General features: G+C 36.5%; 2 protein-coding genes across 2 annotated transcripts; one reads left to right on the top strand and one right to left on the bottom strand.

Annotated features, from left to right (window-relative positions):
- Window positions 1-37,813: 37,813 nt before the first annotated feature.
- On the top strand, window positions 37,814-45,494 carry LOC127128552 (aquaporin NIP2-1). The gene is made up of 5 exons (XM_051057897.1): window positions 37,814-38,114; window positions 38,281-38,505; window positions 44,658-44,852; window positions 44,949-45,010; window positions 45,145-45,494. Exons 1-5 carry the CDS (start codon window positions 38,001-38,003, stop codon window positions 45,371-45,373), a joined length of 825 nt encoding a protein of 274 aa, XP_050913854.1. The 5' UTR covers window positions 37,814-38,000; the 3' UTR covers window positions 45,374-45,494.
- Window positions 45,495-62,866: 17,372 nt separating this feature from the next.
- LOC127131912 (uncharacterized) lies at window positions 62,867-64,515 on the bottom strand. The gene is made up of 2 exons (XM_051060796.1): window positions 64,350-64,515; window positions 62,867-64,179 (listed from the first exon to the last, which is right to left on the bottom strand). Exons 1-2 carry the CDS (start codon window positions 64,513-64,515, stop codon window positions 62,867-62,869), a joined length of 1,479 nt encoding a protein of 492 aa, XP_050916753.1.
- Between the last annotated feature and the right edge of the window lie 7,574 nt (window positions 64,516-72,089).

Raw genomic sequence — 72,089 nt, 5'->3', positions numbered from 1 at the left:
TCTTACCTTCATCCTTTTGGTGATGGGGATCCTTTGAGTTGTGTGACTTATTATCATCCTTTTGGTGGTAACAAGTTTTGCTCTTACCTTCATCCTTTTGGTGATGGTTATCATTTAAGGTTATTAGTGACTTATTATCATCCTTTTGGGGGTAACAAGTTTTGTCGTTTGACCTTACCTTCATCCTTTTGGTGATGGCGATCGTTGAGTTTCGACTTATTATCATCCTTTTGGTGATAACAAGTTTGTTGTGTGATTATACCTTCATCCTTTTGGTGATGGTGATCATTGAAGTTATTTGACTTATTATCATCCTTTTGGTGATAACAAGTTTTTTTGTTGGATCTGACCCTCATCCTTTTGGTGAGGTAATCTTTGAAGTTAATAAGTTAACTATCATCCTTTTGGTGGTAGTCTTGATATTATACTTTCGGTAATGGGAAACTTTATCAGAATAACCATCATCCTTTTGGTGACGGACATCATCCTTTTGGTGATGGAAATCTTTGGATTGTGTCTAACTTTCATCCTTTTGATGATAGTGAGATTTGTTGTTGATCCCACCATCATCCTTTTGGTGATAACTACTTTTGAAACTTGGATTATCCATCATCCTTTTGGTGATGACGATCCTGACAATCATGGTGAATTACTATCATCCTTTTGGTGATATCAATCAACTCTACTATCATCCTTTTGACGCCAGAAAACCTGTTCAGTTTTTATCCTCATGCCAATACGACTTATACAAGATCGAGTGTTGACTCGAGGGTTGGCATTGATTTGGCATTCTACCCCTATTACCTTGGTGCTGTTAGAATCCATTGCATTTTCTTTCTGCATATCTCATTGCATTTCAAAGGACCAAATTTGGGTCTTTTCGTATTTAATTACCTTCCACCACGAATGTATGAAGACTGTCGTCATTCTTACTTTCTAGTTCAAGATAATTAAATAGGGGCAGCTGTCATACCCCAATTTTGTCCGGGCATATCTAAATTTTCATAGAATTGATCTCATTTTTATTTTTGCATCATATGCATAGCATGACATACATTCCATCATGAAGAATACCCAAAATGTCAGTCAGAATGAATTTATTGAAAATACAGACAAATCGGTTAAATTGTTTCTCAAGAATGTGCAAAATCCGCGGGTAAAAAGTTTCAAAATTAAAATTGCAGACACCAGTATTATTAATCTACGGTTCACGTAGTTTAACCTGGTGTGCTCGTTGTAGTTTTTAGCGGCTGTTTCAGTTGCGTTTTGACCCGCTTGAGCTTTTTAACTGATGCCAATTTATTTCAGAATTTGAAGGAAAGACTGTATTTTTTTAATAAGTATGTTTTGTCCTGACAATTTTAGTGTGACCGATTCGATTTTCCGAACAAATTTGTACTCGATTTCTATTTTTAATGGGTCAATATTTTTGGTTAGATATTTAATTAAAGTAATTAGAATGTGTTTAAATTAAATATTAGTTAGCTTTTTTTATGATTTGTTATTTAAATGAATAATAATTATGGAAAAAATATATATTTACATTGGATCCTGCCACCTCACCTCACACTGCACTCTTTTTCCCTCACGAATATTCTTTCCACTCACAATCCACTCACAACAACAAATTCACTCAGTCTCTCCACACACTACCTCACACTCACCTCTCCAACAAAAAGAAATAAGAAAACAAAAAGACTTTTCCTCTTCACATTCCTCACTCTCTCACACGCATCTCACCCTTTCTCATCCACCTCTCTGAAAACGAAGAAAGAAAAGAAAAAATCATGTTCATCGTCCTCTTCATTCGCCATCTACGATCCTTCCACCGCTAAATCCGCCGTATGACCACTCTCTCATCTCTCACCACTTCACCTTTCCCAGCAAACACCGGTCACCACACAACGCCACTCTCAAAAAACCCATCAACTACACGAAACCCTCTACTCTTCTTCCAAAACCGTGAACCCTGTCGTCATCGCTTTCACAACCGTTGACCGCGATTCACACAAACCCACCTTCGCCTCCGCCTTCTTCCATCAACCCCAACCGCCGCTCACTTCGAATCTCCGCCGTCTACCACCAACATCTCCATCCGAGATCCGCCGTCGCGAGCTCCTCACCAACAACCTTCAACACATCCGACGGCCACTACGCAACCGTCATCAACATCCCAGATTGCCATCAAGCTTCGCGATCTCCAAGCATCATCGTCTCTGACAAACAACGTGAAACCCTCGTCACTCCACCTTCATCATCCGCAACACCTTCAATAAGCTCCGCCGCTCACGACGACAGCAAGTGGATTCGGTTGGTAACATCTCTTTTTCCTTAAAATTTTGTTTGCCTGAGGATCAATCTACTGCCTTATCGCGATTTAGATTCGTTGCGAGTTGTTTGTTTTTGTTATGCTTCTTAACTGTTGAAGCTTACATAAGAAAAACCTCTGGAATTACTGCGAGATAGGGTAAATTCATGTCATTAGTTCTGCGTTTTTTTTCATTATGATGGCGTAAACGTATTGAAGCCCTGTGCCAATTTCACGCCAATGGCAGGAGTTACGGAAACTGCACTGGATTTTGAGATCCTGGATCAAATTATGAGTCATTTGGTTTTATGTTGTTATAATGTGATTAAATTGGTGTTTCAATTCATTTCGTCTGTGTCGGTCTTTTATACTACATAATAGGACTCAGTGTTGGATTTATGTTGACTATAATCCGATGAAATTAGTGTGCTTTATGATTGAGGCAGATTTCAGGTTTTACCATGGCCTTTCAAATGTCGCTTTTTCTTCTTAAAGAACTTGTTGGAGGATAATAGGGCCTAAGGTAGTTGCGCCCAAACCCAATGAATTGTATAATAAATTTATGGACATGATAGTAATATGGTGCTATCATTGTTGGGTTCTATTTTCTCATTACAATACGAATCATATTTTTTTTAATAACGGATTCGGCAATTTCATGCTGATATTCCGCATAATTCCGATATATCAATCGAATATTTTCACCAAGTTTTGAATCTGCATATGACATTAATCCTATTGTCCTTACGCTCAAACCGGTTCCGAGCACATCTTCATCAACACATACCGATTAAATCAATGTTAATACCCATTTTCTTTCTCTTTTGACTTAATTAATTGATTAAAATCTTTAATTAGTTTAATTTCTATTAATCAATTTTAATTAACTTAATTATTTGATTTAATTAAATAATTTTGATAATTAATTTTAATTAATTCAATTAACCGATTTAACCAAGTTTTAATAAATTAATTTTGCTAAAAAGAAATGGATTAATTTCTCCCACTCTCACAACTTCACACTATTTCAAACAAAAACTATTTCATGCCATCATCAATTCAAACCAATTTCAAAAAGCACAAACAACAATTCTCGATCCAAATATCGAGCCCATTTTTCAAATACCCTTGTAAGTCGATCGCTTTTAGCATCGCCATCAATCTCACATAGCTTACTCTTGGGCTTTCTTACAATGAGACCTATTTGATTATTGATTAATCGAGTAGATGATCGATTCACCATCATTTCATTCATAAACACAAATTCAAATCATTTTTCCAAATCATTCAATTTCAAAAGAATTTTTCTTTTAAACATAAATTCGGGATGAAAAGGAGATAGGAAGCGTACGCTTCACTATTTCTCAAGCACTTGAATAATTGGCGTATGCCATATTGCACGAGTTCTTGTCACCCGATTAAATCTTAAATTACACAATTTCAAATCACTTTTCAAAATCAAATATAATTTCCAAATTCAAATTATTCAAACCATAACACTTCAAATCATAGTATCTCAAATCATTTCTACAAATTCCAAATCCTTTTAATTCCAAATTTCAGATGAAAAGAGGATGGGAGGCGTTCGCCTCACTATCTTTCGATTATTCGAATAATTGGCGTACGCCACATTGCTCGAATCTTCGTCATCAATATTAAACAATCGAATAAACTCAAATCACCTTTTATATCAAACGCGATTTCAAGATCAACTTTATAACTTAAACTTCAATAGAGAATGGGAGGCGTACGCCTCACCATTCCTTGATTATTTGAATAATTGGCGTACGCCACATTGCTCAAATTATCAACTTTCCAAACATACCAAATTCAAACCTACCAATTCAAATACAAACTATTCTCGCAAATCACATACAAACATCTAAACATTTGTTTTACAATTCAAACCTCGGATGATAAAAGATGGGAGGCGTTCACCTCGCCATCTCTCGATTATTTGGATAATTGGCGTACGCCATATTGCACAAATTATCGACTTCCGACTAAAACACGCTAAATAAACTTGAATAAGGGAATAGGAGGCGCACGCCTCATTATTCTTTGAATAAGCAAGTAGGAGGCGTACGCCTCACTACCGTGCATATTCAACATCCACAAACAAACTTTCAAGATAATTCGAACGAAAAAGGAATAGAAGGCGGTCTCCTTATTATTCCTCGAAAGAATTGGACGATTGGTGTACACCATATTGCTCAATCTTTCGTCGTTCTCCAAAAACATCTCAAACAAATGAAATCAAACTTCTCGCCCCCATGCGATCGAAACCAAACAACCAAACACCAAACACATCAATTCAACCTGTCACCCCCGCGTGACCAAAACCTCATCAAAAGAACACTATCAATCCTTTCTAATGCGCCCAACAAACTAGTGCTTAAGCCTCCACCGAGAGTAGACAAGCCAGCGTTTAGCCTTTAGAACGTCGACCTACACAGTCGTTCATCCAAACAAAACACACCCAAATATTCGTAGTAGCTCGAACTACGAATGCTCTGATTTCCTTATTGCACTATAAGGATACGTAGGCAGGAGATTGTTGTATCTTCGCGAGCACACTAATAAAAAACCTCCCATTTCCCCCTCATGAGGTCTTCATCCATATCTATCAACAATTCTAATCACTCGAAGCAAGCGAATAACAGTCAATTAACAGTCAAATAGCAAAGTCATACTAAAAGGTTCCCGTTGAGTACAACGGACGTGAGGGGTGCTAATACCTTCCCCTTGCGCAATCGACTCCCGAACCCGAATATGGTTGCGACGACCATTATTCTTATTTCTAAAGGTTTTCTCGATATTTTCCTATTCCTTCATTAGGAATAAATAAATTTCGGCGGCGACTCTGTTTCGAACAACATTTTTTCCGCGTCCTATCGTGAGGGATCGCATTATCATTTTTGAGGTGCGACACCTCTCATTGGTACGCAAGGAGGAATCAACTACAAACCAGGATTGGCCCGTCGTCAACTTGGGTTCCCCTTAAGAGATAAGCCTAATAACGTTCATCTAGAGGGTTTATTCTATCAGGAGGGTAAAGATCCCCAACTTTTTAAGAGTAGGATTGTGCGTGCTTGGTGCAATGTGCATAGGAAAGGAAGATCCGAGCTTCGTCCATGCAAATGTGTAGCTTTGGAAGCTTACACTATTTGGGTGAAGAAGAGAGCTTTGGAGCTGAAAATGTTGTACGCTTGTGAGAGACCTATGTATGTGGTTGTGGATGAGCCATCAACTCTCCCTAACCAAGATGTAGAGGAGTTGGAAGACGCACTTGCCAAGATAAAGCAAGAGAGATATTTATGGGAAGAGCGGTTCCATGCTTTGAACCGAAAGCACGAGGAGTTGCAGCTTGAGTCGAAAGACAAGGATGCACTTATTGAGATTCTTGAAGACCGTGTAGTGAAGAGACAGAGAGAGCCAGAGGATTTATCTTCCTCTAGAATGCCTCCACCTTCCGATGCTTGGAAGAAGATTATTGACCAGCTTATCCTCGAGAAGGCTCAGATGAAGACATCCTTCGAGTCCGAGATTCGACGCATCAGAAGGAAGTATGCACCGGTAGGCAGATCGTCTGATGTAGTTGCTAGGGATACTTAGGATGATAGTTTCCTTTTCTCTTGTATTTGTATTTTGGTTTCTGAAATTATAGTCAGTGTAATCCTTCCAATTATGTGAATAAAAAGAGATTTTATGGTCAATCGAATTGTTATTGTTAATTGTTATTATTAATTGAATATATATTTCCAAATGAGACTTCATATATTCCTTGAAATTAAAAACAATAAAAAACATTGCATTTCATGCATCATTTGTATACCAATTGTTTTCCGCCGGGTGTCTTATCAGTTCTTCTTCTGTGCATAAGCAGAGTTGACTCACCACTACAATACTCAAGCTAATCGACTGTGAAGAATGGAGCATCTAGAGCAAGAGAATAAAGAGCTGAAGGATGAGATCGCCAGACTTACGACACTGATGGAATCCGTGATTACTGCTTAGAACCAGCTGTCACCATCTCTTGTAACTCCTCCTCCTCAAAGGACTGTTATCTCAGAAATTGTTTCATCAATTGTTCATGTTGTTACTGCCAGCCCGTATGTTCCTGATATGCCTGCTGGATTCCCTTGGGGAATGCCACCAAATTTCATGCCAGAAGGGTATGCGCCCATGTTTGTTTCTCTATCGACATCTAGTCCGATCATGTCAGTAACTCCTCTTACCGTTCATACTTTACCTCATGTTAAGGAGACTATCTACCATTCTGAGTCGTCTAAAGGTCCAGATGTCTATGAAAAGATGGACGAAATGAAGGATCAATTTCTTGAGCTGCGCAAGGAATTAAAGATTCTGAGAGGGAAAGATTTGTTTGGCAAGAGTGTCGTTGAACTCTGTTTGGTTCCCAACGTCAAAGTTCCAGTGAAATTCAAGGTCCCAGACTTTGAAAAATATAAAGGAATACCTGTCTGTTGAGCCATCTTGTTATGTATGCCAGGAAAATGTCTACTCAAACTGATAATGATCAGCTGTTGATTCACTACTTCCAAGACAGTTTAACTGGAGTTGCCCTCATATGGTATATGGGTCTGGACAGTGCTAACATCTGTACTTTCAATGACTTAGGCGAGGCCTTTGTTAAGCAGTATAAGTACAACGTTGATATGGAGCCAGATAGAGACCAGTTGAGGTCTACGTATCAGAAGGACAATGAGACATTTAAATAATATGCTCAGAGATAGAGAGAGCTTGCCGCTCAGATTAGTCCACCTTTGGAAGAGAAGGAGATGACCAAGATTTCCCTGAATATGATGGGTTCGTTTTATTATGAACGTATGATTGCAAGTGCCCCCAATGATTTTACTGAAATGGTAAACATGGGGATGAGACTAGAGGAAGGAGTCCGTGAAGGGCATTTGTCCAAAGAAGAAGCGTCAACCAGCAAGAAGTATGGTGGGAGTTTTTTTAAGAAGAAAGAAGGAGATACTAATGCAGTATCAGCTGGGAGGCAGAGGAGGCCTCATGTAAGGGAAAGCTCTCAATCCCATTAACATCAACAACAATTCAACCAATAAATCAGTTCTAATTCAGCAACAACAACATCAGCAATAACCGCAACAAAGAACCAACTACAATAACAACAATCATCATCAGCAAAATTTTGAGAGGAAGAAGGTCTCCTTTGACCCTATTCCTATGACGTATGCACAATTATACCCGTCTTTGGTACTCAAGAATCTTATTCAGCCAAGAAACCCTCCTCAAATTCCTGAGCCACTGCCATGGTGGTTCAAGCCTGATCTTCATTGTGCTTTTCACCAGGGAGCCCCTGGTCATGATATAGAGAAATGTTATCTACCGAAATATGAAGTTCAGAATCTTATGAAGAGTGGTATGGTGTCCTTTGAGGATAGAGCGCCGAATGTGAAAGCCAATTCATTGCCTGCTCATGATAATGCTTCTGTCAACATGGTGAATGGTTGTCCAGGAAATTTTAGAGTTTTTGATGTGACGCGTATCCAGAGATCTCTGATGGAGATGCATAGACTCTATGTTTGATTAGTGATTGTGAACATGACCATGATGGTTTTGTCATTTACAGTGTGAACCCCCGTGGGTGTATGATTGTCAAAAGGGATATCCAGAAGTTGATGGATGAGGATGTAATCTTGATTCAATAGTTACGGGATATGGGAAATGATGTGAATATCATTGTGTCAGTGTTCAAGACCCCTGAGCGGGTAGTCATTCAGTTTGATAGTAGCAATAACAATAATGTCAATACATCGGTATCGTTGTTAGTCATACGGTTAGCGGGCCCATTCCCCTATGCATTCGATAAAGTTGTGCCATATCAGTATAATGCCACAATGGTTGAAAATGGTCAAGAGGTTCCTCTACCAGTTGCAGACTCAGTGGTGAATATTGCAGATATTAGTCGTGTGTTCAGTCCGGTGTTTCCGAAGGCTATGGAAAATATGTCAGTAGGAAAGAAGGCGGAGATTCCTACAGTTGATCCAGTTAGTGCTCCAATGTGTCAGTCTGGTGAATCCAGCAAGTTGAAGACTAATGATGATGATGAGGTGCTACAACTAATAAAAAGAACTGAATTTAACATTGTGGAGCAGTTGCTTCAAACACCGTCAAAGATTTATGTGTTGTCTTTATTGATGAATTCTGAAGCGCACAAAGAAACATTGCAGAAAGTGTTGGAACAGGCTTATGTTGAACACAATGTTATTGTGGATCATTTTGACCACATTGTTGCTAAAATCACTTATTGTAACAATCTGAGCTTTTGTGATGAAGAGCTTCCTGAGGAAGGCAGGAATCACAATTTGGCATTGCATATTTTGATGAATTGTAAGGAGGACGCTTTGTCCAATGTGTTGGGTGGTACATGTTCATCACTAAATGTGTTCCCAAAGTCAACTCTGTCAACACTCTCCTATCAAGGCGCCCCGATGAGGTTTAGTGGTGTGGTTGTTAAAGCGTTTGACGATTCTCGTAAAACTGTCGTTGGAGAAGTGGACCTTCCGGTGAAGATAGGTCCGAGTGATTTACAAATTACTTTCCAGGTAATGGATATCCATCTGGCCTATAGCTGCTTGTTTGGAAGGCCATGGATTCATGAAGCTAGAGCGGTGACGTCTACTCTTCACCAAAAGCTGAAATTTATGAAGAACGACAAGCTTATTGTTGTTGGTAGAGAGAAGACATTATTGGTGAGCCATTTGTCATCTTTAACTTACTTTGATACTGAGGAGGAAGTTGGAATGTTGTTCTAAGCTTTATCCATTGCTGATGAATTGAAGAAAGATGGGGTACCCATGTCTTCTTTAAAAGATGCACAAGAGGTTATTCAGGCTGACAGTACTGATAAGTGAGGTCGTGTTGTGGAAGTCGCGGAGAACAAGAATAGGGCAGGGCTAGGATATCAACCAGGGCCATTCAATACCAATGTCAAGGTTATGCAACCAATATTCCACGGTGGAGGGTTCACTCATGAGAATGATCAACACTCAGCTGCCATTATTAAGGACAATGACGAAGATGTGGCTTGTGCCAATTTGATAACACACGGCCAGACTTGCAACAATTGGGTTGTTGTTGATGTTCTTGTTGTTATGCACCGTTCAAAGTAATTTGTTTTCATTTATTTTAAGAAAAATCCTTCTCCTATGCCTAAGGGAGCAGTGAACATTGTTGAGCATTTTCCTTATTATCATCAATAAAATACAATTTGTATTCATCCACATCTATGATGTTTTATTTTTACTTTTTGCTTTTTCTGAAAATGGTAATCACAAAAAAAACATAAATAAATAATAATCTTCCATCTGCATAATATTTATTTGCACTCCACTTCTCTAAAATTAAAATATCAAATTATTATGCAGGTTGGTTCTCAAACCCATTGAATATAATGAACCTACTCCCTCTCCAAACTTCGATTTCCCTGTGCTTGAAACTGAGAAAGAGAATGATGACTAAGAAGTATCTGATGACTTATCTTATTTACTTGAGCACGGGGAAAATCCATTCAGACGTTCGAAGAGCAAATTGAATTAGTCAACTTGGGTTCCGAGGATGATGTGAAGGAAGTCAAGATTGGGTCTCAACTGTGTCCAGAAGCTAAGAAAGGGTTGATTAATCTTCTTCAAGATTATTTTGATGTGTTTTCTTGGTCCTATCAAGACATGCCTGGTTTGGATTATGAGATTGTGGAGTATAGATTTCCTTTGAAGCCAAAATGCCCACCAGTCAAGAAAAAGTTGAGAAGAACGCATCCTGATATGGCAGTAAAAATCAAGGAGGAAGTGCATAAGAAAATTGATGTTGGTTTCCTTGTTACCTCCGAGTATCCGTAGTGGGTGGCCAATATTGTGCCTGTTCCAAAGAAAGATGGAAAAGTCTGCATGTGTGTTGATTATAGAGATTTGAATAAAGCCAGTCCGAGAGATGATTTTCCTCTGCCACACATTGATATATTGATAAACAATACAACTAAGTTCAAAGTATTTTCATTTATGGACGGATTTTCCGGTTATAATCAAATCAAGATGGCACCCGAAGATATGGAGAAGACCACAATCTGTTATCGAGTGATGCCCTTTGGTTTCAAGAATGCTAGTGCAACATACCAAAGAGCCATGACCACTCTTTTTCATGATATAATGCATAAAGAGATTCAGGTCTATGTTTATGATATGATTGCTAAATCAAGTGATGAAGAAGAGCATATTGAGCATTTGTTGAAGCTATTCCAGCGTTTGAGGAAGTATAAACTCCGTTTGAATCCCAATAAGTGTACTTTTGGTGTTCGTTCTGGTAAGTTGTTAGGCTTTATTGTCAGTGAGAAGGGTATTAAGGTTGATCCTGCCAAGGTTAAAGCAATACAAGAGATGCCTGCACCCAAACTTGAGAAGCAAATCAGAGGCTTTCTCAGTCGCTTGAATTATATCTCAAGATTTATATCGTATATGACTGCCACGTGTGCGCCGATAATCAAGCTTCTTTGGAAAGCTCAGTCTTATGATTGGATTGAGGATTTTCAGAAAGATTTTGATAATATCAAGGAGTCTCTGCTTGAGGCTCCTATTTTGTCTCCGCCTGTTGAAGGTAGATCGTGGATCATGTATTTGACTATGCTTGAAGAGAGTATGGGTTGTGTTCTTGGTCAGCAAGATGAATCTGGAAAGAAAGAATATGCAATTTACTACTTCAGTAAGAAATTCACCATCTGTGAGACTCGGTATTATATGCTTGAGAAAACATGTTGCGCTTTGGCTTGGGCTGGTAAGCTTCTGCGTCAGTATATGTTGAATCATATTACTTGGTTGATATCCAAAATGGATCCAATCAAGTACATTTTTGAGAAGCCTGCTTTAACTGGGAGAGTTGCCCGTTGGGAGATGTTGTTATTCGAGTATGATATTGAATATCTATCTCAAAAAGCAATTAAAGGTAGTGTCTTGGCTGACCATTTGGCTCACCAACCTATTGTAGATTGCCAGTCAGTGCAGTATGATTTTCCTGACAAAGAGATTTTGTACTTGAAGATGAAAGATTATGATGAACCATTTCTTGAAGAAGGGCCATAACCTGGTTCCCTTTGGGGCATGGTATTTGATGGAGCTGTTAATTCGTATGGTAAGGGCATTGGGGCAATGATTATTACTCCTCAAGGCACTCATTTTCCGTTTATAGCTAGATTGACCTTCAAGTGTACAAACAATATGGATGAGTATGAAGCTTGCATTATGGGGCTTGAAGAAGGCATTGATCTCAAAATTAAATATCTTGATGTCTATGGAGATTCAGTTTTCATTGTGAATCAGATCAAAGGAGAATGGGAGACAAATCATTCCGGTTTGATACCGTATAGAGACTATGCAAGGAGGATTTCAACTTTATTTACAAAGGTTGAGTTTCTTCATATCCCTCGAGATGAAAACCGGATGGCAGATGCTCTTGCAACGTTGGCTTCAATGATCGTGGTGAATTTTTGGAATGAAGTTCCTAATTTAACTGTGATGCGCCTTGATAGGCCAACTCATGTATTTGCTCTTGAAGAAGTCAAAGATGAAAAGCCATGGTATTATGACATCAAATGTTTCCTCCAAAGTCAGATTTATCCGCATGGGGCATATTTGAAAGATAAGAAGACTTTGAGGAGATTAGTTGGAAACTTCTACTTGAATGGTGATGTGCTTTATAAAAGGAATTTCGATATGGTTCTTCTCAGATGCATGGATAGACACGAAGCAGACCTATTGATGACTAAAGTCCATGAAGGTTCCTTTGGTACTCATTCCAATTGACATGCTATGGTAAAGAAGATGTTGAGAGCAGGTTACTATTGGCTGACAATGGAATTTGACTATTGCAAGTTTGTGAAGAAATGCCACAAGTGTCAAATTTATGCCGATAAGATTCATGTTCCTCCGACATTGTTGAACGTTATTTCCTCTCCATGGCCCTTCTCCATGTGGGGAATTGACATGATTGGCATGATTGAGCCCAAAGCTTCAAACAAACATCGTTTCATTCTGGTGGCTATTGATTACTTCACAAAGTGCTTTGAAGCGACATCGTATGCAAATGTGACCAAGCAGGTGGTGGTCCGATTTATCAAGAATCAGATTATATGTTGTTATGGTGTGCCAAGAAAGATCATTAATGATAATGGATCGAACTTTAACTATAATATGGTGGAATCTCTTTGCAAAGACTTTCAAAATTGCACATCATAATTCTTTTCCTTACAGACCCAAGATGAATGGGGTTGTTGAAGTTGAGAATAAGAACATCAAGAAGATCATTCAGAAGATGGTTGTGACGTACAAAGATTGCACAAGATGCTCCCATTTTCTTTGCATGGGTACCGTACATCCATCCGTACTTCAACAAGGGAAACCCCTTTCTCTCTCGTTTATGGCAATGAAGTTGTGCTCCCCATGGAGGTTGAGATTCCATCATTGCGTGTATTGATGGAAGACAAGTTGACTGAAGCTGAATGGTGTCAGACTAGATATGATCAATTGAATTTGATTAAAGAAAAGGGATTAACTACCATGTGTCATGGTCAGTTATATCAACAAAGAATGAAGAAAGCTTTTGATAAGAAGGTCAAGCCTCGTGTGTTCAGAGAAGGTGACCTCGTGCTCAAGAAGATATTATCTTTCAGACCTGATGCTAGGGGAAAATGGACCCCAAATTATGAAGGCCCATATGTTGTTAAGAGAGCCTTTTCAGGCGGTGTTTTGATTCTTATTACTATAGATGGTGAAGAGTTCACTCGTCATGTGAATGCCAATGAAGTCAACTAATACTTTGCCTAAAAAAGAAAAGATAAACTTCCTAAGTTGAAAATCCGAAAGGGTGACTTAGGCAAAAATGAGCGTCTCGGTGGATTGAAAACCTAAAAGGGCGATCCAGGCAAAAGTTAGAGACATAAAACAGGAAAATTATCCTGGTAGATTGAGTACCCCATATTGGGGAAATCTACGCAAAAATTAGGGATTATAGCAAGTAACGGCATCCGACCGGTCCTGATCTTTGAAGTAGTTTTGAATAGTTGTAGCACCTCAAATTTGCACCTATCATTGTACATACATTTTCATATTAGGTCATAGCATATCATGGTCCACTGCATAGCATTGCATTGTCCCATTTGCCTCAAGTGCAAGCCAATTCAGAAATTAGGTCAAACTGATCAGGAGATCAGTCAACCAAGCAAGCAAGCACAATTCTCAAGGAGCCAAAGCCTTAGGGTTGGTCCAACAAGTTCACATGACTTGGGGGTCCATTTGAAGTGTTTTGTTCAAGGATTGGATGTTCATAAGTCATCAGTTCATACACAGACAGTCAAAAACCCTAGAAAGTCAAAGACAGTCAACAGTCAGTCAAAGTAGTGGATGGTGGCCATTCTTGTGGAATTTGGGCACCATGCTCATTAATCAAGAGTTCATACAACTTGGGACATCATTTGAAGTCAAATTCTCAAGGAATTAGGGTTTGGAAATCATCAGTCAATGAGCGGACAGTCAGAAACCCTAAAAGTCAACTGTTGGTCAACTGTCCATTTAATCAGTGATTTGATGAATGGAAATGGTTTGAGAGAGTTTATTCATGACCAAATAGTCCTCATATATCATGTCAAACACCATCATGGAAGAATTTGAAGCCAGATCAAAAATTTCCCAAAATGGAAACTGGACCTGTAACTGAAACCTGCCATAAATGGAAAGTCTTGATCCTCAAACTTACATCATGATACAAGCTTCAAATGAATTTTTGCCCAACATGAAAGTTGAAGATCTTGTTCTCCCATTTCCAAAAAGTCCAAGAACTCTCAATTCCCATGTGTGGTTGGCAAGTTATGATCGAATCGATTTCAGAAAATCTTGAACTTCAAGAGGCCATATCTCCCAAACCATTTGGCCAATTTTGGTGGGGTTTTTTCCTACAAGTCACATTTGATCCCCTCTTTCCAAAAATATAAATTTCGTGAGCCAAAACTTCACCAATCAAAATGGCATTTTTTGACTTATCACATTTAAATGCAAGTTTGACCAATGTTTGACTTTTTGATATAAACCTTTTTCTACCATTTGGCCAATTGGAATAGCTCAGAAATGTCATTTAAAACATGTTTGCCAAGTCAAAATATGTAGTACATGAGGCCATTACTTAGTTGCTTGAAATTTGAAAAAGTACAAGTTTCACCATGCTACTCCATGCTTGCATTTGAACCATGCCTTGTACTCTTAAGACAGAAAATTGGAAGTTCATTTTCTGTCATTTTTGAGGCCTCATTGTGCAGCCATAACCAACAGTACATATGGCCATACTAGCTTGCTTGAACATTGGCAAAAGTACATTGTTTCAACAACCACATCCATGAACCATGCTTTTACCACAAGACAGCAGAACTTATCATGATTTTTCTGTCATCATGAACACTAATAGCAGCCATTTGACAGCAGAAGAAGGATGGCTCACTCTCTCTCAAAAGCTCACCCTGCTGTGCATTTCAAAGGGGTGTCAAGAGAACTTCCAAAAGGACAGAAAGCCTGGCCATGCCTTGTACCACAGCATAGCAGTTTGTGCATCATATTTTCTGTCATGGGAGTACACTACTGGCTGCACAACACAGCAGAACTCCATGCTGCAAAGGCTTCACTTTGGCACTGTTGGAGGAAAGCTGTCAAAAACACCATACTTCCATGCCATGACTTGCACTGTCCAACAGCAGACTTAAGCATTTTTTCCTGTCATAACAAAACCAGCAAAACCAAGAGCTTCACTCATCCATTGACTTGGCTTTGCATTTTCTATTTTTCAGTCAAAACTCACAAGAGTAACAAACCCTGCCCTGCTTTGATAACAATATTTCCTCATTTTTGCTGTCAAAAAAAACCTTGCTAGCAACCTTCCAACAGCAGGCTTTTCATGATGTTTTCCATCATTTGAAACACAACTAGCATCCATTGAAACACACTGCACCCAGAATTCCTGCTCCAAGAACATCACTTTGCTTTTGGCCATTTCAAAAACCAGTAAAAAAACTTCCAATGAACAAAAACCTGGCATTGTTATTCTCACTATTCAAGCAGCATCTTAAATCAATAGCAGCCATCATCAAACCAACAGAACTGCATTGATTCATGCTCATTCTAAAAAAATTGACTTTGCTTGGCACTTGTTCCTAAAACCTGTCAAGACTCCCAAAAGTGAAAGCCTAACAAAACCTGCTAGCAACCAACCAACAGCAGCCAACATAACACATAGAACAAACCAATTTCATCCCTCTTCTGAAAACTCATTCTTAGCACTTTCAAAACCAGTCAAGAACTCAAAGAGGCTGAGCTTGGCCATGATTATTTGCACTGTCCAAGCACCATTTTGAAACCATTAGATGGCAGCCACAAACCAGCAAAAAGACCATTGTGCTCTCATTCTCAAAAAATGACCTTTGTGCATTTCCAAAACACAGTCCAAAAACTCCACATAACCAAGCCTGGCTTTTGTTGAAGCATCATCAAAACAGCATTATGGACCTGTGGCAATCATCATTTTCCACCTGTAGAAGCCTTTCCACCACTGTCTTCAACCTTGCATCATCCAGGGCAGAAATTGTTTGAGCTCATTCCAAGCATCCACAAGCCAAAGCTCTTCAACCAATCAACACTTGGAAGGCCTTGCTTCATCTGTCTCACCATTAAAGGGCCAAAACCTCATTGTTTCTCATTCTGCTTCAATTTTTGGTATGGATTCGACCTCCCCCTTTTGTTTAATTATTATATGCTTTCAAAAGGTCTCTCCATGCTGATTGTCATGATGCTTTTACTTTTTGAAATGGATGCTTATTCATGAAGTTATGTCATCTTGAAGTTTGATGATGCTTATTTATTTTGCTCGATTCTTGAGCTGTGTGGTGTTTTAATGGAAACCAATGGTGGAGTCATGTTTGTCATTGCTTGCTGGTCATTTGGGTATAATCAATTTTGATTTTTGGGAAAGTTTATAAAATTCGATTTGGGAAAGGGATGAGATGATGCTGTACTGTTTGAAACCCTAGTTCTCCAATGCATTTCCCAGAATTTTTTCCTCTTTCTCACGTACATGGCATGGTTCATTGCCTCAGCCAATAGGAACATTTCGTTCCTTGGCCCAAAACGGCAGCACTTCAATAAGTGGATTCAAGAATTACCAAAATGCCATTCTTGCATTATCAATTCATTTTATTTCTTCATTTCATTTCACTATGATACTCAAACTTCCAAAAATCATAAGTGCTTCAATTTTAATCCAATTTCAATGGGATTTTTTGTGTTGTGTTCATCATGATCTCTAGTATTTTATCATATTTTTTCCAGAATTTTTAGATGGTTGGTTTTTAAATGTTGCTAGGGTTTGTGACATGTGACCAATTTTTGTACACTTTGCCAAATCAATTGTGAAATGATGAGAATGTATCCAATGGCTCCCAAATTTTTTGTGCTTAAACTAGACACACTCATGGTGATTTTGGTGTAGAGTTTGTGAATTTATCATTTGTGGTTTGTGAGTTATGAGTTTTTGAATTAGGGTGTGACAATTTGTGTCACACCATTGATGTCCAACTTCATGATTTTCATTACCATGCTTCCTTACATCCAAATGACCCCAAATTTTGCATGAACCTACTCTTGTATGTCTAGTTTACATGTGAATTTTCTTGGAATTATTTGTGGCATTTCCTAATTGTTTGAGATTTTCTCCCCTGCCTAGTCAATTGTTGACTTTGTGTGACACATGTTCCCATTTCATTTGTGAAATTCTCATACTTTATTGGATGGACATGAAATTTGATATGTGATAACTAGACATCCTCATCTTTGCCATGGTTTTAGTCCCATTCATTTATCATACACCATTTCTGATTTATGATTTTTCTAAGTTGATGCATGTTTGGTTGACTTCTTTGAGCATGTTCAAAATTGCTTTGACTTTCTTATTTTCATTGACTGCCTTCCACTTGTCCAAATGGGATGAAATTTGACATGCTTACCATGCTATGTGTTAGGAGTGACCATGATTTATTTGGTGATTTTTGGAAATGTTTTAGTTTGCTTTTGATGCAAGTCTTGCTATTGACTTCTATGAGCTTCTGTTTGCCATACTTTGACCTAAATGGTTCATGAAATGATGATAGTGATTGATATGAATGTGAACCCAATTGAGTTTGTTTCTTGAATGTTTAAACTTGACTTTGATTGGATATTCCTTGCTGTTTTGACTTTCTCATTTATTTTTGACCCTAGGCTTGCCCTAGTGGTCCTGGTACTCACTTTTGAGCTTATGTTTTCAGGTTAAGCTACAAATGCTTCAAAGAGATCATTACAATTTGATTGAGCTTGCTTGAATATCATTGTCTAACTTGTTTGTTTTGTAGGTGGCTTGGCTCACATGCCTTAAGCCTTGTGCCTTGCACATTCACTTGCTTGTGTTGACTGGTTGATGTCTGTTTCATTTTGATTTAACTCTGACTTGTATACTAACTGTGCTTGACTGATTTCAGGTACTTTAGTTGCTTTTAGTTCCTTGTGAACTTTTGCTTTGCTTTGCTTGTATAAGCAATCTGCATTGAGGTATGTCTCTTTTACTTCATGTAGTCTGGAAGACCTGGCCTGTTACTTGGCCAGGCAACTGTCTGAAGTCCTCCTTAAGAGGCAATGTTTGTGACTGTTTACTTTTGTCCTTGCATAGAGTCAAAGTCCTCCTAAGTGAAGAGGCAATTGGTGGAAGGTAGGGATATGCAATCTATCCCCCACTATTCAGTGTGTCATCTGCTTTGCTCACACCACTGTGTTGATGCATTGCAGATACAAACCCAAGATCTTGTACAACGGTACAGTTGAGTCAGTTTTAAATGTGTAGAAGGGTTCCCACTTTCTGAACCCACACATTCTTGTCTTGAGCTCTCCCAGGCCAGGGATAAGAGCTGTGAAGTCTTATCTTCACTCACCTTTCATCTGCTTCACCTTAGCCCCTCAATGGCAAGGTTAAGAGCAACATTCACCCCATTCCAGAGGTTTGTTTGTTGAGGTTGATATGACCCCTCGACTAAAACCTAGCCTTGTTTGAGCCCCTTGCTTGTGTATAGTGTGTGCTATCTGTGCTTGTATGTTTGTTTGACTTGCTTCCTGTGCAAGTTAGGTTTGTTTGACTTGCTTCCTGTGCAAGTTAGGATTGTTTGACTTGCTTCCTGTGCAAGTTAGGATTGTTTGACTTGCTTCCTGTGCAAGTAGGTTTTGCTTGGCTTGCTTCCTGTGCAAGTTAAGTATGTGTGTGGCTTGCTTCCTGTGCAAGTCATGACTAGGATAGGCTGGCTCCCTGTGCCAGTTAGCTAGAAACCTTAACTTAGGGTTGATTTTGCATGATAACATCTAGGCTCGAGTCGTAGTCTCCCTAGTGTTGTGTCTCCCTCTGTTATCTGGTTAGGCTAGTCCTTTATCCCTCTGTAGGGGAACTACATCGCCCTGATCTTCATACCAGATGAAGTATGTAGGCAGGAGATTGAGCTGATCTCTCCGGGCGCCCTTTTTCTTTTTTGTGTGTGTTTGACAGTTATAGGCTGAGTCCCCGACTCCCTATTAACTTGTTGTGCTGTTGTGTGCTTGGAAGCTGATGTAAGTCCATCGAGTGGCATTTGGGTTCCAGTGTGCGTGTGTTTGGTTCGGATGCTGATGTAAGTCCAGTGATTGGCATTCGGGCTCCATGTTTGCCGGTGTTCGCTTTGCTTGTGTGTGTGTCAGCCGAGCTACGAATGCTCTGATTCTTCTCTCGTCCGAGAAGATACGTATGCATAGGATGCAATATCCTAGCGAGCATGTGTCGTTTCCCCAGTCCGAACTACTTCGACTCTGATGTCTATGCCTGATAGACTAAGTAGGCCCAAGATGCGGTATCCTGCCGAGTCAGTTTCAGTCAGTTTCTTGTGTCTCTTTCAGCCAGTGTGTGTGTGTGTGTATGAGCAGTGTTTTAGCAACCATTTTCCTTCCTATTGTGCGTGGATCCCGTCGAGTACGACGGATGCGTAGGGGTGCTAATACCTTCCCTTCGCATAACCGACTCCCGAACCCATCCTCTTTGGTCGCGAGACCATGTTCTTTCCAGGTTTACTCTGAGCGTTTCCTTTCCCTCTTTTGGGATAAATAACGCACGGTGGCGGCTCTGTTGTTTCTTCTTTTCCCGCCGGTTTTTCGCGTGATGCGACAATAGTCATTTGGTTATGATTCTTAATTCTCAACCAAAGGAAAAGACAGTGGATTTTGAAGTTGGTAGGGAGAGTAATGATCATTGTAATCAATGTAACCCTTTTCCATGTAAATTACCGTTTTCAAACTTTATAAAGATCCATGGAGTCCTGCTATTCGCGGACTACCATTTTATTATTGGCCCCTGGTTGAGCTAATGATTGGTCCCCTTTGCAAATTCATATTCTCCAGCTAAGATGTTCTACATCCCCCCAATTTGTGATTTGATGATTGGACCCTGGATATCCCGGAACTTTTTTTTGGTCTCCAGATCCCCATTTGCATTTGTTTATGTTGCATAACCGTGACAGTTTCTCCCCTGTGTGAGTCAGATCCGGTTATCCTTGCCTTGAAATTGGTTTATTTCATAATTTCCAAGAAGAATTTGATGATTATTGAGGAGTGTGAAGGTCTTTTGTTTATTCCAACAAGTCACAGCTTCCCCAACAATTTGCTTGATTCCCCATTCAGAGATTTATCTCTTGTATTCCCTGACGGACTTTGTCTTCTAATAGAAGTTCCCTCATTCCCCACAGTGTTTGGTTCTGAGCAGTATTTGATTTCGTCCCATGCAAGGTTGTCTCCCATTTGACATGGTGTTGACTTAAAATTCCTCGCAGTGTTGACTTATTTGGATCCTTAGCAAATCCTTCTCTATCCACGACATGTTTGGTTGATTATCCTTTGGTAGTGCTCTCTTCCCATAGAGTTTGCCATGATTGATTGGAAGCATGTTCTCCATGTATTTCCCCAGCCAGAGTTTATTTATTCAGAGCTAGATGATTTATTCTCATCCCTAGCATATTCTCCAGTTGGTGTATCCATCTTGTTGAGATTAGCTGAGTCTTTTGTAGTGATGATTCAAATCTTCGTTATTTGCATCCTTTGTGTTGTTTTGCTAGCATAATCATAATCACATACATACATATTCATGCATAAATCGCATCATCATATTTTTCATTGTGCATTTTATCGCATTGATTTCTCTGATCCCCTACTTTGGTGATATTATTTCCCCATGTAGATTTGGTGTCTCTTTCCTCCTTCAATTGTAGAGTGTCAGACCCTTAAGCAGAAAGAGTTTATCCTTTATCATTCCCCACTGATTTATTTCCTCGTGGATGATGATTATTTCAATTTTCTCTCAAGTTTATTATCTAGATGGAACCATTCTCCTTGAGTTATATCCTCATTGGGTTGAGTCTTTGATTGACCGTTTCTTTATAGTTCTTGCCTATATATATATTTTGGTCTCCAAGAGTCTATTACCCAGTAGCTGGTAATATTCTTCTTGATGTTGAGTACATTACCTTTACCCAATGCCCGGTAAAATGTAATCTACTTCCTTTGTTTTCCCCAGCGGATTCGTTTTCACGTTTCTCCGATAAGTTTATCCTTTATATGTTCACTTTAACCAGTGACGGATATTCTTCCTTTTTGGTCTTCTACCCAGTAAAAAGGTAGTTGTAATCCCTAATTTTATTCCCCAGAGAGTCTATCCTTTATATGATCACTTTAACCGGTGACAGATTTTCTGCTTTTTGCAGTCTTCTGCCCAGTAACTGGTAGATATAAATCCTATTTTTCCCCTCAGAGTTAATCCTTGATATGTTCACTCTAACCAGTGAAGGTTTTCTCTATTTTTTCATGGTCTTTTGCCCAGTAACCGGTGGTTGTAAATCCCATTTCCTCTACTGAGTCTATCCTTGATATGTTCATCCTAACCGGTGACGAATATTCTCTATCTTTGATCTTCTACCCAGTAACCGGTAGTTGTAATTCCTATTTCTCCCCGAAAATTTATCCTTGATATTTTTACCCTAATAGGTGACGGATAACTTTCCTCTTTCCCCAGGTGGTCTATCCTTGATGTGTTCATCCTAACCGATGACGAATATTCTTCCTTTGAGTTTATCCTTGATATGTTCATTTTAACTAGTGATGGATACTCTCTCTTTGGTTTTCTGCCCAGTAACAGGTAATTGTAAACCCTATTTGATATTCTCTCCCCAGTAGGTTATTCTTACCCAGTAACTGGTAATGAATACACCTCTGTTTCCTCAGCAAGTCATCCTTGATATGTTTACCCTAACCGGTAATGGATGTCCCTTTGTCCGAGTGTATTGATCTTCTTACCCAGTCACCGGTAGTATATAATACATCTCTTTTACTCCTATGTTGAAGTGCATTCACCAGTGAAGTCGCCAATCCCCTGTTTGGTTTGAGTATTGCAGCTTTACTCTGATCTACTCTCATCCCCTGTAGATAACCTTATCCCCAGGTCGAGTCCTTCCATTGATTTATTTTCATGGACATCCCCTCGCGTCTTCCAGCAACTTTTTTAAGTCGTAGTCCGGCCTGCGCATAGCTTTTTATCCGCCAGAGTCTTTGTCTCCTCAATGAGTTTTCCTTATGGAATGCATTATTCTCCTTTGGACTTTCAGTCTCTTAGGATTCTTTTCTTTTGTGGTAATATGTCCCCCACAAATATTATTTTAACATTCATATCATATGCATCATGAGGTCTCTTAGGGACAAAAAAAAATTTCTAGGTGTTGTTATTTAAGTCCATTCTACTGAGTTGATACGAAGATCTTAACCTTCACATCCTCAGCTAGAATGTCCTTAAATAGGGGTAGTTGTAAGACCCTAATTTTGACCCTAAGATCCCTCATGCTATCTCATCATTTGCATTGGCTTTGGGATCACACCTTGGCATCCTCCTTACCCCTCATTTATAGGATTTGCATTGGGAGAGATCACCAAGCATATTTTATTGTATCATACTTTATTTTTCTTTGTTTACTAACCAAAGTACAAAAATATGTCTATGTATAACTTTTGTTTCTTTTATAGGTAGTGTGTGCATCCACCAATGCCATATCAAGCTCACAACTAGGGTTTGAGACCCTGAATGCAAGGAGATCAATCAAGAGATGGTTAACAATGGTTCTAGACATCATGTATGTATCCCCATGTTCTTCATTTATCATTCTGATCAAGAATTCATCAAGAGTATGAAGCTTGTTTTCCTTGGAAACCATAATTCATCTGGGTATCTTGTGTGACTTCCTCAATAAGTTTCTTCAACAATTGGTCCAATATATCAAGGGATACTTCATCATACATCATCTTATGCATATATTATCCTCCATGAGTCCCAAATATCAATTGAACTTCAAGTTTGCAAGTTGGTTCGAAGAGGTTGACCAGAGAAAGTCAGTTGGTCAAAACCGGGGTTCCCTAGACCCTATCTCCTACAACATTTGTCATATGAAAATTATTACAACATAAAATTTACTCCTTATTACATTCCAAACAACTTTCATGTTGGTATCAAGAGCTATTTTTTCTTGGAAAGTCATGTTTTATGGTGAAATATTATAGGTCATTTTCTTTGTGCCCTAGTTAGGAGGTCAACTTCCAAGGACCATAACTTGCTCAATTTTTATTAGATGAAGGCCATTCAAGTTTCATGATCAATTTAAATATGTCTTCTCCAACTTTTATTCTCTTAGAAATGTCAAATTCAACTTGCAAGGGGATGTGCCAAGAGGAAACATTAGGTCATTTTGGGCCATTACCATTGAACAAGCAATTTTCCTCAACTTCTAAAATGCATAACTCCATCATGTCAAATCCAAATGAGGTCAAATTTGTGATCAAACTGAATAGGAGTGAAAGAGATACAACTTTAGTGAAGAAAACATTTCCATTTGAATCTCATAGCAAAAGTTATTCAAGGTGGAAGAAGTGGTCATTTGACTTGGGACTTAAAAACTTTTCAATTATGTTTTATTTCTCAAATTTCCACCTCAAAATTCGTCATGATCCAAGCTTCAAATAGAAAATTGTTCAAAATCAAAGTTGTTCCCCTTGATGTCACCTTTCTAAAAACTCCATGATCACTTCATTTAGACAATATTTGAGGGACTTGCACATGGTTCCTTTCCTAGGTTTGTTTTGGAAAGTTTTGAATTCAAATAACCATTTCCTATTGCATGCTTACATGTTAATGTTTCAGTACTCATTGTGCATGAATTGGAGTAAGATCACATCATGAATTGGGCCTAAATCAATGCCCATGCATCCATGCACCAATATTGCTAATTTTGGCAAAATTTCAAGTGGTGTAGAAAGCATTTCCCTTGCCTATTTAAACAAGGGCATTGCATCAGAACTACATACACACCTTGCCCAAGCTTTGCCAAGTAACCCCAAAACCTCACACCATAGAATTCCTTGAAGGTTTCTTTGAAATCGAGTTTGAAATTCATATTCTGTTTTGAGATTCAAACTCCAAGGATTCATTGCCTTTTTCATCTCAATTGGTCACTGCAAGCAAAAGGATGAAGAACCAAGCAAATTCAGATCAAGATCAAGTCAGATTCAAGCTACCCGAAGGTGATTTTTCAGAAACTTTGAGCCTTTGATTCTCTCTCAATTCTTCAGAATTCTCTTTGATTTTTGGTTAGCTGAAGTCCTACCAATGTAGGCAACAAGATTGACTTTCTTTAAGGTCAAATCGAAGCAACTCAGATCATGAACCTCAAATTTAAAATCCATGTATCTTTCAATATACATGGAATTGGATGAAATGGAGGTTAGATTCGAGTCCCTAAGCATTTTTCCTTTAAAACCATATCCTTACTTTTCATTTTTGTGGTGGTTTATGGTGGACCAGTCCGGTGAGGTCCACCAGAGAAGATGACCAGGGCCCTAGCTCCGATGGTGCGTTGGCACCTTCCAAACCATCTGATCTCTTTAAAATGTTTTAATCTTGGCCCTTGGTTCTGATTACCATTGGTGTGGCGCATTGACTCAAGTATTTGGTGGAACACGTGTGCTTAGCAATCAGATTTGTCACCTCAATTAATGAGGGAGTTCTGATGACCCTTGTTTTTTTTGTATTTTCTAAATTTTCATTTAATAGCCTTATTTTGTTTAATTCATAATAAATCCATTTTTAATCCAAAAAATATGGGACTTTCATAAAAAATCTTTAAATATTTTTCTCTTCCATATTCCAAATTAAAATTATTTTTTGGATTAATTTTGGTATTTTTCATGAATTAAATGTTTTTGTGCATATTTTTAATTGTTTTGAAATACTTCTGACTTTCTAAAAATTGTGAATTTTTTTGTCTAAGGTCCTTTGACCTTGTCTAACCTAGGATAAATCCCTTGGCAATTTATTTGGTATTTTGAAGGGATTTAAGGTTTTGTCCAAAAAAAATACATTTTGATTCATTTTTAATGTGATTTTTAATTGATTAAATGTTTAAAAATTATGTTGAGCCATTTTTATGGTCTTGTGATATTTGACTTTCTGTTTGGCCTTGATCATGGTTGATTTGAATTTTGTTTGACCAATACTATTGGATTTAGGGGATTGATGAAATGTACATTTCATCTCCCAAAATGAATGAATAGTATTTATCAGATGAATTTCCTCCTGTGATCAATTTGGATTCTATTTCCCCTTCCCTCTTCATCTTTATCCCTATTCTTTCCCATTCCCTCATTTTGACCAATGAAATCTCTAATGTCTAAATGTTAATTAATTCATCAATGACCTTGTGTCAGATGAATCAATACAAGTCTGACTGAGATAGGTCCCTCCCATTTTCTTTTAGTGTGTGGTATGTTTTAGAAGTTTGGTTCTTCGTACCAAATCTCTAACATGCATTAACACCTATATTTTTATTGCCCGACCTCAGATAGTTGTGACTTCTACATAAGTTCAATTACGATTGCTTAACATAGAGCTAAACTTTACCCTCAAAGCATAGCATTCTAGTAAGTGAGATTGTAAGTCTCCCATTATTCATGGCATTGTGTGGAAACTTAACCTTTTTTCATTTCATGAGAGCTAGTGGCATACTTATTGAATGATCCAAGTTGGAGCCCTTCTCATGGATGATGTCTTGGATCAAGGATTCATACTTGTGAATGAATGGTTGAGTATTCTCCAAAGAATGACTTAACAAAATTAAAACTCATCACTAACATTTGACTAACCATTGACTCACTCTTATTCATTATGCTTTTACTTTCAAGTCATTTACTTTATGCAATTTAAATTTCAGTCATTTATCATTCATTTCCATTTACATTCCATATAACTTGTTTATATTCCAGTCCTTTTCACTTTGCTCATTTGAGCCATGTCTTGTGATTGTATATATTTGTTTGTGTATTTTGATTTTGTTTGTGGTCTTAGGACCCTAAAACACCTAATAACAACAAAAATCCTAAAAAAACGTTTGGTGGACTGTTGGGACTTGATCTTTTGGACTTAGAACTAGGAAACATTCCCTGTGCGGAAGGACTTGACCAATGCCAACATCTTAGACCGAGCTATCTTTGATAGTGACTTTCATCTGATGCAAGACCTTGGATGTCTTTGATTCACCTACTACTTTTTCTCTATGCTTAATTTTTATTTTGTTATTGTCTATGTCTGCTGTTTTGTTCAGAGTTGATCAAGGAATATTTCATCTGATACATTGGAAGACACTGAAGACTGCTAGCTATTAGAATGCTTGCTTGGATATCACTATCTTTATTTGATGCCTTGATCTTCATGATGTATGGATATTGCTCATTTCTTATTGCTTATTGCTTGATCAAAGTCCAAAGGAAAATGGGTTTCTATATGACATTCTTGTATGTTGGATTGCATCCCATTGGTTAGATCTTTTCAACTCTTAACTTTTAAATTTTTGCTTAGGATAGTCTATTCATTTCCTCCCACTTCTTTAATTTAAAAATCTCTCCCTCTTTTCAAAAACTTTTTTTGCTTGTGATTTAAACTTAAACTTGTTTTAATGATTGGAAACTTTGGCCTTATGCCATTGAATTTTTAAACTTTTTCCTAAATCAAATTTGTAAATAAACTTAACCATATTGACTTAAATTTCAAAAATACAAAAAAAAATTAACAATCTCATTCAAATCTTTGGCCTTTTTGTGCCTTTTCATTTAAACCTTTGTAAAATCAATTCACCAACTTCTTTGAAATTTTTACCACGAACTACGAGGTTTTGATCCCTCATTTTTTATGTTGGTACGTAGGCACAAGACTGAAGGTCTTGTCAAACACAAAAAATATAATTAATGAATTCTTTTATCACCCCCGCTCCATATTTTATCAAACATCATTTATACCCAAAAACATATGCACACAAAAAAGGGCTCCCTAGGAGTACCTAGGACACTTTAGGTGCTAACACCTTCCCTCTTTGTAACCAACCTCCTTACCTGTAATCTCTGGCATTTTATTAGTTTTGATTTGAAAACTTCTTATCTTTGGTTTTTGTTCGTACTTTTGCCTGTTTCCTTTGGAAACAATAAAAGCGCGGTGGCGACTCTGGTTTTATTGACGTCAAGTTTATCCATAGCTTGATGGTCATGAATTTACCGCTACATACTTCCTAGGGAATCACATGAGGAATTCTTCATTTTCTCTTCTTGAAATCAAGAAGGTAGCTCACATCTTATGTCATGCTGAACTCATATGCAATCACCCTTTATTTAGCATATCACATTGTCCTACTTCCCATCCTTGTGTATAATAAAAGATCCTCATTATCTCTTAGGTTGACAATGTCAAATGATGCATTTAAGAACTAGTTCACATCTAATTCAGCAACTGTCAAGGAAACAACTTATTTCTCACTAACTCCACTTCTGGATTGATCTTCATCATTCTGACGGGACATATCGTTCTTTGAAGTATAAACTAGAATAATGCTTTTATTCTTGCATATCATACTTTGACCACATGTCTTTGTTGGTGTAAGCCCTAGAGGCCAATACTTTTGTTACTTGTATCGAATTATTTAAAGGCATTTTCTTTATTATGGTTGATTAATAAAGTCCCTGGAATAGATAGTCCGTTTAATGTATTAAGTGTGACTTAATCATGAGAACACATTAAACATAAGGGCATTATTCTTAAAGTATCCGTAGTCGAGCTTTAATGTGAAGTGGGATAACATTAAAGCATTAAGACTATTATGTTTGTAGACTGATGATCACATCTCATGGATCATGGATAAAGAGTTATCAAGTCTTAAACATAGGTATGAATATTAGGAATAATATTTATACCGGATTGACCCGCTATGAGAATACTATATAGAAAGTTATGCAAAGTGTCATAAGTTATTCTCATGGTGATAATAGTGTATACCACTCTTCGACCTGAAACCACTACGGATCCTAGATGTAGAGTCGAGTGCTTTATTGCTGATCCAACGTTGTCCGTAACTGGATAACCATAAAGACAGTTGATGGGTACTCCACGAAGCATGCTGAGGGACATGAGTGTCCTAGATGGAATTTGTCAATCCTGCGTAACAGGATAAATGTCTATGGGCCCAATATTGAACTGGACAAGGGTGACACGGTCTATACCTTGTGTTCAATATAGACATAAGGGCAAAGGGGTAATTATACACATAATTATTATCACAGGAGGTTTTGTCAGATCACATGACATTTTCGTGACTTGGGTAGCAGTGATGTGTTGCTAGATACCGCTCACTGTTTATTATGTTAAATGCGTGATTTAATATAATTGCCAACGCCGCAAAAACCTATAGGGTCACACACAAAGGACGGATTGATGAGAGATAGAATAATTAAGGAACATCGTAAGGTACGGTGTACTTAAGTAGAATACGAAATATGGTAAGGTACCAAATACTTAAGTGATTTTGGCATTTTATGAGATATGGGCCAAAATGCACTTAAGTGGGCTTTTTGGCTTGAAGCCCACACAAGTGGTTCTATAAATAGAACCCCTTGGGTAGAAGCATGGTCACTATAGTAACACACTGAGACAGACAACACAACTGAAGAGTTGGAATTTTGTATCTCTCTCTCACTCAAAGCCTTCATTCATAACAGCTAGCATTGCGATTGAAGGAATCCGTTCGTGTGGATTGAGTAGAGACGTTGTCATCGTTCAACGTTCGTGATCGCCCCGTGGATCTGTATCAAAGGTTTTGATCATTATCAGAGATCTGCACCAAAGGTTTGAATCGCCACAAGAGGTAACGATTCTATCACTAATCATGCCCATTCGTAAGGATCACTAAATGGAGAAATTTTTAAATTCCGCTGCGCCTTGGATGGCAATTCTCCTTCAGTGGTATCAGAGCCACTTACGAAACCATGAATCTGATAACTGTTTTTGTTCTGTAATAATATGATTAAAGACAGAATGAAATAAAGGTTAAATTGAGATCGATCAAGTTACATATATGTGATATATGTAATCCTGATGCAAAATACATTATATATGATATAGTGTTCTCGTTTCGTTCATTTAAACCCTCGATGATTGTTTTCCTTTGAGCGATCAATGGTCGTTTGCTTCTTGATCTGACATTAGTATGGTGAAGCAATGACGTGTTGATCAATCATACTGAATTAACAATCGAGATGTGTTTGACGGTCTGAAATTGGTGCATCAGGGTTAGTGACGACACAAGGGTTGTGTTGTCAGAGAGTTATGCAATTGGGGTTTGAACGTACAAGAGTTGTGCTTCCTAAACACTTTTTGGAACAGTGTTAACCGGTTAACGCGTATGGTTAACCGGTTAACGGAATGCAAAATAAATAAAAAATTGAGATTTTCAAACAGTGTTAACCGGTTAACGCTTTTGGTTAACCGGTTAATGCAAGACGAAATTCAATTTTCTGAGTTTTTCAAACAGTGTTAACCGGTTAATGCATTTGGTTAACCGGTTAACGCAAGGCGGAAAACAGTTTTCCAAGACATTTTCAAACAGTGTTAACCGGTTAACGCATATGGTTAACCGGTTAACGCAAGGAAAGGTTCACACGTTCGGCTAGAAAAAGTGCTTTGAAGTATCAAGTGTTGATACGAAAAACGACGTCAATTTAAAATGAATTGTTCATTAAAATTTTCGAGCAGGGGCAGCGGACCCCCGGCTAACTCTGTGTAGTATGATCGATCGTCGAAATTTAATTTAATTTTAATTAATTAAAGGAATTAATAATAATAATAAAGTGTTTATTATTGTCTTGTGGTGATCGGTTATGGCCTTAGTTTTCCTTTGTTTTGTTTTGGGTTTTAAAATACGACCTGCGTGTCGTGCCTCTCTCTTAATCTCCCAAATGTAACTTCTTTTCTCATCTCACTCCCTCGTATGTAAAACGAGTTTCTTTCATGTAATGTAATGATATGAAGAAAGCAAAGAAGTCAGTGCCAAAGGAGGACAACCTTGAAGATCTTGCTTGGAGAAGCTTAGATCGTTGTAGGTTAGCTTAGGTTCTCTCATTGGCTTGGGAGAACAATTGCGCTAGGGGCCATAACTGTTTCATTATGTTTGTATGTATGTTGATGCATGTGAATGTATGTTGATGCATGTGAGAGACGGTTTATATGATAAACAAGCCGGTGAGATCAGAAAAATTGCAATTCCCTCAAAATAAATATTAAGTTTAAGCTTTCCAAGTTTTAACACTCATCAAGACTAGTATCGAATAATGTAGGTTTCGCCTACGCGAGGTGCATGTTCTATATTAGTAAGGTTCGATGGGATAATTGTAATATCCAACTGTTAAAACAATGGGTCAAACTTAACTAAACAAATTATAATAAGATTATATATATGTTTAAAAGCAAGAGTTGGGAATGATCCATATGATGGATTGGAATAAGGAGTTATTCACCCAACTGAAATTTTCGAGAGTTGTATGAGATACAATTGGAAGGAGTTCCTACCTAAATAACCTAGTTTTGTGTAATCCGCCTATGCAGACTTAGAACAAAGTGAAATATGGATCTCGACCCACTAGAAAATCTTCCAACGGGATTTTTCGAATCAAATGATGAGGGTCATTTGTTTTGTCAGATCACATGACATTTTCGTGACTTGGGTAGCAGTGATGTGTTGCTAGATACCGCTCACTGTTTATTATGTTAAATGCGTGATTTAATATAATTGCCAACGCCGCGAAAACCTATAGGGTCACACACAAAGGACGGATTGATGAGAGATAGAATAATTAAGGAACATCGTAAGGTACGGTGTACTTAAGTAGAATACGAAATATGGTAAGGTACCAAATACTTAAGTGATTTTGGCATTTTATGAGATATGGGCCAAAATGCACTTAAGTGGGCTTTTTGGCTTGAAGCCCACACAAGTGATTCTATAAATAGAACCCCTTGGGTAGAAGCATGGTCACTCTAGTAACACACTGAGACAGACAACACAACTGAAGAGTTGGAATTTTGTATCTCTCTCTCACTCAAAGCCTTCATTCATAACAGCTAGCACTGCGATTGAAGGAATCCGTTCGTGTGGACTGAGTAGAGACGTTGTCATCGTTCAACGTTCGTGATCGCCCCGTGGATCTGTATCAAAGGTTTTGATCATTATCAGAGATCTGCACCAAAGGTTTGAATCGCCACAAGAGGTAACGATTCTATCACTGATCATGCCCATTCGTAAGGATCACTAAATGGAGAAATTTTTAAATTCCGCTGCGCCTTGGATGGCAATTCTCCTTCAGTCTTTACATCTTCTAAGGCATGATCGCTATCATCATCTATGCCATTATCATCCTTAACATCTTCATGAACATGACCATCAACTTTGTTATGCACTTCAGATTCATATAACATGTTAGACGGGGTGGCTGACACATTGATATGGCCATCAGGATTTCTTAAACCGGATTTTAAGGAATCTTTAACTTGAAGAATTTTCCCAGTCCCAATCATAATTCCCTCGGCATCTAGATTAGACTTGTCTGATACAAACTCTAGTGTACCCACTTCCAATTCATCAAGCATCATGACATGTTGTTGATTTGTCATACTTTCACATATATGAAAAGGACTTCTATCATAACCACAATTCTCCCTTAGCTGAACTTTAAAAGGTTGTTCAAAGTTAAGATGATCTCTAGCCTGACCATCAATCATCCCTTCAATGACCCAATCCTGATGAGTTACTTCAAATTCATGAGACAGTTATTAGACCATTTGTTTTGTCATCTTGGTATATATTTCCTCAAGAATAACATCTTTATCAATCCTGAGGTCTTCCAAACTCTTGATGTCTTCCTACTTATGCATAAGAACTTCTTTACCTTTGACACAAAGTTTGATTAAGTTCATATTACACCTTTGATCACCTTGTTCTTTCACATTTTCAGATCAGTCTCTTCTTAGTGGAACCTCTTCCGGTCCTGGAACAACCAATCTCCCTGAGCCTTTGACTCTTCCTTTTGCACGATTCCCATGAAATATCTTATCTCTAGCCATGTGCCTGGCACCCTTGCTATTAAAATACCAGCTTTTACTTGAGGATCCTCTATGTTCTATGGAGCCAGCTGAAGTAGTATTGAGATTCCACTTCTTCCTAGCATGAACTTCCTTGCGTCTATAATGTTTAACTTTAACCATTAGAAGCAATAAGACCTTGTATGTATGTATTTTCCGTAGTGCTGAAATCTCAGAGGTTGTGCTTGCTCTTTCTAGGATGGGATCCCACATGTTGAGCACGATGTTGTGACATGTTATCCAACTTTAGAACTTCAGTCTTCTTTTCAGAATAACTAACCTTCTTTGAGGAAGTCTTCATCTCTTTCATATCCTCAACCTCTATCATTCAGTCAAGCAAGTTTTAACTACTTTTCAAATTTCTTTCAACTTGAATCAAGTTTCCTATATTGGAGTTTAGTGGCGACATCTATTTTTCTAAGATTGTGATGGTAGAAACACCCTTTTCGGATGTGTCTATGGTTTTCTTAAAATTGTATGAGGATAAGTGAGATTCTTCCCACTTAATTATAATAAGATTGTATGCTTCCATTAGATCTTCTCTAGCCAGTTCTTCAGAGCTGCACTCATCTTCCAATTCATACCTTTTAGAATATGCCATCACAATGTTGACAGTTTCAAATTCATATTCACTTTCAGAATCAGATCAAGTGGTAGTTAATCCCTTTTTTTGTTTTCTTATAAAGTTAGGGCATTATGGTCTAATGTGTCCATAGCCTCCACATTCAAAGCACGGGTGCCCTTCCCACTAATGGGTTCTTCTTCATTCATGTCTTTGTCCTAGGGAATGATGTTGGACCTCTTGTCCGGGACATTGGTCATCCACTTCCTGTCCAGATACTTCAACGTTTTATTGAAATTTTTCCTAAGAAGAGAAATATCAGCTACCAAGATGTATTCTTTGACACCTTGACTTCCAGCTTCCTCAGTGTTGGATACAAAGGCTATACCTTTGTTCTTATTTTCTGAACTTTCATTGATGAACATCTTAAAGGTTTGTAGGGAACCAATGAGTTCATCAACCTGCATACTACTTAGGTCTTGAACTTGTTCAATAACAGTTACTTTAATATCAAACCTCTTAGGTAATGATCTGAGAATATTTCTGGCAAGCTTTTCTTCAGACATCTTTTCACCTAAGGAAAATGATGTGTGGCAATGTCACGCTATCTGATGTGAAACTCACTCACAGTTTCATCTTCATTCATCTTAAGCTTCTCAAATTTTATGGTTGGAAGTTGCAACCTTGACAAACGAACCATGGATGTGCCTTCATGTGCAATTTTCAGAACCTCTCATGCTTCTTTAGCTTTTGAACATCTGTTGATCAACCTGAACATGTTCTTGCCCATACCATTGAAAATTTCATTCAATGCCTTAGAGTTTCTAAGGGCTTTATCATCTTCACCATCAGTCCAATCAGTCTCTCGTTTTTGGCTGGCTGTACCATCTTTAGAGGTAATCATTGGATGTTTCCATCCCTTTATCACATATTTCCATGCTTGGTTTCCCAAGGATTTGAGAAAATCCACCATCATCACCTTCCAATAATCATAGTTTATGCCATCCAAAACACTTGGTTTGTTTACTAATCCTCCATCATTAACTAACTCTATTTAAGCTAAATTTGTCTTCCCTGGAGCTAATCCACCAGGCTAGGGTGCCTTCTCTGATGCCAATTGAAATTCGGTTCCTTAGGGGATAGATTTTGAACTTGATGCTTCGAAAACAGGTTCGGCAAGATACACCAAAACTACTATACTAACAAGCAAAAAATGATGGAGATGAAAAGAAATAAAAATCACAATCAATTGTTTACCCAATTTGGTTAAACTACACCTACGTATGGAGGATGAGTCCACAACCCTAGAAACAAAATTCAATATTAGTAGTTTAGTACATTTAGACTTACAAGTAACAATAATCCATATTTTTATTCAATGACTCTTCCTAAGCCTATCAAATGACTTTCAATTTAGAGACTTCTCATAAATATTAGAACCTACTCACTTTCTTCTCTGCCACAATCCCAATGACAGGTGAAAACAACCACTAAACCCCAGTGATCAACTTCAATCTTCACAAGATGAACGATTTACAACTCAACTAGACAAACCTTTTATGCCAAGTTACTGAAACATAGAGGTGTACATGAATAATGTTGATTACAACTTAAACAGACAAACCTTATATGCCAAGTTACTAAAACATAGAGGTGTACATAAAGATCCTACACTAATCTTATTAGGGCATTAGCATGGATACACGACACAAAACCTAACACTCTAAGATCTTCAATTTGAGTGCTTCCTTCCCAATGTAGGTTTGAGCTCCTTATATAGCAATGTAACTTTAGGCTTTTCTCATTGGATAGCATCTTTGAAATTGTCCAGAACTAATGCAGAATCTACTGGATATTTGATTTGCTCCTTGAATATCTCCAATAAGATATGATTTATTTTAATTTGAATTCAAATTTTAAATCTTCATTTAAATCTGAATTAAACTCTATCCAGCTATCAAACAAAACACCTAATCATATTGTTACATCAATAACAATAAAATATTTAACAAATCTTCTACATAACATACTCCAAAATGCAGCATTCTGGTTCCTGTCACACAAGGCCCAAGATGTTGTACCAACATGTTGGAGTATCGCGCCTAGCATGTGTCTTTTCTGCAGCTTCATACACCTTTAGAAAGCTAGACCAATCTTGAATACTTTGACACTTCTCCAAGTTGTTGTTTTGCTAAAATGAAACCAATCCAAAGTGACAATCTAATATGAACAACACTAAGCGATGAAACGAAATTGCAGGAGAATATAGTGAAGAAACAAAATCGCGGGTGAACAAAGTGGTGAAACAAAACCATAGGCGGATAAAAAGTATTGAAGCATTTATCAAAGACAATTCAAAAATCCAAGTAGAGAGCCAAACAGTTAAGTAATTAAAATTCTCTGCTTGAAATAACATACAAATGTCTCAATAATTCAATGTATTACTTAAACAAAGATTAGAAAAATATCACACCTCCATGTCCTGCCCATCATCTTCTCTAACCTCTTCGCCATTGGCCATTTTCCTTTGAAAGTTAAAAATTATATTCACCAAGTCAATTGAGGTGCCATGAGTCTCCATTTATTTTTTAAGGAAAGAAAATTTCTTGATCTCTTTCTTCCATCCCTTAGCTTCCTTTCGGGTCTTCTCTAGCTCACTCTAGAGTTTCGACTCTTTTTCCCGAAGAGAGGTCCGTTCATAGATAATCTCCCCGCACTTGATCCTCCAATGTTCCTTCTCCTTGGGTAAACTGTTTGGGGAAATTAATTCTCCCAGACTAGCATCTGCCATGGTAATCAAAGAAGCACCACGAAACATGTGGTAAGCAATCTCAACCATTAGTTCCATCTTAATGGTGTCTGAAAGGCCTTGATTATTAGCAACATCTTTCTTGGAGAAACAAGCCCACACCTATTGAGAGGTCCAAGACACCATAGAAAAAAGAGTTATACGGAACTTGGGAAGCACAACGTCAGAAACCTTGATCCCTCTTCTTCAGTTGAATCCTTATCCAAGCCCTATTTATTCTTATCTCTGGCTGCAAAATGGGGTCAGTTATGTGATTTTTTCTTTGTCTCCCTCCATAATTGGAAGTGGTGAGATGTATTTGAGAGTGAAAAACAAAGATTCTATGGCTGTAGAAGGCTGATCGATAACACCAGTTGCATAAGGATTATATTTCACTATCTCCTTTGAGTAGGCATTGAGAGTGGTTGAAGTATCTAACAATCAATAGTGGTCATCAAGGCCTCATTTCTCTCGTAGAGGCTCCTCATGGATTCCAAGGATCGTGTACAAAATAGAAATATAATTAGCCACTGGCAACTAAGCAAAAATACCAAAGCAAGTACAAAGAGGATTTCCCCTTCTCAATAAAAAGTTATATCCTCTCTTCAATGTTGGAAGCATCCAAGATAGCTCAAGAATTGATGAGTCGTATTTATTCCTTGACATCCCCTACTTCTCCAGGACTTTTACCCTCCTTGAAACCTATGTGTTCTAAAAAGGTTACCATGTACTCCTTCACCGACTACTCTATTGGGGCCAGTTTATCATCAGTGACATCATAACTAAGAGAGTCTCATTCGAAATGGCTCCAAGTCTAATATTGGTTAATCCTCACTTTTAATATGGAGTATGAGGAAGTAGAGTCACCGGCACGGGAGGAACCTTCGTCACAAACTTTACAGAAAGCAAAGTGAGCTTTAAGAGTCAAATAAGTCACAAAAATATAATGGTTTTCATACCTTTTAGTTATCCATATACACGCCAAACATCTTAGTCGATGAAGAAAAGTCTAAGGGACAAGACACGTAGAATACAATGAAGAAAAGATCCCTTAAAGTACAAGACACGTAGAATACAATGAAGAAAAGTCTAAGGGACAACACCGTCTTCCGGTACTTACACTAGTATTGGAACACCTTGGCAAAGGCCCATTCGGAAGGGTGGAGATGAGAAGGAGTAATTTCTAGACGATTCAGTAACTCGTCTTCAAACCCAGTGATAGGAAACTTGAATGTTAGTCGAGTGAAGAGACACTTATAGAAAGGATAGAACACCTATCTTTTTGAAATTGTGGATGTGGGAAACAAACCAACTCGAAGAAGGTTCTCTTCTATTTTGGATTTGGCCACCCTTTATGCAAATATGCATGTCCTCGCCTCACCATGTCTTCCCAACTATTACATAAAAGATAATTTCAGTCAGAAACTGAATTGTTATTCCTAAAGATAAGGTGGTCCCTAACTTATTCATCAGTGAGGTCCCGACCACACACCTCCCTAAAAGATTCAGTAAATTATAAGGTTCTTCACTCATCTTGGGATACAAGGGAAACTTCTAGTTCATTGTAGGCTATGAGAGAGGAAGAGAGGCGAGCAAACGCTTCCACATAAGTTGTATTACTGGATTTCCCCTCTCCATTCGGGCTAAGTAAGTTTCCTCCGATGTCACTAAAACTTTTTCTATACCTAGAACTATCACTTAAAACAATAAGTTTGAGGTTAGGAACATTGATTTCTAGATGTTCATCATAAGGGATATCAAGATGAAAATTTGGAAGATGAAAATAGAAATGGGTCACAAGAACAATGAGATCAAGTGCGAGAATGAAAGAAAGTTGCTTGAAATGTCAAAGCAACCCTTATATAAGAAAAAAGGTAAGCAAATTAATGTCGCGGAATGAAGGAATGAGGAACGTGAATAATCAATAGTCTAGATAATGCCTTGAAAATATAACTTCACTTGAGAGCACTCGAATGCCATGTATATAAGTGCGACACTGAAGCTTATGTACCTATTACCATGCGTGAAATAACCTGAAAAAAAGTCTCAATAATTAGATATGCATTTAATGAAGTTTATCTGAATCTTTTCCACTTCTCGACGCATGATCGAGATTAGACATGCCCAACCCAGCTCTTAGAAGACTTCGGATGCACCATAACATGACAAGCTTTTGGGGCAATTGTTTTGGAACGACCTCAACCCCAAAGGCCGTAAGACCCAATTTCGCCCATCATAGATACCACCATACACGTGGAAACATGTTGATTTTTGATCCATAACTAACTCTATCTCCATTATTCAAATACTGACTTGGACGTTTGATTGTTAACCTTGCAGATCCATCCCGCACAACCACACTAAAATAACATGCGTCATCACCTCGGAGAGCTGCACAAATAATTCTACTTTTAGAACAGAACATATCCTTAAAAACAATTATTCTAAAAGACAAAAATAATTGTTCATGAATTAATTGTCCATTTTTTAACATTAAGAAAAATAGTTTCCTCATGGGATTGACAGGTTTATGGACATAGCTTCTTAAAGTGTCGGCAACCTTAAGATAATTTAGCATACCAACTAAATTATATATACTACTTATGGAATCATTGAGGAAACACAAAAGTGAGTGAGATTATAAAAGAGTCATATCTAGAGATCCCATTTCAGATTAGATATATCATTCTAAAATGGAGGTTTTTGACAGAAGATCATCATCATGCAATTTGTTCAATGTTACAAGTGAGCTTCAAAATCATATAACACAAAAGCAATCAATGTACCCTCCTGGCTTTCCAAGAAAGGTAATTACTATAATATTTAAGACAACTCTATTAATCTCTTATGTTCATCTTTTTTTTTAATAACCTCCTTTCTTAAATATAATTGAATCCTGAATTTTTGATTTATTAATAACCATTTGTTGTGGTAGATTAATTGATTTTTCATAAATTTGAATTAAATATACAGGTATTTGCAGAGGTTATAGGGACATATTTGTTGGTGTTTGTGGGGAGTGGGAGTGCTGCTATGAATGCAATTGATGAAAACAAAGTAACAAAATTGGGAGCTTCACTTGCAGGTGGATTCATTGTAACTGTTATGATTTATGCAATTGGACACATCTCTGGTGCACATATGAATCCAGCTGTTTCCTTAGCTTTTGCCACCATTACTCATTTTCCTTGGAAACAGGTTTGTCTCTTATATACTGATGCACCATTCCAAAACTTTTGGTGGTTGTTGCATTTTTTATTTCTTGTCTCGTTAGAAAGAAAATAACTAATTTTTTCTTGTCTTGTTAGAAAGAAAATAACTAATTTGGTATCACAATCTATTTTGGTAGTTTACAGAAGTAGTTATAGATTATTATGTAGGGGGTGGCAAAAGTACATTAGCCCTTTTAAAATCCATTTTGCAAAAGTCCGAACAAAAAATTAGGGCGGACAAAGTTGATAAGTTAAGGATAAAAATCTAAAATCTTGATCAGTCTCATGAAAAAATAATAAAGATTGGACGGTATACTGACTTGTATTTCTAAAAGTTAAAAATTGTGAAAAAAATTTGTTAATATTCACATCTGAAAAAAAAAAATTGGACGGTGTAAAAGAAATATATTAGAAGGTGTGAGCTAAAAAATCTTAATTTATTTCGCTGATAAATAAGAAAAAAATAGATATACTCGATAGATCGGATACGTTGTGTCATCCTTATTTTTAAATATATGGATCTATTTTTTGTGTTCAAAAACCAAATGGTTGTAGAAGAATCTATCAACCAACAAAATATCTTTCATTTCATTTTCTATTTATTTTCTTCATGCATTGTGACACAAAACCAACCAACGTGAGTTATTTTGTAGTTGATCAAGTCTATATCAAGCTTATTTAGCCAACAGATAAATTGGTATGAGTCAAATTCAAATATAAGTTATGGACCCCTATAAATGTTTTTGCTTCAATATACTATTGTTGAAACGACCCTATGCAAATTCTTCCATGTGATGCAAGGTTTTCATCACCAAGAATCCTCACTGGCATGACATGACGCATATAATAAAGTATATTATATTGAAAGCACAACTACACTTAGTTTATAATTAAATTATATATAATTTTAAATTTATTTATTATTAAATTTTTTACTATGTTTTGAATAAAGTTGTTGTTTTATAAATATCAATAATTTTACATTATATATTAATACCAATAAACCATGTTGTTAATGATAAAACTATAAATCAACAATTTATATTTATTTAACTCAAATAATACTTACTCGTTTAACTACCTCAGCCACCCCACTATTAAATGTTTAATAAATAAAATAGTTTTTCACAGTTAGTCCTTAAAAATTATCGATTAGTAATTTAATTACAGGGGTGTTTGCAATGCGGTTTGAGCGATTTTAATGCTAAAAATCATCTGAATCACAAAAGAAAAAAGTGCGTGGTTTGATTTGGTCCGGTTGACTTTTAAAAATAAAATCAAACCAAATCAATTTGGGATTCAGTTTGATTGGTTCAGTTTATATATATATATATATATATACCAGTAGCAATTCCGGGGATCAAAACAGATCCAATTTTAAAACTCGACTCTCAAAAGAGGAGGAAATAACTCTAAAGGATAAGCAAAGATTTTGCTTACAGTTCAAACTCTCTGGGAGAGGAGAAAACACCGCTTGGCAACATCGCGGAGAACGAAAGCACTGATGAGAACATCAGCCAATATACTGAGAACAAGAGAGATCTGCTGAGGATCCACATCTTCAAATTGAGGGATATATATATATATATATATATATATATATATATATATATATATATATATATATATATATATATATATATATATATATATTAAGGCATACATAAACATATAGAGGACACATAACTTTGTGTTTAGAAATTCATAGATTACAAAATAACAACAAAACTCATCATATTTGACCAACAACTTCTCATTTAATATATAAAAAATAGATTAAACAAAAGTGGAATAATAAACATAAAATAATATCATAAATATTATAATGAGAAAAAAATAAAGGAGGTGAGAGATTAGTGAAGATGAAAAAGAAAGAACATAACATATGAGAGGTTAGAGAATGAGATGTGCGATAAAACTAAAATTGGAAGAGAGAACTGTAACATAAAAATGAGAAGATGAAAAAGAAAGAATATAAGAGAGTGAAAACTAGAGAAGAGGATGCGAGATGTACCTGACGAAGAAGACGTGATACTACTATGAAATATTTGAAAAGAATGAACTGAAAAGTTAAATGTGAGAAAGAGAAAATTGTTCATAATCGTAAGGTTAAGGCATAATAGGTTTGTGCTTGGCTTGAATGCGAGTTAAGTGAATTTTGGATTGTAACATAATGCGGTTTGATTGAGTTTGCAAACTAAAAACCACAAACCGAACTGAACTGTGCAATTTTGTTTAAAAAATGGCTCAAACACATCCGAAGCAAATGCAATTTTTTTGCGGTTTTCGATTTGATTTGGTTCGGTTTACAATTTTCTATTTGGTCTGTTCAATTTTGAATACCCCTAGTAACTTATGTTTATTGGGTTCTTCATAAAATTAGTATATCTTTTATTTTCTCAATTAATAATTTAAAACATTAAATTAATTTTCTTTAAAACTGATATATGATGGAAATAGGCCGATGCGATTTAGGTTTTTCCAAGACTAAGTCTAATCTACTAAATTTATTAAAGCTTAAGTCTAATATGTAGTCTCTCGTAGACTTATTTTGAAGTGTGAGCCTGTGTAACACTTCGTGTAATATATATATCTAGAAGAATATTATGCATAGTGTTAAGTGGTATTGATACAACATAAGTACCTAACAATATCATTTATATACATGTCCAAAATCCTAATATACATTATATGACACATGATATACATGAGTACCTGACATAATACTAATATATATATATATATATATATATATATATATATATATATATATATATATATATATATATATATATATATATATATATATATATATATATATATATATATATATCAAAAAATATATTGAAACTTCGAAATCTTTGAAACATCTTTACTCCGCTTTACCTTTGCATTTTCCTGTCTTAAGGTATCGGAAAATTAAACAATATAATTAGGGTGAGATAATAATCTCAAATGGTTCTCATATCTTATAAATTCACCTGCCTCTAAAGGGTTAATATACGGTACTCTAACTCAAATCATTCAACTTTATCCTACGTGTATACATTCACACAATAGAATAAAATATTGAGTATCTATGGGCTTTTGCATCATATGGAAACATAATAAATAGGGTCCAGATAACCAAATAAATCATTACTCGAGGATGCAAACAACAAAGTATCTTTCTCCGGACGATCCCGCATCTGGGACTATAAATACGGGTCACGAACCTCTGTCACGTCGAACATCTTTTCCACTGGGAAGTTCGCTTCTTTGTGGGTCTCTAACCAACTATGAGGTTAACCCCTTTATGAGACTCTAACCCAGTGTGAGATTCACTCATCTATGAGACTCTAACCCATTGTTAGGTTCACTCTTTTATGGAACTCTAACCCACTACGATGTTCACTCTTCTATGGGACTCTAACACACTACAAAGTTCTCTCCTATATGAGAATCTAACCTACTATGAGGTTCAGTCCTCTCTGGGACTCTAACCCACCGTGAGGTTCACTCTTCTATGGGACTCTAACCCACTATGAGGTATATTATTTATTTCTCTCGTTCACTATTTTACATAGGAGTGAGACTCAGAATAAGCATGAATAGGGGTTATTTTTAAATACGTGATTATTTTCATCAATCACTACATGATTATACTCATTAATCACCATGTCGTCACTACATGATTATTTTGAGCACATATTCACACATCATTAACAAAACATCAATACAACAACAACACAACACAAATACAACAACATCACAACATAATTTCATAGATTAGCAACAACAATACAACATAAATACAACAACAATACAACATAACTTCATGGATTATCAACCACAACATATGACATAGCAAGAATCGTGTTTCAAATAACAATTTCACAACAAAGTAAGAAATCACAAAACCTTAAAACCCAATTTTATGAAAAAAATTCTCCCAAGACTACAACTATCTAAGAATCCAACTTAATATAGAATCTTAAATTGAGTTTTAAGTAAGAGATGAAGATGATGATTAAGATGCTAATTCTTCCCTTTCCTTCAAGTGTTTCATCCTTTCTCTTTCTCTTTTTTCTCCCTTTTCTCTTCCTCTGTTTTCTATCTTGGAAAAATAAGAAGAATGAGAGAAAAGGAAATTTGATAATTATATGTGGAAATGTTATTTGTCCTTTAGTGGCAACAATGTAAGAAATTACCATTCACCCTGACAAATCCTCAAAATATCCAAAATGCTACTCTTCAGAAATTTACCAATTTGTCATTCCTTACTTACTAGTAAGAATTAATGGATTTGATTAAAACTTAATCTCTTCTTAGAACACTCATTACTCAATATCTCCATATTAATAAGGAAATTAGCATTTAAGAGTAGAGATGGTAATGAGCAGGATTTTGGCAGGGTACTATAGTATCCATCGCCATACCCGCAATTTGAAAAAATCCACGTGTCCAAGCTCATTGGGTGCTAAAGTTAGCACTCATACTCGTGCCCTATGGGTATGTAACATTCCTATTAAAAATGAATAGATCAATTATAAAATATCATATAATTTTAAATATTTAAAAACATTAAAAAAATTCAAACAATTTATTGTTGAAATAAACGAACATTTATATTAAATATGCAATGGTTTAACATTGGTATACGTTTTATAATTGATAGACATGCATTTTTATATAATGATATAAATAAAAAATATATAGATATAAATAAAAATAAATAAATATATATTGTGCGAGTATGGGGCGGGTGGGTACAAAGATGCATATACCTGCATTCATACCCGCTTATTTTTGTGGATAATTACCCGAACTCATGCTCGTACTCATTTTTGCGGGTTTTTACCATATTCGTTGTGGGGTAAATTTGCAGTTGTTCATTGGGGATGGGTCAAATTGTCATCCCTATTTAAGAGAATATGGAATATTACGGTCTAAAATTTTCGACCGTCTAGTTAGTGAGTTAGCATACTTAAAAACTTATTTTATTTGAACATATATAAATAAGGAAGTCAATTAATGTCTATATAGATTAAAAAACTAAAGTATTAATAATACTAAAAATTTGTTTGCATTACCTTATTTGAGCTTACCTAATAACGTAAGTTTTATGCGATCATTTGTTTATGAAAACTTATGAAAATAATTTATGATATTATTTATAAGATATTTTTAACATATTTTCACATGATAATTACGATTTATTTTTTTGGTTTAATTTAAAGTATAATATACAATATAATAATATAATAAAATTATTCATATTTATTTAAATAAACTAGTTTGATTGGTTTAAAAAAAATTATGGATTGAGGCATAGTCTGACATGAGTCTATGTAGATTATGCGATACATCCTTGTTAATCGATCTGATCTATTCTCACTTCTATCCAACTAAGCTCAAATACCAAATTATTATGTTATATTTATTAGTGTCAAAAACAAAAGTTCTCTCTTCTAATAATTTAATTATTTTTTAAAGATGAATAAATAAAATATTATTCTGAATTACAATGGGGTGTGTGGAAATATAACTCAAAAATCCCGTTATATATTATTGGGCTTCATAGTCTTGATTTTGTCTTGACACTCCCTTATCATACTTGACACCCCTTTATTTTTCGTATTGAATGAAATGTTATTCTCATTATTAACTCCATTTTAAAATAATATTTGTCAAAAAAATTCCCTCTAAAAAATGCAGTAAAATTTGAAAATTTTGATAAAATCCAATAATTTTTTTAACTGCTACGAAACATATTTGGAAAACTCAATATAAAATCATAATTTTTTTTCAAAAATCTATTATTTTATATCTTTTATTTGAAATTTTTGGTATAAAAATAAAATGTTACATCGGTTTTTTTTAATCCAGTAAAATATTATAAATTCTCTAAAAATCCAACAAAAATTTATGAATTTTTCCAAAAATTTATTAAATCTCAAAAAATCAAGAAATACAATATTTTTTAATAAAAACACTACTATAAAGAATGTCAAATATAACTGAGGTGGCAGGACAAAATATCCTTAATTTTTATTAATTATACATTTGAGTCCTTTCTATTCAGGCACATAATTAACAAGTCGATACATTCTGAACCTTAAACCTTAAATCTTTACTTTGCTATATCTTTCTCCGCAGGTTCCATTTTACATAGCAGCTCAACTCACAGGAGCAATTTCTGCTTCGTACACACTTAGAGCATTGCTAGAGCCATCAAAGCACCTAGGTGCAACATCACCTTCTGGATCAAACATTCAAGCACTTATCATAGAAATTGTCACCACTTTCACCATGGTGTTCATCTCCACTGCTGTCGCAACCGACTCAAAAGCCGTAAAGAATTCCAGAAATGCTCATAAAATATATTTACTTTGTTCCACCAAAACTTTTTATACACATTGTATTAATTAAAATGCTTTTACTTTGCAGATAGGAGAGGTTGCTGGAGTAGCTGTAGGTTCATCTGTTTGCATTGCAAGCATTGTTGCTGGGTAGGAAATTGTCTTTATCTTACCCATGTCATGTCACAAACAAAATAAATATGTGTTGTGAAAATTTTCAAAAGAACCAAACGTGGTAACTAATATAAGTTGTCACTGTCTTGTGATGTTATTTATTTATACAGACCAATTTCCGGGGGATCAATGAACCCAGCAAGAACATTAGGTCCTGCAATTGCTTCCGCATCTTACAAAGGAATTTGGGTTTATATGGTTGGACCAATTACTGGTGCACTTTTAGGTGCATGGTCTTATGTTGTGATTCAAGAGACAGATCATAAACAAGATATTGTAAATTTGCAATCTCCTCTTTCACTCAAGTTACACCATGAGATGAATGGGATTGAGCTATAGTTTGTGACAATGCTAAGTGTGAGAATTGTATATTTTTGTATTGGAGTTTGGACACCTTCCAAGGCATTGTACTTTCCTTGTGTACAAATTGGATATATATACTAAGTAATTAGTTCTTATTTAGTGATTTGTGAATGTGATGTTGATATCAGATCCTTACAATTACACATAATATGACTAATTTTATTATCATTCAAAAGTAATCAATACACATAATTAGTGGTATATTTATAACATAGGTAACAATTGTAACGGTTACAAACTAAAATAGCCTAAAATAGTGGAATTGGATTACGCCAAATAATGTAATAACAAATTAACATATGGTTTCTAATACTCCCCCAACAAGTTGGATTGTTAATTGAGAAAAGTCCTAGATTGCTAAGAAATGAAGAAAATGTGGGAGCAACACACGCTTTCATCAAAACATTTGCAAGTTGGACATAAGATGGGATGGGGGAAGAGCTTAATTAGGTTTGATTCTGATTATTAGTGTATAAGATGGTAGTCGATTTTGATTTGCTTTGATCATTCATGAAAGGTGGGGTTGTGTGCAAGGTAAGCAACAGATCGATTGTCACAACAAATGGATGTGGGCTTTTTGAACTGGATGCCAATATCTTTGAAGAGATAGTGCAACCATTGAACCTCACGTGTGAGGGGAGCAATGGCTCTATATTTTACTTTGAAGATAGAGTTTTAGACCGTTGTTTGCCTTTTGGATTTCCCCAAGATAAGAGACTTGCCTGAAAAAAGAGCAAAACCAGTGGTGGATTTCCTAGTTGTGGGCATGTTGCCCATTCAACATCTGTAGAACCAGAGAGACATAAATCAGAATTTGCAGGATAAAATAATCCCTAAGTAGTTTCTTTTAAATACCAGAGAACTCTAATTGTTGCCTTAAAATGGTTATCAGTAAGATTTAAAACAAATTAATTGATTTATTGTACAACAAAGGAAATATCAGGGCAAATAGTAGTTAGATAAATTAATTGCCCAATTAATTTTTTATATTATGTAGAATCGTGAAAAGAATAAGAATTAGGGCAATAGAGTTTTATAGGTGAGTTTTAAGGAGTTTTCAAAGGTTTAGAAGCTATCACATATGTATTGTGTCAGAACAAGATTTGTTCAAGCTCCTAAAAGATTTTGATGATAACGATGTATTTAAAGAACAACAGGGTTTACTAATGGTTATTCTAGTTTGCATAATCAAAAGACATTAACCTTAATATTAATCAAGTTAATCACTCAAAAGAACCATTAAAGGGAAGCAAAGTTGTTCTGAATCTGAAGTATCAGAACCAAGCTTCCAGACTCTGATGAGTCTATCCAAGTATTCCAGATGAACCTGAGCTTATCATGGAATCCAAAGATCAACAAACTATGAAGAATGGAATCTTTTGAAGCAAGCATTCACTGTCACAAGGAATGACCCTGCAAATTTTTAACGTGTTTTACCAACACTTCTGAAGGATCTGCTTCAAAGGAATTTGTCTACATCAAGTCATCAACTCTATAAGTGTTTATCCAGACTAGTTCCGATTAAGACTCTGATGAAAACAAACTCTGAACTTGTGAACTCTAGACTCTAAAGTCTCACTCCAACTAGGTTCTGAAGACATACTTTAACTTCTGATCAATCTTTAACTAATTCTATTAAAAGCCTCTGAATCAAGAATTTAAGTATAAGGATAGCAGCGACTCTGAACAAGCTTCAACAAACGTCTACAAGAAGATTTCAAGTCTGAAGTTATCCATAAAAGATCACGTGACAACGGTACAATACTTTATCTCTAATCAACATAAAGATGTGTTCCCAGGATCTTATCTCTCCAACTGCTCTAAACTTTACTCTCTTCTCCCAACGTCTTTATGCTAGCTGAGTTTTGACTCACTCTATTGTGCAACAACTAAAGACCTTTAACGGTTGCTTGTATCATGGTAGCTTCAACAACTATCTGTAATATGGTAGTTTTCAATCTTCAATGGATCTATTTATAGATGAAGATTGAAAATAATCTCTCTAAGTCTGTTCTGACCAAGTTGAATGTGATTTGAAGAATACATGATTGTGTTTACAAAGATGTGATACTAATTCACTATATTGGTTGAGAGAGACTGTGTTTTAATCAGAAAACACATATCTATGAAACACACATTAAATAGAAAATATAACCAAAAGGGTTAAGTGTGTGAGAGCAGACATGAAACATATTCACATACATTATAAAGATAGAATATCTGAATATGTTCATTAGAATAGAAAGGAATAACAACAAGAAAAATTTGTGCAAGGAGAGAAGAATAATTAGTTAGGCAAAGAAGTCTCTTTCTATATGATTGAGCAAAAATCTTTAACATGAGATTAAGGTGGAAAGTTCTTAGAAGAGTGTTTAGGCAAGGAAGTCTCGAGTTAGGTGCTTGAGCATTGAAGTCTCATGCTTGCAGGTAGAGCAAAAAGTCTTTAACATGAGCTTAAGGCAAGGAAGTCCTGAACAGGAATTTTACGCAAGGAAGTCTCGATTAGGGGTGATTGATAAGGAATTCTTGATATGGGTGCTTGAGCAAGGAAGTCTCGATCAAGTGTGATTGAGCAGGAAATCTTGAGTTGCTGGCTTAACAAAGTATAATCAGTCTGATTAATGTTAAAAGCTCTTGTGCTGCAAGGGAACTGGACTACTCTCTCTTTGAGAGGAATCAGGATATATTGTGTGTATATTTATTTATTTCTGCATTTATATTTTGATGTGCAAATAAACTCTGAAGTTAGACTCAGTTCTAATTCATCCTCTTACTCATATCCGAATCTGAGCTTGAAACCTTAGGTTCTGAAATAGAGTTGAAAAAGAAAGAAGTAAACTTCTCACTTTTGATATTTAATCCGGTATTAGACTCTGAACGTGGTTCAAAATCTGATGTTCCAAAATCATAAGTGAAAAGAGATCTTTAGTCATATGCAATCCACCCCCCCCCCCCCCCATTCTTGTATATTTTTCTCATCTTTAGTTGGTATTAGAGCCTGACAGTGCTTATTTCACTTAACTATGAAACAAAAAAGATTCGGTGAGAAAAAGCTACTCAAGCAACGACTCAGCTTTCCTTGAATTTTCCTTCATTTGTTACAAAATGGAAACTATAGAAGGAAAAGAAAGTTGAGCTAAAGGAGATCAAGAAACTTTTTTCTTCTCTAGGTCACTTGTTTTGTGAGTATGAAAGGATTTTTAATCTTTAAGACTGATTCGTGGGACAAGTGTGCTTGTTGAAGAAATCCAGAAATATTTTCTACCTTAAGTCATTTTCCTTGTAAGTATCAAAGGACTTCTTAATCCTTAAGACTGACTTGTGGGGGTAAATGTGCTTGTTGTAGGAATCAGGTTTAATCTTGATCTGCTTATTTAAAAGGAAGATTGATCAAATATCCATATTCCCAAAGGTCAGAAAAACTAGAAGAAACTTCTAATTGAGAAGATTCTAATGGGGATTATGATAATGAGGAAATGGCCTTCCTTTTGCAAGAGATTCCTACATCTTACCAAGAGTAATAAGAGACTCTTTAGTATAAGCTTTAACTTCAAAGGCTTATGTTCCTAGAACAGAGAAGTTGATTAGAAGATCTTTTATAATTGCAACTAGCATGATCACTTCTGACATGATTGTCCTGATCTTTAAAAGAAAAATCATTTAAGGAAAGCCTTATGAAGGAAAGTTTCAAAGAAAGTTCAAGAACTATCTCATGACAACATTGTAACACTCCAATTTTATTGAATGTTTTATTTTGAATTTTTGATGATTTATGATGATTTTCAGTGTTTTATTTAATTATAATTGTATGAAATTTATTTAGTTATTATGGTTTAACTAAATAAATAAGTGTTTGAGGGTGTATGGTTAGCATTGTTGAGAGGGAGAAAACTAGATTAAATCTAGAATATTACTATTTTAATATTTAAGTAATAGTAATTCATTTGATTTATTTAATTATAATGAAGAAATAGAGACTTTGGGTCAAAAGGGAAATTATGAGAAGTGGAAGGGAGGAAGGAGTAAGAGGGATAAGAGTTGGGTCAGAATTTTGATTCTAGAAAGATTATCCTAAAAATATAAGTTAAGAGTTTAACCTAAGTTTAAGAGCTTTTTGGACCAGGACATAGAAAATTGGAAAAAAGGAGAAAGAGGCAAGAGGAATGGGAAAATAGAGAGAAGGCTAGGAGTTAAGGAAGAATGATCAATAAAACCTGAATTTTATCAAAGTGCTTCTAGGAATTAATGTAAGAGGGAAATTGCTTCTTTAATGAGTGTTTAAGAATGAGGGGTAGAAGGAGGAGGCCTTGACCTCCAATAGGATTTGGTGTTCTAATGTTTGATTCTGGATTTTTTGTTATAATTGTTGTTGTATGATGAATTTGGTGAGAATTTTGTTGTTATTATATATGCATTATTTTCTGTTTTGAGATGTCAAATGTTTTCCACCATGTTTGAGGGATTGGAAGGTTTTGGGTAAACATGAATTGATGAGATTGAATTATTTTTTTGATGCCAATATGTGAATTATTATGAAATTCCTGTTTTAATCACTGAATAAGTGTAGTATGTTGAATTTTGAGATCGGAGGTGTTTACGGAATCAAAATCGGAGGTTCAAAAGGCCTCCAATAATGAAAATTACGTTTGTTCGTTCCTGTACAGTGGTAAGCGGTTAACGCATTGGTGTAAAATGATAAGTATTTTTTGAAATTTTTGTGACTGTAACGGGTTGCGTGTTTTGGTGTGACCGGTTACAGTTGTTGTGTACTGATTTTTCGGTTCCAACAATTTTCTTCGTAATTGGAGTTTCGTGACACGTATTGAGACGCGATTCGAAACTTTGGAAAGATAAATAAAAATACTATTAAATTATAATGATTTAAGAGGATTAATATGGGATAATTTCCTTAATAATTGACGAAAATTACATGTATAATTGTCTGACGATTTACGCCATAACTTTTGATCCGTAGGCCCAAATGACGTGCCGTTTGAAGCGTTAGAATTATAACGCTCAGAGATGCATCATTGTAGTGCTTTGTCAGATAGCTGATAGGTATTAATATGACTAATGTAGGGATGTTTGTTCTAACTTGTATGATTGGTTAGCAAATCATTATGTTTATACGATGATGTGTCGTCGTGTTGGTGAAGTAACATGATCAAATGCATATGAAGTTACAATTGTTGAGTTCCTATTATTTGTTGTTATTTGTTGTTGTTTTAACACTATTTATTTCTTGCTTGTGACAAATAATTGTGGTGAATTTTAAATATGTTTCATATTTAATTATACATATTTTATGTTTATGTTGATTATGTTACTGGTGGCATACACGATCAAAAGATAGGCCAATGTGTATGTGTTATTCTTGCATGTTATGAGTACATACATTCATGTCATAAAAAATTTAGTTCTTTTTGGTGAGCCTTGGTCCTATGATGGGGATCGAGTGCGAGTAGCTGGTTCTTGTAGGAATTGGTGAAGTGTTACATATGGCGATGGTAGCAATTTTGGTGTGCTCTGGTTCCAAGAGGGAATATGATCCTATGGTGGGGATTGAGGAGAGAAATGAACCTGAGTGTTCATATTTGGTACCACATGCATGTCGAGTCGGTGTTGAGTACATTGCATAAGTGTTGCATTTGTATTGATTGTTGTTGATGTGTTGTTGGATGAGAATACTTAATATATTTGTGTTGATTGAGTAATGTGTATGTTGCTGCTATGTGATAATCTACTCCTGCCTGTTTTCACCTTTAATTATTGAAGTGTATTCTCACCCCTTCTATTTGAATGTTGTCTTTACATGGGAATCATGCAGATACTCAAGAATAGTATCGTTGAAGTAAGTGGAAGATAGCTCTTGGAGTTACTTTTTTATTTTTTTTCTTTTACTAGTGGTACTTTGCTCTGGTCATGTAACATTCGGTTGGGTTAAACGCTTGTTTTACTCCTTATGTCCGATTATGTTAAAGTCATAAGACTAATTTTGTTGTTGAGCATTCTTAAGATGTTGAGTTGATTGATTACAACTCTCTTATTTTGTTATTGGAATTGAAGTTTAAGACTAAATGTAATTACTTTTTCTTCCATAATTGTTGATGATAATTCTACTGTCATGATACTTTAAAATAGAAGTAAGCTTGCGATGACAAGTTATGAATGTCTTATTATGTGAATATATGATACTGATCAGATGAGATGGATATCTTGTAAACATCCCATGTATGATTCAGATAAGTTGGATATCGTGTAAACATCCTTATTACAAATGTGTGTATTGAAATTTACTGTTAAGACTCGTGTTACGGGCCAGGTCGTGTTTTATAAATGTGTGACACCCTACGTGGTTATATTTTATATTAAATTATACAATAATTTATGTGTGGGGTTTAGGGTGTTACAATAGTGGTATTAGAGCGGGTCGGTCCGTCCGGCCAAGTTTTTTTATGATGTTAGTTCCCTATTAGTCGATGAGTGTATGTACACTATCGATGCATTGTTTATTCTAATGTTGTTTTATGGTGTGCATAATGGCTAGGAGAAACAATTGTGCTATTGTTGAAGCTTTGGAATCGCTTGCTCGGGTGATGGCTTAGAATGCATAGAATAATCAGATTAGGGGAGCAGGAGCAGCTCTTGCTGAGTTTCGTGCTTTGGAAAAATTTCAGAGGAATAACCCACCAACTTTCAAGGGTAGCTATAATCCATAGGGTGCACAAGCATGGCTCAAAGAAACCGAGAAGATCTTTTGAGTGATGGCTTGAACTGAGGTTCATAAGGTACATATTGGTAATCATATGCTGTTAGAGGAAGCTGGGAATTTATGGGATAACGTGCATCCAAGATTGGAAGCTAATGGTACAGAGATAACTTTTGTTGTGTTCAAAAATGAATTATTGGAGAAGTATTTCCCTGAGGACGTGTGTGGCAAGAAGGAGATAGAGTTCCTTGAGTTGAAGAAAGGAAACATGATTGTGGCAGAGTATGCTGCGAAGTTTGAGGCGCTGGTGAAGTTTTATCCTCATTACAACAGAGTTGATACCAAAACTTCCAAATGTCTCAAGTTTGAAAATGGGTTGAGACAAGAGATCAAACAAGGTGTTAGATACCAATAGATTCGTTGGTATGCTGAACTGGTGAGTAAGAGAAGAATCTACAATGAGGATAGTAGAGTCTGATCTACTCACTATAAAAGTCTTAGTGAGAAGAAAGGGCGGATTCGAGGAAAATCTTATGTGACTCCCGCTAACAAGGGAAAACATAAGACTTTGGGTGAGAAGAAACCAAGTGGGGGAGGGGATCCCGCTTCTGTAAAGTGTTTCAAGTGTGGCGAGCTGGGCAACTTGCTAATGAATGTAATAATAAGGTTCTAAGGAGTTCCAAACATGGGAAGACGGGTCACCATGTTGCAGGATGCAAGAATGATGGTCTGACTTGTTACAACTATGGTGAACAGGGTCATATCAGTATGAAATGTCATAAGCCAAAGAAGACGACAGTTACTGCTGCCCAGACTAATCGTAAAGTGTTTGCTTTGAGTTGTTCAGAGATTCCCAAGACGGATAACTTGATCATATGTATATGTTTTATTAACAATGTTGAGTTAATTACTATTATTGTTACTGGTGTTACTCATTTGTTTATTTTGCTTGAGTGTGCTAAGAGGTTGGATTTAAAATTATCTTTTATGGTTGGGAGTATGGTTATCGATACCCCAACTAATGGTTTTGTGACTACTCCAATGGTGTGTTTGAGTTGTCCGTTAACCATTTATGGAAAGGGTTTTGCGATGGACTTGGTATGTCTACCTTTCAAATATGTTCATATCAACGGCTACAATAGGACGGTGATATTTCCATAGTTTGGTGTAATGGAGAGTTGATGTTTCTATCTACTAAATAAGTTGAAGAACTCTTTGAAGATGAGGTTCATATGTTTGCAATGTTTGCATCATTGCAAGTTGACAGTAAAAATTGCAAATGTTGATTTACCTCTTCTGTGTGACTTTCCGGATGTATTCCCAAATGATATCAGTGACTTGCAGTCGGAGCGCAAAGTTGAGTTCTCCATATACTTGGTACTCGGTACTAATTCAGTGTTGATGGCTCCATATAGGATGTCGGCATCATAGTTGGGAGAGTTGCTTGAGAAGAAGTTTGTTCGACCAAGTGTTTCTCAGTGGAGTACGCCAGTGTTACTAGTTAAGAAGAAGGATGGCAGTATGAGGTTGTGTGTTGACTACAGACAACTGAATAAAGTTACTATAAAAAATAGGTATCCTCTTTCGAGAATCAATTATCAGGTCGATCAATTGGTGGGTGCTTGTGTGTTCAGTAAGATATATTTGAGGTCAAAATTTACAAATGTCACACATTATTTTTCTTGTCGAAAATATCAACAATCATGGCAATGGCGCTAAAACCTTGATGGACAATTTACTAGTAAGTGTACTAATGTTGTTATTGAATTAATAAAAATAAATTTATCTCCACAGGAATTACGAACTTAAAACAAGGTATATTATGCGATATGATTAAAACCAGTAAATATGGGTTTTTCATATTATTTTAGTCGAAAATAAAAGAGAGAAGGTTTGATAACAATTATGATAAAGACGGTCAAGTCTTATTATCATAATCCCATATTTCTACTTGATTGATGAAACGAGCATTAACATACACGCAATGACTACAAAGTTACACGACAAATTAACTCTACCGCCACACCCAATCTGTTGGCGTGTAGTTCAATAGCCCACACGTTAATTCCCTGATCCCCCTGGTCAATTATACCCTTAAATCTGGAAACACAACACGTTAATATATAAATCACAATTTCTAATCATATTATCCCTAGCCAATTAGCGAATTCAACAGTTAAAGTATGTTGGATAAATAACCCTAGGGTCAGTAATCACTACTTATCAAGATCAATTCGAATGTCGTAACAAATAAAAGGCAATGAGCATAATCAATAACTGAATAATAAGAACGAGTCAGAACAATCACATTAACAACATCATATCATATGTCTCAATCAAGTAAAAACAGGTTCATCATCAAATAAGACCTAACCTAAGAGGAATCTATCTAGTCATGTTGAAAAAATTCAATACCATAAGTGTAGATTCAGAGAACATGAAGAATCACCGAAGAAATAACTCTCAAATGGCCTCCAAAACTCCAAAGTCGCTCAAATATGTCACTTTTCTCTCTCCACAATCCAACCTCTTTTTATTTTCCTCATATTCCTTATAAAGTTGCCAAAAGTGTTTCATAAAAAATATTCAACGCGGGCATGCTAGATGTCAATGCGAGAGAGTTGAGTAATCATTAGCCCAACGTGAGCTTGTCCTAGCATGACGTGGGTGCATTTTTTCACCTATTTTCTCACTAAGTGTTGTTCTTCACCCTGTAAGACCCTAATTTTGACCCTAAGATCCCTCATGGCATCATATCATTTGCTCATTGCATTTCCTCAAGGATCATAGCTTGTTTGGCTCCTTAACCCTTGGGTTGGGACTTGTGTGAGTGGTTTGAGACCACCAAGCATGCTTGTATTGTATATTATTGCTTTTCTTATCTTGATTACTAACCAAAAGCACAAAAATATGTCACTAACTCTTTTTGTTTTGAAGCTCAAGTGATCACATGTGCCCTTGCTCCTAGGAGGCTCCTAAGCTCAACGAAGTGGCTAGATGAAGATGAAAGCAAGCATGATAATGGTCCCCAAAGCTCTCGATCATCATATATGCCTCCCAAGTATCTCAATTTTCCAACTTGGTCAAGATAAACCAAGGGGCTTGAGGATTGTTTCCCAAGGAAACCCTAATTCAACTGTGCATTGATTGTGCCTTGCCCATGAAGCAACCTCAACCTATGATCAAATTAAATCAATGGGAGTTATTTCATTCATTATTTTATGCATATATGAGCCTATGTGAGTATCCTCAATCATTCATTCATCAAGATTTGAAGTTTGGCCTTGAGAAGTTGACCAGTCAAGTCATCTAACTAAACTGAGGATTCCTGAGACCTAACGTTTGATGTGTTTGTCAAATGAAGATGACCTCAAGAGAAACAATGTTATTAAAAACCATATGAAAAACTTTCATGTTCATCAAAAATCCATTTGAAACTTGGAAGGTCATCATTCATGTCAAAACATTATAGGTCATTTTGGTTGAAACCCTAATTTTAGGTCAACTTCCCAAGGACCTAACTTCCTTATTTTTTATGATTTTGAGGTGAAACCAATTTCATTGGAAATCTTGAGATGTCTACTTCAATTTTTATGTTGGACAAAATTTCATAATCCTAAAAGAAACACATGTGATAATACAAAACATTATAGGTCACTTTGGACCAAAACCATTGAATTTGAAAAATGTCCAACTTCAAGTGCCCATAACTTTCTCATAAAAAATCCAAATGATGCAAACTTTAAGTCTATATTGATTATCTTGAAAATATATACAACTTTGATGCTGGAGGTGTTTCCATTTGATTCTTACATCATTGAAATAGAAGGGCTTGAAGTTGATCACTTTTGATAAAAGATTTCAAAGGAAACCTAGACATGTTTTGTACCTCAAACTTCAAGGCCAGTTTTCATAAATTTCCAAACTCCAAATGGATTTTTGCCCAACATAACTTTCGTTCCTTATTCAAAAATCTTTCCAACCATTACTCACACCATCATGTTTGGATTTGCCATGTGTGATTTTCGAAGGGCTTAACATTTATGATCAATTATGCAATTCACATTGAATCTTCATGGACAAGCAAACACCAAGCCAATTGCACGTGCAAACCATCTCAGAATGATATCAACTTGCATTTCCACTCAATTTTGGGCCTCACATACGCCTGTACAGGCCCATGCATGGAGGACCCAATTCTCATACACACGAGTATTGCCTTGCCTTGCTTCATCTCCAGCTATAAATACATGGGATTGCTCATTCAAATATCAACCTTAAGGTGATCTGAAAGGCCGCTGAAGTGAAAACCCAACCTTACTCAAAGGAATTTCCATTTTCATTTTTTCAAATTCAAGCTTGAATTTCAACACAATCATGTGATATTCAAGTTTCAATTCCTTAGCCTTGCATCCTCATCATCTCAAGATCAAATTGGAAGCAAAGATTTGAAGAGATCGTGTTGTTTAAAGCTGCACTTCAAAGGTATAACATCAAACTATTTTGATCTAAATCTTACTCCATGATGTGAATTGTTGTGATTGAAACTGTTTTCTGAAGTCCTCGAGCAAGAGGCAGATCAGTGGTGGTCTTGATTTCATGATTTGAACCATTTCAGTTTGCATGCCTTGAATTTCAAGCTCAGATTTCTCACTTAATAGAAACATTGAGCACAATCCAAGGTTACAGGGGTGATGTACATCACCCCAGCTTCATTTTGGTACCACGTTTGTTTATTTTCATTGAAGTTTCAAAACCTGCGCGTGGTGGCCGGAAGTTGTTTGCTGGCCGGAGAAGATGGTGGTTTCCACCACCATCCCCACGTGGATACCCCACCGCCCTTGGATCTCAATTAAACGATCTAATCTTGGTCGTGCGTGTGTTTGACCTCTTTTAATTCATTGTGTGATGCATTTGACTTGTGACCATGGTACATCAGCGCTTCTGAGCCCTTGGATGACGCCACGTCAATTAATAAAGTCAATCCAGCGCTCCTGGTTTTTTTTGCTATTTTCTATTTTCTATTTTATTTCCTTTTAATTCCTTTTTATTTCAAAAATTCATAACTACTTTATTTGAAGTCACAAAAATATGAGACCAATGGCAAAAAAATTCTTGAAAAATCTAGTTTCATAATCTGATTTTTAATTATTTTTGTAACTTCATTTAATATTTTTTGTGAATTATTTTGTTTTTAATAGTTTTTAATTCATTTTAAATACTTTTGATATCTGAAAATTCCAAAAATATTTTCTTAACACATATGGATCATGATAAGTCTATGAAAAATAGTCTCATCAATTTCTTAATTGATTTGAGATTTATTTGAGATTTTAGTTCATTTGTGTTATTTTTGGTTTTTAATTGTTATAAAATAGTTTCTGTTTTCAAAAAATATTGAGAAAATTTGTCAAACCTTGTTTAACCATGTTAGACCTATGATGATTCAATTGGACTTGTTGAAGTTGATTTGAATTGAATTTGAGGTTTGACCATATTTTGTCCATTTTAATTTTGCATTTATTTTAATTCCAAAAAATACAAAAAAATATGTTTGACTTTGTTGACTTCTAATCTTCATTTCTCTTCTCTTTTACATTAGTTTATGATGATTTGATTCACATTTGATCATTGTGTTTTGATTATGTCATTTGAATTCTCCTTTTTTTCATTTCATCTTCATCTCACTTCTTCTTTTTATTTTGGCCAATGAGTTAATGATTTGTGGTTGGTCTTAACACATGAGAGGCTTAACCTTCTTTGATCCAAATCAAACTCAACTTGATCAAAGATCAAGTGAGTTGCTTTGTGTCCAAGATAGGTTGCTTCTTAGTCAAGCAAAAAAACCTAAAGTCCATACAAGGTATTTCTTCTTTTCTGTTGGCATGTCAAGTTGTAGGAGTTTGGCTTACTAGTCATGATCTCTAACTTGTGTTTATTTACCTATAGTTTTATTGACCGGCCTCAGATAGGTGTGACTACTACATTAGTCCACTTACGATTGCTTAACATAGCGCTAAGTTGTCTTATGACACACTAATATTAACTACTAACTACTAACTTTAATTCAAGCATTTAATTTCTTGCAATTTACTTTGATGCAATTTACTTTCTTGCTCATTTATTCATATTGCTTTTTCCCTTTGCTCACTTGAGCACATATTTTATGCTTATGCCATTTTCCTTTTGCTCATTGGAGCTCATATTGTATATAAATATATTGTTGCTTTGTGTTTGTTTTGTCTTTGTTTGTGTGAACCCAATGCAAAAAGGAGAAAGGACTTAGAATTCGGACCTTACCTATGCTTAAAGGAGTTCAAGAGCAACTAGGCCTCATGCCTTTAAAATGCTAAACTTGTTGAAGAGCAACTAGGCCTCATGCCTTTAGAATGCTAAATCTTAAAGTTGACTTCAAATGACCCCTAATCTAAACTCATTCTTTGTCCTTTTCACTTATTGTGTTGTGAACTTTTTGATATTTGTTCTTGTATGGTAGGGATTCCATCTTGAGATAGTAAGAAGGACCATTGTCATGAGTAGCCAAGTTAAGAGAGACAAGCCAAGTGGAGATCCTAGGAGCTTGAATATAATATATATTTGATTGCTTGTTGCTTGCTAAGTCCAAAGGAAAGGATCATCTTGAATCATCTTTATGATCTCAAGAAAAGGAACTCCAAGGGTTTTATCTCTTCTCTTATCTTTGCATGTTTAGGACTAGCCCTTCTCTTCTTCTCCCCACTTTAACCCAAGCCAAACTCATTTTGTGCAAACTTTGACATTGTTTTCAAACTAGAAACCTAGGCCTTATGCCTTTGACTTTTTTTCAAAAATCTTTTCATTAATACTCATTGTGAATAAACCTTAAGTCTACTTTGACCTCATTTTGTAAATACACTTAACTTGTAAATACAACTCACTTCAAGTGATTTTGTGGTTCCAATGGCCAACTTTGTTAAACCTTTTTTCATAAACATTCGCCATAGGTTTGAGTTATCATAGTGGTTAATGTAAGCCTCACCTTTTCCTCAGTGATTGGACTATAAGTCTTCCATACTTATTATAGGGTTAACCCCTCACTAGTATGTTGAAACTCTCCTCACATGGTGGATTGTTGGTTTAGGTTGAGTTTTCTCCCTTTGATAACAAAAGACCTTAAGGCTTTTGATCAAATAAATTCACCAATCTTTGAGATTTTTACCCTGAACTACGAGGTTTTGATCCTACCTTTGTGATGGTACGTAGGCAATGGGTTCATCCATTCAAACAACAAAATTGTAAATATAATCTATTCTCTTCTCATCCCCTCAATCTTGTTTGCACGAATATTTTCACAAATACCAACCTACAACACATGTTTGCAAAAAGAGGTTCCCTTAGAGTAGTAAGGATGTCTTGGGTGCGTAAAACCTTCCCATTTCATAACCAACCCCCTTACCCAGATCTCTGACATTTTTATTAGTTTTTGATTTGATAAAACTTCTTACTTGGCTTTTGTTCGCTTTTTAGCCTTTCCTTTGGACAAATAAAAGTGCGGTGGCGACTCGAATTATATGCTTACTTTTGATTTAGTCAATAAATCTAAAGGTAACGAATACCCTGCTACAGAAAAGTGGCGACTCTGTTGGGGAAAAGATGTGCTTCTTCCTAGTGGGTTTAGCCTACTTTTTGCTTGTTGTATTGTATGTTTATATTTATTTGTGACATATTTTTGTGCAAATTTGGGATGACTGTATTATTTGTAATATATGAATTGCTTGATATATATCAATTGCTTGTGTGCTTGGTGATCTCTTGTGAGATGAGTTCTATACCCGAACTCGAGTGCACTTATGATAGGAGAATGGCATAGTCTTGTTGACTTGTGTGGAGTTATTCCTTAGTAAGTTGACTTGCAAGCCCATTCACTTGGTGGAGGTCTTGTTGGGATCAATAATGTCACACGAGTATGTAATACCCCAAAACTTACCATTCATTTTTCCTGGAAGCATGGGATTATGTTTTACACTTCATTAGCATCATATTAGGTCATACTCATTGCATACTGCATTAGTGACATGGAGATCAGGTTTTGATCGATCACTCCTTAACAGAAGGAGCCCACACAAAGCAAGATTGAGAATTTGACTTCATTTTCTAAATATACAAGTCTCAAGGGTCTCAGGGGGGGTCCAAGTATCTTATTATGGTCCTTAGTTCATCAGTGAAGGATTCAAAGCTAATAGAGTGTTCATCTGGATTTAATTAGGAATTAGGGTTTCATGGCTACCTGCAACAGGAAATGTTTGGTTGGAAGTAGAGGAGCTCATCCATGTCATGATTAGAGAGGCATCTTGGCCTAGGAAGATTCACAATTATCTCAGAAAGATCCATTGGCAATCAGTGCAATCAGTTCCTGATCATTTTTTTCCTAAAACTAGGGTTTGGTATAAAATCAGTTTATTTCTGATTCTTTGGGTGAAACTCTTTTCCATGGCCCTCCATATGTCCACAAGGGTCTACATACAAAAAATCAGCTCTTTATTTGAGCTAGAAGTGCTTCAATTGATCAATGGAATCGGGAATCAGACAGTTCGGGAAAAGTCAACTGTGGGGCCAGAAAAGTCAACTCCTGACATTTTGAGAGTGGAATCTCAAAATCCATGCCTAGGGGATCCTATATGTGAAATTCGATCAAGGTTGGATCATGGACTCATCATTTAATCAGGAATTGGAAAAGTTACTTAATTTGAAAATGGTTGACTTTCCATTTACGGCAAGTTTTCATGATCGTTGCACTCACTTTAAGCCCATTTTGCATCAAGATAAAAGCTCCATTTGAAACTTTCTCCAACATGAAAGTTGTTCCTCTTGTTCCAAGCTTTCTAGAGATATAAAGTTTGCTCCATTTGGATTAGAATTGAGAAAGTTATGCTTAGTCAAAGTGAGACATTTTTTTAGGACACTTAGAAAAATTTCTAAGTCCAAAATCTTCAAAATTTGTCAAGACTTCTTGGTCAATTTTCTTGCACTTCAAGGCATTATTTGAAAATACTTTCTTCACAACAATTGTACCTTCCCGTGTTCTCTTTCACATCCTTTTGGAATCATCTCATTTGGATCCATGTTTTGAGAGATACATTCATTTAAAGTGGGCACCATGACTTGATTTTCTAGGCAGATTTTGGGCCTGGTTGGCCCAATCAGATTTTCTAAGCATGTTGCACAAACCAGTCACGTTTTTTTACCTCTTTTGGCCATGCATTGGACATCTATTCACTTAAGTTTGGCCCAAAATAACATTTTACACCTCACTTCACACTTTTATTCTTATGGATAAATCACTTATTAAAAAGCCCATGAGAACACCTAATCCACCCTATTTAAGAAGCTGAAACCCTAACCCTAAAGGAGCATTGGAATTTCGTGGAAAAGAGGCAAAGCTTCATCACATATGAGATTCCATTACACTTCTATTTTCCATTAGGTAATCATCTCTTCCATGGCCATGTTTTGATATATCTACGCTTGCTTACCATGTTCATCACCATTAATCCTTCCATTTTCATATTTCTTTTTCTTATTTAAAATATTTTTTTCGTCCATAAAATTACCCGAAAATATTTTTCACTTTTCTTAACATTTTATTTAATTTTATATAATTTTTATTTTCGTATTTTTTTAATATTACTCCCTCCGTTTCTTTTTAAGTGTCGTTTTAGAAGATTTTTTTTGTTCCTATTTAAGTGTCGTTTTGATGTTTTAATGTTACAATTTGTCAATTATACCCTTACTATTTAAATAACTCAACTTTATATTTTCCATAAATTTTTCTTTCTTAATATATGTAATAACTCACTCCACATTTTCCATAAAATTCTCTTTCTTAATACGTACTCTCATTCCCATACATAACTCCCATTCCTATTCAAAGTATTGGCTGGTCAATAAAAATTAAATTCAAATGATAGCTTCCAATGTTACATAGAAAAATGTATTAGCATTAAATTTTGTCAAAGGAACAAATTTACCAATTGAAGACTTAAAATTCTATAAAAAGGATCAGTAGCATTGTTTAAATTATCAAGTGCAAAACAAAAGAGCTCTGGTGGAAACAACAAAAGACTCCATGGATGTTCAAAAAAAAGAAAGAGTGGAAGACTCATTGGAGCAAGAAGAAGGAGAAATAGTGGAAGACTCTTTTGACAAGATACAAGAACAAGATGACAACGAAGATGAAGTATTATCAAGAGTTGTATTGGATTTTGATTTAAATGAAGAGGCAGATTATGAATTTGATTTGAACAAATTTCCTGAAGAAGAAGAAGAAGAAAACAGAAAAGAATCTTCCCACCATGTTGAGTTTCGACCTGTGATAAAAAAGATGATAAAAAAAACTTCTTCCAAAATTTTATTGAAAAATATTTGTGAACTAAGTATGGAGTATCTATTTTAGATTTGGCTTAAGTGCATAAGGTATAGGAGTTGTTATTTAAGAAGTCATTGTTATTGTTTTTTTTATTTACTCCTTGTTATTGCTTAATAAGTATGGAGAAGAATTCCTTGTTATTGCTTTTTTTATTGATACAATTTAGGAACTGCATTTCTTACGTTCATTCTTATTGTATTTTTTTATTGAATTCCTATATTTGCTAAAGTTTTGGAACTTAACTTGTTACGTGCAGGAACATTATTTTTTTATGGCTAAAGTTTAGGAATTTAAAAAAAAAAAAAAACTCTATTTGAAATTTTCAAATGTGACTACATCCCAATTACAATAAGTATTACTCCATGTTTAAGTAATTTTTGACTTCTTGTACTAATATTGGATCACACTTAATTTGAATTGGTAGTTGTCCTACTCTTTCAAGCCTTTCCTTATTTACATGAGGAATTTTATATTTATTGGAACCTTTCTCTTTCATGATCTCTATCATGCATAGTTGCAATGATACAAATATACGATTGGACTTAATTGAAGGAAAATTTTCAAATGACTTCACCACTGCACTGATAAGTTCATCAATAGTTTTCGGTGCTTCCTTGTATTGCAATGATTGTATAGCCGAGAAAAAACCAAGGTCTAAGATATTCAAATCTGGAGAGTTTGCAGGCTGACACATTAAACGAATATCAAACCCATCCTTGGTGGCAGCTTCACGGAATAAAGGATCATCATGGTTTATATGCGTCCTTGCGTTATCCTGCTGGATAAATATTGTTGACTCAAATTCATCTCTTGGCCATTTTTCTCTTATAGCGGGTAGAACTTTGTCAATAAGGAATGATCTTACCACATCTCTATTTACCGTAGTTATTGCTTTTGTTACCATTGTTCCCGCAACTCTGTTAATACTTGACCTTATAGCCGGTTCATGGGTAACAAACGGAAAAACACCAATTTTACCCGAAAAAGTTTCATTTTCTTCTGAGTCAAATCGTGGTCGAGTTTGAGCAACTAAGAACATAACTTTGGCAATGAAATTTTTGCTCTTACATGTCCGATATGGCTCATCTTCATCTGGGAGCAAATAATACTTCTCGGATTTTTTAGTCATATAAAACCATTTTTCATCAATATGAATAATATTGTGCATGCTCTTAAACATTGGATCATGTGGTGTACCTTCAAGCATTGATAAACAAAATTCCAGCCTAGATATTTTGTTTTCTTCTTTCAACAGTGGTTTTATGGCATTTGAATTACGCCGTATAGCCCCTGATTTTATAAGCCTGAACACCGATGTTGGATTGGTTTTCAACGCAAAAGCTAAAGATCGAATGTTTGTTCTTTGACTGAAAGGAAGTTCACGAATTTGATTCTCATCAATTGAAATTCTCTTACGTCCACAATTTTTTGTCTTCCTATGAGAGACATCACGTGTTTCACTTTCTTTTGCTCTTTTCCAAATACGTTGAACAGTTCTTAGAGGAACCGAATTTGATGAAGCCACCTCATTTGTAGCTCCTTTACGTAATTTTCCATCAACGCTTTTTTGTAGTAGCTCATGATAAATATACATGCGTTCTTCATTGCTTAAGATTCTTAATCTCTTTTTTTCTCTAGGTTCTGCTTCAACATTTTCTGCAATATACACTGTAAATTTTTAAAAAAACAAAACGATTACTAGAAACAAGCAAAACTTAGATTTGAATTACGCCACAATATGATTCCACCATTATTTTACATAAAAACATGAGATAAAAACATGAGATAAATTATAGGAATTAAAAGTAACCAAACACACATGAAATTAAAAAATATACTTGTGTCATTGTTTGTTTCAACCTCCTCTTGTAAGTTATCTTCACAGGACTCATCAATATTATTGGTTGCTTCAAACTCCTCTTCTAAGTTATCTTCATCAAACTCATATAACTCAAATATATGTTGGTTTGTTAATGATGTTTCTGTATCACTATCTAAATCCATATTTTATGAGTTGTAAATATTTTGAACTTATAATATGAAACCATACTATATGTACTACTGGTTTTAATTTTTCGGTGGGAAACTTAAGTTTTTATTAAAATAATTGGAGGGAATATTTTTTCCTTTAGCCATTCATTGAAACAATAAGCAATAAGTTTTCCTTTAGCCATTAATGAAAATGCAAGCAGTACGTATTCCTATAGCAAGCAATATTAATTCCAAAAATTTAGGAGTAGTTGAAAAATGCAACGGAAGAGAGAGAGAGTTATGTGGAGAAAATTATGGAATTAGTTATTTGAAGTAAATAATTTAATGAGTACTTATATTAATGAATTTTATTTAGAAAGAGAAAGTATATGGTGGATTAAAATGAGGGTACAATGGGAAAAAATTATAACAATTCATTTATCTTGGTTGGAGAGCTTTATGCTAAAACGACACTTAAAAAGAAACGGAGGGAGTACTATTTTATTTTAATTATTTATTCTAAATGGTCCATTTTAACACACTTTTGTTTATTGATTTTATTTTTATGACTTAAAATTATTTTTAGCATTTGATTTTTGGGATGAAGGTTGACCACTGTCTCATGGTCAACCTGACCTTTTCTTGGAATTTTATTTCACATTTTCAATTTATTTTGGATTTATTTTTGACCTAGATTGGTTGGTTGACGTTTAATTTGACTTCTGTTTTATTTTAATTAACTCACGTACCAATTTTCATTATTTAAAAAATCTTTTTGGGGGATGATGATTCCCTGACCCCACCTTATTTATTTTAATTTTTCATAATTTTCTTAATTAATTTACTATTTATTCTTTATTTATTTCCAACCTAGTCTTATTAATTGACTTTTGGTTTGACCTATGTTTTGTTTTAATTAATTCACGTGCCAATTTTCACTATTTTAAAAATATTTTTGGGGGATGATGATGTCCTGACCCCACCTTATTTAGTTTAATTTTTCATAATTTTCTTGATTAATTTGCTATTTATTTGTTATTTTTTAAGTTGACTTGAACTTTCAGTTGACTTCTTTATGATCGATGTTTGACTTAGGGATTGCTTATGGCAATTGAAGAGATCTTTTGATCCTCCCTTGTTCATCTCATATGCCATGTATTAGAGGCCTTTTACCTTGATTTTATTTGGTCCTTACCTCATTTCCTGATTAAATTATTCAGTGGACCCTTCGTGTGCATATTTTCATCTGTTTGATTCATCTGTTATCTTTTATACTTGTTTCTCTCATTCATGCTTTCTATTGCTTGATTATTTAACATGTTCATACTCCCATGCATTGTTTAAATGTTCCATTATTTGATTCTTTGGTTTGATTATATATTGTTTATTTATCCGATCTGATTGATAACTATTGCCTACTTGTATGATGTATGAGGCATATATTCTTATTGTTTGTTTGCCATGAACAATCCTCATTCGTAACAAATGTACCCCTCTCCCATAAAGTGTATAATATTTATTTCTTTATTTCTTTAGTCATCTGTTAATACAAGAATTAAAACGAACGTCCGATAACCATTTCAAAATAAGATCAAAAGCTCGATCCAACATCGAGTAATCATTTTCAAAACTTAACAGAACCAGCACGCATTCATCCATTCTCTTGTAAGTCGATTGCCTCAGGCATCGCCATCTACCTGTAAGTCGATTGCCTCCGGCATCGCCATCTACCCTTATCTGTAACTCCTCTCCACGCTCCATCTGTCGACTCTTGTTCCGTTTAGGTAGCACCCATTAGGTAGAACCCTTTGTATGATAACATAGGTAGAATTCCCTTATTCTTTGCATGCTAACATTAGATAGATGTTCCCCTTTGTAAATCCTAACACATAGGTCCATATTGCATGACAACTCTAGAGCAAAGCTTCCCCACTTTTAGACCTTCCGTGCGTCTCCGATCTTGTGGCATGTCAGTCCGTTCTATTGCAAATAGGTAACTGCCTAAGACTCGATTCAGCGAGCTGCGACACCTACTGCTAGGACGTTGAACACACTGCCCACCCTCCTTTGACACAGCTGGTGTCCTCTTTTGTAAGTCCATGTTCAGATGGCAATCCTTAACCCCTAGTTAGCTGAACTACGACAACTCTGATTCTCATGTTCAGATGAGATACGTAGGCACGAGACGCGATGTCTTCCCGAGTTTGACTAACGACTAACAACTAATCCTTGCTTACTTTCGCCCTTGCTGCGATTCTTTTCTCTCTCCCTCGTTGCGATCGAGACCGTCCCTTTCCCTTGCCCTAGTTGCAATCGAGACCCTTGTTCCCGTAGTTAGCCGAACTACGTTTTGCTCTGATTCTCATTCCAGATGAGATACGTAGGCATAAGACGCGACGTCTTACCGAGCACACTTATCTTTAACCCATACGTAGCCGAGCTACGAAGACTCTGATTCTCATACTCAGATGAGATACGTAGGCAGTGAATGCGACATCCTTGCGAGTCATTTTCTTTTAACCTTTCTTTTAGTAAATAGTACTTTAGATATACCTACACCCTTTAGACTAGAACAACACTTATGAAAAGGGCTCCCTAGGAGTACCTAGGATGTTTTGGGTGCTTAAAACCTTCCCATTGCATAACCAACCCCCTTACCCAGATCTCTGACATTTTTACTAGTTTTTGATTCGATAAAACTTTTAGGTTTTTGTTCGCTTTCTGACCATTCCTTTGGATAAATAGAAGTGTGGTGGCGACTCGACTTGTATGGTTTACCTTGGATTTAGTCAATATCTCTAATGTTAACGAATACCCCGCTACAGTAGGCATAAGACGCGATGTCTTATCGAGCACACTTCTCTTTCGTCCATAGGTAGCCGAGCTACGAAGACTCTGATTCTCATACTCAGGTGAGATACGTAGGCAGTGGACGCGACATCCTTGCGAGTCATTTTCTTTTGACCTTCTTTTAGTAGATAGTACCTTAGATGTACCTACACCCTTTAGACTAGAACAACAAGAGTGGATACTGTAGAGTACTACGGATGCGTAGGGGTGCTAATACCTTCCCTTCGCATAATCGACTCCCGAACCCTAGATTTGGTTGCGAGACCTTGTCTTTTCCTCTCTTCAGGTTTTCTTCGATCATTTCCTTTCCTTCCTTTGGGAGAAATAACGAACGATGGCGGCTCTTTTGTTCTTTTTCCCGCCGGTTGTTTTTCGCAGTTGCGATAGCTGGCGACTCTGCTGGGGATCCTGGTTTCCCTATGCGAGTCCCTCCTAGCTTTTGTGAGTATCTTGTTTGTTGGGTGTTTATTCTTTTGTACATTTATTTACTTTCAGCATTTATCTGCTTTATCTTATTGCATTGTGTACATATGATTGTTGTATCTGCTGGATCTGTTGGGTTGGGGTGGGTTGTTCTATGAGAGATAAGCCCACTACCCAAGCTTGAGCGTACACACAGGTTTTAGAGTGGATAGTCATGAGGCTTGCGTATCATGTTGCTACGTTAAGTCGTTCATGACACCCACACCCAGATGAGGTTTCTTTTGGATATATTCTGTCCTACGGGTGTTCCGTAACGACAGGATGTTCCTTTAGAAATCGTCGACTCTGGTGACCATTTCCCGGGGACTCAGTCGAGGCATTCCTCCGAGACGCGATTATGTTAGCTCTGGTGGGCGCATTCTCGCTGCTCAATCCGAGGACCCAAGGCTGGGAACTTGCTTTTAGGATGTCGTGTTGAGGGGAGTCAGTGGAGGTCTTTTGTCTCGTAATAATACCAAACCTTCAGTGGTAAACGTATTATTCTCGACTGAAGGGCTAGAAGCTGACAAACTTCTGTTCTTAGAACCTACCAGTGAGGGGCGGGCTAAATTCAGGAAACCTTAACCTTCAACCAACCCGGTTTTCCGGTTTTCTTGTTGGAGCGGAACTTTGATCTCTTATATGTTCCTCAGTGGTTTTCTCTTCAGACAGTGCGACCTGACCGTTGTTCAAGCAGATACAGCAATCCTGATTCCCATGTCACTGTATTGCATCGCATCATTTTTACATTCACATCATTTAACACATGTTTATCTATTTCTAGGGGTTTATATATTCTTCTTGATTCTAGTCGGGGTTTTCTGGTTCTCCTAAGATGGATATTGGCGGAAAAAGACATGTTGCCTACAAATTTCCTGTGGTTTGTTTGGATCCCACTCAACAGCTGATGAAGTTAATGGATCATGATTCTCTAGAAAGATTCCGGAAGGATTACGGGTTTATCCTAAGTTTCGTTACGGTTCTCTCCAAAGATCAACACGATGCTCTCTTTACATTGCTGCAATTCTATGACCTTCCATTGAGGTGTTTTACATTTCCAGATTATATCTCGGTCCCTACTTTGGAGGAGGTTGCCAGTTTTCTCAGAGTTCCTATCAAGTCACATTTGTTATTCTACAGTTTCGAGTTTCTGCCCGATTTCAGCATGGTTGCTTCAGCCACATATTTGGGGAAATCGGTCTTGGAGTCTAATATGTGTCAGAAAGGAGGAGTCAGTGGTTTTCATCTGAGTTTCTTAGTGGGAGAAGCCAAGAAGAAGCTTGAAAATGGTGATTGGAGGTGTTTCAATGCTGTGTTGGCTCTTTGTGTATACGGGATTGTCCTGTTCCCTAATGTTGCAAAACTTGTGGACGTAGACGCAATACGCCTCTTCGTGTGGGGAAATCCAGTGCCGGCCTTGCTGGGAGATTTCTTTCATTCAGTGCATCACAGAAATGAGAATAGAAAAGGAGGATTGGTGAATTGTTGTGCACCCTTGTTTCATAAGTGGTTCAGTTCTCACCTACCCAAGTCGGGAGCGTTCGTTGATTTCAAGGACTCGTTGAGTTGGTCGAAGAGGTTGATGGGGATAAGAGCTAAAGATATTTCTTGGTGGTCTGACCGGAACTTGCTTCGGGCGGATATTATTCACAGTTGCGGGAACTTCCCGAATGGGCCGTTGGTAGGAAGAAGAGGAGGGATCAACTATAATCCTTCTCTAGCAGTCAGACAGTTTGGGTATGCTTTAAAAACTCCGCCTTTGGAAAAAGATGTGGAAGAATCTCTATTTTTCCATTCTTCATCTGATCTGACTGTGTCCCATAAGGCAACTGAGGCCTGGCTCAAGGTAATCAAGAGAGGAAGGACTGTGCTTGGAAAGGGGGATTGCAGGACCTATCCTCAATATGAAGATTGGCTTCGGGGAAGAGTCGAAGAGTTTAGTTTGCCCTTTCCTATTGAAGAACCTTTGTATCCACCTACTCCTGAGCAGTCAACAATGGTGAGCTGAGAGGAGTATGACAAATTGAAGGATACCACGGAAGAACTTCAAACTGAAAACTCGGAGTTGAGTGTGAAGTTGCAAGACTTTATGCATCTATACCATGAGGGAGAATATCAGAAGGGGGAAGCTGTCAGATTACAAGAAGAAATGGAAAAGAAATTGGCTTTGGAGGTGAACTTCTTCAGGAAAACTGACAAAGCCTTGGGGTCATCCAGTTCTGAGTTGAGGCGAGTCAAGCAGCAGTTAACAGATACCCGTGGTAAGTTAGCTGGGTGGCAAGAACAATGGGACGCGTTTTCAGCTTCTCGGAAGGCAAAAGAGGAGGAGATGGTGGCCCAATTGACTGGCCAGATTGAGAAGTTGAAGACTCTACTGAAGGAGAAGAACAATGAGCTCCTGTGTGCCCGTACAACCAATGGTTACATCACAAATCAACTCGACAAGGCTCAAGAACAGATTGAAGAACTCAAAGTGCTGGCGGGTTTGAAGAAATCTAGACTTGAAGAGGTATTCAGAGAGGATGATGGGGATTATTTCATAGAGCACATCAAAGAACTGGATGGGATTGTTCACAAGAGGAATTTGCTTATCCGGCGTTTGACAGAATCTCCAGAACATCCTAACATGATGGCAATGCTGGCTGAAGTTAGGAGCATTCCTTATGGGTTGTATACAGGAGGTTGATTCTTTATTTTTATTCCTCTTTTTATTTGTTTCTTTGTTGCTTTGTAGTAATGATCCACAGACTTGTTGTGGAGATCCTCTTTTGATGTACTGTTGGCTAAGGCCCTTCTCCTTGAACTCATTTGTATGACGGTTTTTCTTTATTGCGTCTTGGTCTTAGAAGTCTATCCACAACTCGATCTTCTTATGTTGTTTATCTGATGTGAGACTGGAACCAAGGGGTAGAATACCCTTTGGGAATTGATAAACATGTCATTGCATTTGCATATCCATTAGCATGTCTTGCATAACAGGTACCACCGCAGTGTTCTCATTTTGTTTAGTATTCCACTAGCAGGATAGCTGACCCAGGCATTCACTGAAACGGTACCCAAAGGAATCAACGCAGAGGAATGGAAGGCCTACAAGCAGAGCTCGCTGAGATGAGGATTCACATGAATCAGTTCATGGACGTGGTCCAAGGAGTGGCTCAGGGACATCAGGAGCTTAGAATGTTGATACAGAGGAATCCCCCTACTACTCAACCAGAGATTGTGATTGATCCTCCAGCTGGAGATACTAATGGACCCAATGGACCAGGGCCTATACCTATCCCACGTGTCAACCCTGATCAACAACCCATCCATGATGATCAGGAGGATCAGTTCACCCTGCTTCAGGAAGACTTTGGCATGGGCCATGGTGTGGACCCTATGTTTCGGAGATTGGAGGAGAGGTTGAAAGCTGTGGAAGGACAAAATGCTCTTGGTGTGGATGTTGCTGACTTGGGGATGGTCCCAGGTGTGAGAGTTCCACCAAAGTTCAGAGTTCCAGTTTTTGATAAGTACAATGGCAACTCTTGCCTGAAGACTCACGTGCAAGCTTACTTCCGCGAGATGATTGCATATTTCGATGATGAGAAGTTGCTCATGTACTTCTTCCAGGACAGCCTAGCTGGGGCATCCTTGGAGTGGTATATGAGGCTGGACAGAGCCCATGTTCCCTGCTGGAGAGACTTGGCTGAGGCTTTTGTGAAGCAATATCAGTACAATGCGGATATGGCACCTGACAGGACTCAACTCCAGAATCTGTCTCTCAAGAGCAATGAGTGCTTCGAAGAGTATGCTCAACCCTGGAGAGAGATGGCTTCCCGTGTTCAGCCTCCGATGTTGGAAAAAGAGATGGCCAACATGTTTATGAACACACTGCCCGGGTCTTACTTGGAGCGTCTGGTGGGTTGCAACGCCTCAAATTTTGCTGATGTGGTCTCTACCGGTGAGAGGGTGGAGAACTACTTGAAGACGTGTAAGATCCAAAGTGGGGTTGGATCATCCTCGGGGTCGAAGAAGCCGTTCATAAGAGGACAAAAGAGGAGAGAAGGGGATGCAAATTCCGTGTCTTCTTATCCGAGCAGGGGTAACCGAAGGAACAATTTTCAGAATTACCATCAGCAACCCTATGTTGCAACTATGACCATTCTGGCTGCAGCACCAGTGCAACAACAACAACCCCAGCATCAATAAAATCAGTACCAACAACAACAGGGTAACATACTTGCCTACCAACAGAGACAAAGGATGATGGATAGGCGTTTTGACACTCTTCCGATGTCGTACGCCCAGTTGCTTCC

The sequence above is a fragment of the Lathyrus oleraceus genome, chromosome 3, assembly GCF_024323335.1.
Source record: "Lathyrus oleraceus cultivar Zhongwan6 chromosome 3, CAAS_Psat_ZW6_1.0, whole genome shotgun sequence".
Lineage (NCBI taxonomy): Eukaryota > Viridiplantae > Streptophyta > Magnoliopsida > Fabales > Fabaceae > Lathyrus > Lathyrus oleraceus.
Note: the sequence above shows the minus strand (reverse complement) of the source record. Positions and strands in the feature narration are given on the sequence as shown.

Bases quoted from the DNA above. Each gene is read 5' to 3' on its own strand.
- LOC127128552 (XM_051057897.1), top strand. From the start codon at position 38,001: ATGGAGGTTTTTGACAGAAGATCATCATCATGCAATTTGTTCAATGTT. The intron at 38,506-44,657 runs GTTTGTCTCTTA...CTTTCTCCGCAG, and splicing joins CTCATTTTCCTTGGAAACAG to GTTCCATTTTACATAGCAGC. The intron at 44,853-44,948 runs GTAAAGAATTCC...TTTACTTTGCAG, and splicing joins TCGCAACCGACTCAAAAGCC to ATAGGAGAGGTTGCTGGAGT.
- LOC127131912 (XM_051060796.1), bottom strand. From the start codon at position 64,515: ATGGATTTAGATAGTGATACAGAAACATCATTAACAAACCAACATATA. The intron at 64,180-64,349 runs GTATATTTTTTA...AAAAATTTACAG, and splicing joins TGAAACAAACAATGACACAA to TGTATATTGCAGAAAATGTT.